The 72,089-nt window shown below is 34.9% G+C and overlaps 3 protein-coding genes, 1 long non-coding RNA gene and 5 pseudogenes across 5 annotated transcripts; 7 read left to right on the top strand and 2 right to left on the bottom strand.

Moving 5' to 3' along the window:
• LOC148204432 (uncharacterized) overlaps positions 1-79 on the top strand; it is a 9,568-nt pseudogene extending 9,489 nt beyond the window's left edge.
• A 442-nt stretch (positions 80-521) lies between these two features.
• LOC124831686 (AT-hook motif nuclear-localized protein 20 pseudogene) lies at positions 522-974 on the top strand (annotated as a pseudogene).
• Positions 975-4,479: 3,505 nt separating this feature from the next.
• LOC124831685 (uncharacterized) lies at positions 4,480-7,278 on the top strand. The gene is made up of 2 exons (XM_088091881.1): positions 4,480-5,110; positions 5,504-7,278. Exons 1-2 carry the CDS (start codon positions 5,021-5,023, stop codon positions 7,049-7,051), a joined length of 1,638 nt encoding a protein of 545 aa, XP_087948007.1. The 5' UTR covers positions 4,480-5,020; the 3' UTR covers positions 7,052-7,278.
• A 12,701-nt stretch (positions 7,279-19,979) lies between these two features.
• On the bottom strand, positions 19,980-20,674 carry LOC148204431 (uncharacterized). The gene is made up of 2 exons (XR_015779864.1): positions 20,536-20,674; positions 19,980-20,445 (listed from the first exon to the last, which is right to left on the bottom strand). It is a non-coding gene; the product is annotated as an uncharacterized LOC148204431 (long non-coding RNA).
• An 8,352-nt stretch (positions 20,675-29,026) lies between these two features.
• Positions 29,027-29,726, top strand: LOC148204430 (uncharacterized; annotated as a pseudogene).
• Positions 29,727-30,436: 710 nt separating this feature from the next.
• LOC124826137 (exocyst complex component EXO70B1-like) lies at positions 30,437-32,798 on the top strand. 2 transcript variants are annotated; one of them, XM_088091877.1, is made up of 2 exons: positions 30,438-30,665; positions 30,927-32,798. In XM_088091877.1, the coding sequence occupies exons 1-2, from the start codon at positions 30,612-30,614 to the stop codon at positions 32,757-32,759; spliced, it is 1,887 nt and encodes a 628-aa protein (XP_087948003.1). In that variant the 5' UTR covers positions 30,438-30,611; the 3' UTR covers positions 32,760-32,798. The 2 variants fall into 2 exon arrangements, with proteins under 2 accessions (XP_047154852.1, XP_087948003.1); XM_047298896.2 differs by having other exon boundaries at positions 30,437-32,798.
• Positions 32,799-37,629: 4,831 nt separating this feature from the next.
• On the top strand, positions 37,630-42,854 carry LOC124826138 (uncharacterized; annotated as a pseudogene).
• Positions 42,855-43,513: 659 nt separating this feature from the next.
• Positions 43,514-47,557, bottom strand: LOC124826136 (UDP-glycosyltransferase 87A1-like; annotated as a pseudogene).
• Positions 47,558-58,119: 10,562 nt separating this feature from the next.
• On the top strand, positions 58,120-63,559 carry LOC148204429 (uncharacterized). The gene is made up of 2 exons (XM_088091855.1): positions 58,120-60,505; positions 63,071-63,559. The coding sequence occupies exons 1-2, from the start codon at positions 58,217-58,219 to the stop codon at positions 63,557-63,559; spliced, it is 2,778 nt and encodes a 925-aa protein (XP_087947981.1). The 5' UTR covers positions 58,120-58,216.
• Positions 63,560-72,089: the final 8,530 nt, after the last annotated feature.

The following is a 72,089-nucleotide window of genomic DNA, read 5'->3' as shown; positions in this document are numbered from 1 at the left end:
CATCGGTTCTTCAGGAACCGAGGTGGTTAAGGGGGACTTTATACTTCGGCAATTGCTTTTAATCGGTGCAATATTGTGATATTACCTCGGGCTTTTTAGTAACCGAGGTAGTAGCTTCATTCACCTCGACTTAACCTACACACTTTCATTTGCGTCGCCCAGCACAGCTTCTTCTCCCTAAATTTTTTTTTTCTCTCTGTTGAGTCAACCAAATCTGGGATATCACTCTTCCTGTTTACTCGCCTCTCTCCGATGAGGAAACCGGATCTGGGATTTTCCATGAACGAGAGTGCGGTGACTGCAAGCCCAAACCGAGAGTGCGAATCTGGGATTTTCCATGAACGAGAGTGCAGATCTGGGATTTTCCATGAACGAGAGTGCGGTGACTGCAAGCCCAAACCGAGAGTGCGGATCTGGGATTTTCCATGAACGAGAGTGCAGATATGGGATTTTCCATGAACGAGAGTGCGGATCTGGGATTTGTCACCCAAGACAGCCCCAACGCGATGCGAAGCCACGTCATGGAGATTGCCAGCGGCGCCGACATCACCGACTATGTGGTCCAATTCGCGCGGAGGCGTTTGCGCGGTGTGTCCATTCTCAGCGGCAGCGGGGCCGTCGTGAACGTTACTCTTCGCCAGCTCATGGCTCTTGGCGCCGTCCTCTCCCTCACCGGCTCGTTTCTCCCCGGAACATCCCCTCTTGGTGCCATCGGTCTCACCATCTATCTCGCGGGAGGCCAGGGACAGATCATTGGCGGCAGGGTGGTGGGCTCACTGGTGGCGGCTGGTCCAGTTTTGATAATGGCGGGCACGTTTTCCAATGCAACTTACGAGAGATTGCCTTTGGAGGAGGATGATCAGAAGCAGGGTGGTGGCGGCGGGTCTCTACCGGGGATGGGAGGCGGTCCTGGCAAAGCTTGTTCTTCTCCTTGGGGTCATGCTCCTCATGCCAGACCTCCTTTCCAAAGATGAACATGGATTTTCTCAAATCAACCAAACACTATATTACTCTTGAGAAGGATCATATATGAGTCTTAATTAGTTCAGCCAGTTAATTAATTACCTTCTAGACTTTATTTAAATATAATAATAATATTATTATTAATATTAAAAAAAAAGACCTTACTGTCTCGGTTATGGTTACAACCGAGGCAGTAGAGATGAACATACTAGATCGGTTGACTTGACCCGAGGCGAAATCATTCAACTTTGGGTCTCGGTTTAGAACCGAGGCATAAAACTCTGGACTTTTTGCCTCGCCTGTATATGCCTCGGTTCAGGAACCGCTGCCAAATGACGAAAATAACCGCTGTCGTATCCCCTGACTGCACTAGTGTTGGACATCCAAATTGGTTTCTGTTTCACTTGAGAGTGCGGTTGAGAGCTCGTCATAGTTGAAAATGCGATTCATGATAACCGTAGTTGGAAGTACGATTCATAGCTTAACGTAATTGAAAATGCAATAAACACACTTGAAAGTACCGTTCATATTAAAAAATGAAATAATAAAAAATATAACAACACCTATTGATTAACACATAAACATTAAAATTTAAATAATGTATATATATAACATTAATATATTATAAATTAAATACAAAATACTTAAAACAGATATTTTCTAAAAAGATAAAATATCTAAAATATATAAGTAAAACAATATTTAAAAAATCATAACAATTATTGAAAAAGAATAACACCTAAAAATCACCTAATAAATAAAATACAACAAAAATTATTACAATTTAAATAATAACATAAAACATTAACATATTATAATTTAAACACAAAATAGCTTAAACATATTTATGGTAAAAATATATATAACAAAATAAAAAACAGCATAAAACTAAAACAGCTAAGTAAAAGCATAAAATTAAAATTACAAACAACTAAAACAACATAAAAATAAATTTAAAAAACAACATATAACATATTATATATATATATATATATATATATATATATATATATATATATATATATATATTAGTCTAAAACTAAAACAATTAAAATAAAAACATCAAAAGTTGAAGTGCTGTACAAAACATAACAAAATAAAATAAAAAAAAGTATAAAAACACATTCAAATATATAAACGAAGTTTGAAGTGTAACATATCATCAATCGAAATTCGAAATTCGGTTGAGGGTTGCCGAAATTTAAACTACGGTAATATGAAACCGACATTTAAACATCGGAACATCGATTAAGGGTGTTTATGCGTTGGAACATCGTTAAGTTATCATTAAATTTGATATGACTTTAATAAATAAAGGATAAAATTGTAAACTGGAAGGTGCAGGATAAGATAGATAAGATAGGTAAGATGCACGGGACAACAATCATGGATTGGTCGGATACGAACCAAGTTTACGGAATGACCATGATAAGCAACTAAACATGCTTACAAATATTAACTTATTTATATAAATGTTATATTTTGAATTTATTATTATTAAAGGGACCCATGTGTAGGAACGGGTCAAGAGACTGGTTTTTCTCTAAAAGTTCGAGGAATCTCCCACAGATAAAATAACGATAAAGAAATCAGTGAGTGAGGAGTTTAGTAAATTCACCTTTTATCCTTTAGTCTTTGAACCTGAAATTTTAGTTTCTATGAAGTTTCATCACGGTGAGGGGTTTCTCTCATAAAATATGTGAAGGTTGGTTAGTAAGATATGAATTTAGAGTAACCTTCACAATCGACAATATTTTTCTTTGAAGGATCGTAGAAATCCCAACATGATAACATAGTGGTGTAATTTGTAAGAATTTTCAGTTCAAATTCACTTTTTGAACATGAGTTTTTACAAAGTTTTAATTACAAATATGGTTTTCCATTTTACAAAATATGTTTTATTTGACTGTTAATATAAATTAAAATATAGTAGAATAAAAGTTGCACACCGGCAAAATCATTATTAATTTAAATAAATTACAGACAATTCTTTTACCATTTGCAGCGTTAGAAAGGTCAACAAGGTTGTTTTCTTTTCTTTTTTTTCTTTTTATTTAAAGTACTACTTACGAGTGAGTTGTCCCACCACGAAAATGGCAATTTAGGTCAACAAGTACTTTATACTTGTTGAGTAAATGATGACAATTCGTTTATACATTTTTTTCACACAAATATTTTTAGAACTGTCATTTGAGTTTATAGTCTATAGATTAGTTTTAACTCTCTAAAATTAAATCTGAGTTTTTTTTACTCAGTAGGAAATTTTAAAAAAATCTCAGTCCCTAAAACTCAATGTAAAGTAGATTAAAACAAGAATAGAGTAGGATTGGTGTTCCAAAAATAAATTAATTTTTTAATACATTTTTAATTATTTTTTTCATTTATTTTTTTATGATATTAATAAATTTCACATGATATATTTTTTTTCATTCCAAATATCTTTTTTTAAAATGTTGAATACTTAAGGAAAATTATAGATTAAGAATTTTATTATACAAAAGTAATTTTTTAGTATCTAATAAAATAGAGATAGTTTTGATAGAAGTTAGTGTAAAGATTAATTTGTAAAAAAATGGAAGGTAATATATATTTGCTAATGATGAAAACTTATTATTCCTAAAGAATATGTGAATCTTGATTTTATTAAAACACTAGTCAAAATAATTTTTTAATTGTTATTATACTTTAGATGTATAATTTCTTTATTTTGGAAAGTTGAAAAAAAAATTGTTCAAAATAAATCATTTTCTATAAGTCTAAAAATTATTTATATTTGAATATAATCGTAAAAGCATATTTTTTTTTTAATTTTTTCATGTTTTGAAAGTTTGTATGAACATATTTTAATAAATTATTTAAAAAAATTATACATAAATAAACTTTTAACTTTAGTTTTGATATCTAAAATATAACAAGCGAGTTTGAAAAAAAATTATTTTCTCAAAAGAATCATCTATAAAAATATTAAATAAATTATTTTTTATAAAATAGTGCTAATATAACATAAAGAAATTCGTATGTTAAAAATTGAATAGAATAAAAATACACACAATTTAAAAAAAATAAGAAATAAAAAAAGTATATGTTAATACAATTAGATAATTTTATTTAAATTTTTTAATAAAACTTAGTCAAAATTTTTAAAATATTATTAAAAATATATTATGAAAAATAAAATAATTAACATAATAAAAGAAAGACTTATGACTAATCATGTGAATCTTTTTAATAAAATTTTGTTTTGACCAAGGGGACATTTTTAGTCTGAAGTATGAGTTAGAACCAAATTCTACTAGATGGACTATGAGTCTCCGATGACTTGTTCTGGTCTAGATATCTTCTTCATTTATTTTGTACAAATCAACATGTTTATCAAGAAGTTAAACATTCAAATTGAGAGCCTCTCAACCTTCTGAGTTCAGAAATACCAAGTTCTTGGAAATTGCCAAACATAACGATATATGAATCACTGAGTTTATAACTGTGCAATGTAGAAATATGAAACCAATTTTGTAGTATCTGGGAAATATATTTCATTATAATAATTTTCTGGAAAACTATCCAGAACACACAAACAAACATAGACAACAATCATCACTCTCTAAGATACAACAAAAGACACTCTTAAAACTCAAACAAATGCACAACACAACTCTGTTTTTATCCTTCACCTTTCTTCACTCACTACATAATTCTCTCTTCTTTCTTCCCACGGTGGTTCCTCTCTCTCCCACAAACTCCTACATATTTTTCTCCACTTGACCACACCTTTCTACATTTTTCCTTCTTCTCCGTGGTGGGTACTTAACCCCTTGCTCTCTCTTAGATTTATAGCATAACTCCACCCATCTTACACTGGTGCTAACAACATCAAACATGCTTGCAACCAAAGACTTGCAACGTACAAAAGCTGCTGCCTTGCATGACTTTGCACATCCAAACACACTACTTTTCTACTTTTACAATTATTAAAAAACACGTGGGACCCATTAAAATTTATCCAACATGCACGAGTTCTTTTATAAAGTCTTCGCAGTGAGGTTTCTCTCATCGAAAGATGGAGGCGTTCTATTTGTGGTGGGTGAATGGCCAGAAGCAAACTTTGCTCATGCTCAACCAAATACTGAGATGGCTGAAGAAACCAAAGGTACTGAGAATCATATGTCTTGCTTCATCTGTAATTGGACTGCTCTGTTATGCACTCAGTTCCTCTTTCCACTTTTTACTGGGAAACTGGAGGTGCTGGAAGATGCTTCTATATATGGTTTTCCGTTTCATCGTTTTCCTTGTCGTCTTGTTCTCAAAGGCAAGGTCGAGTTCCATTTCTCTCCCGTTGGAATCTCGTTTAGTGTTTTTGGTTGTCATAATCACTTCCGTTTATTCCTTTTTTTATGATAACGTGGTGAAGGGTAAACCTGATGCATACAGTTTGATCTCTTGTGCTGCTTTTGCTATCATGTCGCTTGGCTTGTCAAATCTCACCCAATTTGGATTCCAAGTTGATCTAGTACATTTCTTCTGCGCATGTCTAATAATACAGCTCATGAAGATCAAATTGTGGTTAGTCATTGTTGGAGCAGGTTTCACTTATTCCCTTCTCCTGCTTCCAGACCATCCGCGTGACACACAAGAGGAGAATCTTCAGCTCCAGGAACAAAATCAAGTAATCATTCAAGTTGATGACATCGAGAGTCAAGATATCATGTCACAACAAGCTAATTCTGATGTTCATAGTACTCTAGGTACCTCACTAGAAGACGGGGATCTTAGAAAAAGCGATTCACATCCACAAGATGCTGATCTTATCATCCAACAACTCAAGAATTGCATAAAGAAGCTTGAGAAGGAGAATCAGATGCTCGCTCCCATGGTTTGCAGTGAGGTGGACAAATACCTTAAAGCCGTGTCTGACTCCAAAGAAGTACCACAGCCTGACGTCAACTTGGTGAGGGATGCACTTCCACCAGGAATTAGTACGCGCCTTAAGGAAACCCTGAAGCAGATGGTGGATGCAGGTTTGGATGAGGAATGCAGCGACATTTACAGTAAATGGCGAAGGGAGTTTCTAGAAGATTGTCTGCGCGTACTAGGGTTACAATTTCAAACGCCCAATACTGAGGATGTTCAGATGTGGTTAAAAACATGCAAGGCAGCTGGGAAGATACTTTTTCCCATTGAAAGGAGGCTCTGCGATGACCTCTTTTCAGGGCTCTCTGTTGCGGATGTCTCCTTCGAGAAGGTTTGCAAGGAACTGACAATTGGTCTAGTGAGTTTTGCCTATACCACCATAACAACTTGGAGCTATTTGCCAAATCTTTTGTTGGAAGTCGTCCCTAAAATGTCGGAGTCATTGCGCGAGCTGATCGTCTCACAAAATTCGTTTCACGAATTGTCGTTCGTAGATGCTCACGAAGATGACATTCGTTCAAGATTGGTTATTTCAAACAAGGTGAAGAATAAAGAAAATGTGATAGGTGCTAAATCATGTGCAATAAAAGATTTGTTGAAGAGCTCAGTGACTCACTTAGACAATCTTATGAAGGAAGTCATGTTAAAAAGTGTCATGAAGGAAACCTCAAAGAATTTCGTGAAAGGGATCCCGTTGAAGAGTCTTATGAAGGATGTCTCATTGAAGAGTCTCTTGAAGGAAACTTCGTTGAAGAGTCTCCTGAAGGGAGGTCTATTGAAAAGTGATGGAGGGGGTCTCGTTGAAGAGATTCATGAAAAAAGCCTCATTGAAGAGATTCATGAAGGAAGCCTCTTTGAAGAGTCTCGTGAAGGAAGCCTCATCGAAGAGATTCATGTAGGAAGTCTCGTTGAAGAGTCTCATAAAGGAAGCCTCGAGTCTGATGAAAAAAGTCCTGTTGAAGAATTTCATGAAGAAAGCCACGTCAAAGAGTCTCATGAAGGGGCCCCTGTTGGAGAGTCTCATGAAGGAAGCCCCATCACAGAGCCTCATGAAGAGGATCTCGTTGAAGAGTCTCATGAAGGGGGCTCCGTTGAAGAGTCTCAAAAAAGAAACCCATTGCAAATTTTCATGAAAAAAGCCCACTTGAAGACTAAAGCAAGAAGGGTAGGGTTTGGATGAAGAAGATTGTCTAGTGTTGAAACTAGTTAGTGTTCAAACTAGTTAGACTGTCAAGAACGTACTTGTATTATATCACCTAGTAGATTATATATTATATTATCTTAAAGTTTTTATTTTCGTTGAATGATTTTATGTTATTCCCTTAATTTAGGTTCTACCCTTCATCATAATTGGGTTAAAGTCTCTAGGTATGGAATTTTCTAGTCAATAAAAGTGTTTCCTTTCAATCTTGTTCTTGTATTTTCTTGCATTATTATTGTTAAGATGGAGGTCATCTCTATACAACAAGGTTGTGTTGATACTTTAAAGGGTGAGACTAACGTGACAACGCCTACTCCTTAGAAGGAAAAGGCTGACATGATCAACAAGGTCAGAAACACCATAATTATGAGTATCAGTGATAAAGCATTAGGAGAAGTGGTTAATGATTGTTACATTGGTGTGGGTGAAACTTAAGTTACTAAGTCTTTTGGCACTTAAATTTAGTTTAAAGTAACAATTGTGTTTAAGATGACTAAATCAAGAATGATTGTGGAGTGGCTAGTAGACTTGAACAAGATTCTGGACAACTTGAAGAACATTGAGATAAATATTAAGGACGAGGATTAGGCTTTATGTTGTCAACAAGCTATTTTAAAGCCAAAAGAATTTTGATGATGAAGTGCTTAAAGACAAGAAGAAATTGATGTTCATTGAAGAATAAGGTTTTTGTAATACTTCTTTTGTAATAACTCAGTAGTTAGAATACATAGATGTACACAAATATTTAATGTAAAATTATTTTCGAAACTCACTAGGATAATCTATTATCACTTGAGATAATCGATTATATCAATAAAAACAAAAAATGAAACGATTTGTAGATAATAAATTATCTTCAATAATAATCAATTATTTTCAAAAATTATCTTTTGCATAAGCTCGTAGACACTAGTACAAAAATCGCGTACAACGTCAAATATTTTGGGCTTTTAACAGCAAATTCACGAACGACGTCATATCAGGAGACATTAAATTGATGTCGAATTTTAAAAGATTCGACGTTAAATTAACGTTGAATTTTGTCAATATAAGACGCTAACTTAACGTCAAATTTTGTCAATATTTGAGGTTAATCAATTCTTTTTTTTAATTAACTGTGATCGTTTTTAACAATTCTACGAGATCTGAAAAGTAGAAAAACAACAAATTTCAAGTTTTTGGTATTTTATAAAGCATGAACTTTGATCAACAACAAACAACAATAACCAACAACAAACAAGTTCAATCAAACAACAACAAACAAGTTCAACCAAACAACAATCATAAACAAGTTAAAAAAAAACATCAAACAAGTTCTTCAAAACGAAAACAAAAACTAACCTTCAAAAGGTGGGTTCATCGCAATAAAGTGTCATCACCCGTGAGAGAGAAAGCAGAATGCATCTATGAAGGACAAGAACACGAAAATAATCGGTTAAAACAAACGAAAATTATACATAAAGTAGTTAATTAACATGCATTTGTATCAAATGAAAGAAAGATTATATGTGATGGTCGTCAAACTTCGTTTGAGAAGAGAAGAGGGTCTAGCGCGCTAAGATAAAGTGAATGAATTTTCAATCTCCCGCTCAAATTTTTATTTAATTCACTAACTTTTTAACGTCTAACGCTAGGACATTCGACGTTTTATATCTTTTTACATCGAATTACAATTATAAACTACGTTTAATAATTGCATTTATTTACAAAAATGCCACCGGTCATTTTTAAGGTTGGCTATTTAGTGGTTCGATGTTAAACGCATGACGTTATACGTTGTTTTTGCACTAATGAGATAATCGATTACCATTTGAGATAATCGATTATCTGAAGAAAATTATCTTTTGAAATGATTCATAAATAATTAATTATCACTTAAGATAATTGATTATCGTGATAATTATGGATTATTGATCTTCTTACCTAATTTCAAATTGAGTTTATAAATACTTCATTTATTAGTCTAAAATTTAGTACATTTTAAGAGGTTACATAAATTAACAAACCATATATATATATATATATATAACATAAATATCTAAATAAAAAGGAAACATAAAAATAAGAACATTTTGGTCATTAAAATGTGTTTAATTTTATTTTTCAAAAACTCTTTTAAAACTGAGAGGAAAAGACAGTGGTTATTTTTGCTCATAGGAAGCGGTTCCCGAACAGAGGCATATTCAGGCGAGGCAAAAAGTCTGGGTGCAAACCAAGGCATAAAAGGGTAGGATACTGCCTCGGTTCATCCCTAATCGAAGCAGTAGATGTTTTGATTTTTTTTCTTTTTTTTCGTAGGACTTTATGTCTCTATTCCTTCTGAACCGAGGCAGTATGTCCCCCTCTATTGTCTCGGTTCTAACCCTAACCGAGGCAGTAGAGCCCATTTTTTTTTCATCTGCGAGTCTTTCTGCATCGGGTATGATGTGAACCGAAGCCATAGGGGGCTTTTCTACTTCGGTTGTGACCTCAACCGAGGCATATTCCACTTTTTTTTAAATGAGATATGTTTTTGCTACATTTCCAACTACAGAAACAGACCTACATATTTATATTTACAGCCAGAACAGTCCAGAATAATCCAGAAACATATATTTTGAATGAAAATTATATTAAAACATAAATACATTCAAAGGAATCATAAATCAACTTCTTAGAAGCATAAATCAAGTTTGAAGCATTAATCAATGCAATGTACAAAGTTAAACTAATAATAATGTAGAAAAACATAAAACAACTTAGAAACATAAACTTAGAACTTACTATATCCTAATATCTACTACATACTATTATATAATTGAATTACATATTTAGCCAGTGCTTTCCTCACGAGTTGAAGTGACTTCTCTAGAATTGGAGCAGTCCTATTGAATCTCTACATAAAACACAATGATTTCAATTAATGTATATGAAATCTAAACTATAGACAAAATAAAATTCAAACCTAAATATTATTGTTCCCCATCCACTAGTGTAATGTGCACGAATAATGGTCATCATCCAAAACATGACGTAGTAACCACATTCATATGACCCCGTTTGTCTATTACACTACAATCATCATAATTATAAAATGTTAAGTAACACCATTTGAATGGAACCAAATGTAACAAAGTATGAACTAAAACACCAAACCTTAAGGGCAACCCATGCAAGCTTTTTAGTTGTAGTAGTAAATCTCCCAGATAACATCATATGTGTTGCAAGAGAACTATTAAAAAAAATTGCTTTAGCATACATTTATACAACAAAGAAAGTTGAAACATTGAGGTTCTTACCAATCTACTACATGTCTAAGATGGTGGTGAAGGAGGAGGAGGAGGGTCACAACCCTTAGAAAGTGGAAGTCTACTATCTGACTTCTGCTTGATTATTTTTTCCTCGAGCTTCCTATATCCACCACGAGATAGTAGGTGTGGATTTTTATTCTGAGCACTTATTCTCTATGCTTTTGACCTTTTTTCCTACGACAAAATGAAACAATTGTCATAAAAAAGAATTATGAATGATGAATTGAATGATTTTACCTACACTTACCTGCCACATCTCGGATAAACGAAGCTCTACAAACTGATGTCATGTTTCTTCGTCAATTGCTGAATATTTGGAACATGGAGTTTCATTACTTTTTGGTTCAAATATATATCTGGACGTCAATTATGTCTTAAACCCTCGAAATCTTTCTGCAATTGCAGATAAACACCTATTCCTTAAGCTCTCTACATTTGGCATATCAAATGTCATCTACAACAAAGAAAGTAATAACCTTATATCAATACAAATTTATCAATATAATGAATCTAGAATTTGGAGCAATATTGTTTAACTTACCAATAGATCTTGCCAAATGAGATTCCGATCAGCCTCAGATACATAGTCAAAGGATGGAGTAAGTATAGAGATACGATCACGTGCTAGTACTCCAAGGTAAGACCTAAATATATCTACATTTGGGCCAGATGCAACTCAAGTGTCCTCTCACCTGCATTTCTTCTAAGTATAAGCCGTCGTAACCTTGTCGCTCCTCTCGTCCGTCTAGAAGTGGTGGGGACTTCATCCCCTGAAGAATGAGGTGACTCAACCATATATCTATCACAATAAATAAGATGAAAGATTAATAAAACCCTTATAAAATAACATATATTATTTAACAAAAGCCATAATTATTTACACAAACATGAAATTCATACATAATCGTATGGATTGGTAATATGTATATTCCCTCATTGTGATCTTCCCGAATTGCTTGTATATCATTAATTAGAGAGTCGTCATCCAAATTTATTGTTGTTTTAAATGGATGGTTGTCAACAATATGAAGATTACTTAGATTCTCTTCTTTATCTTCAATTTTTCTTTTTCCTTGAAGAGCAACATACCAATGGTCAGACGCAGGATCTTTGACATAAAGAACTTGACTTCCTTGATATGCCATGATAAGCGGTTCGTCTCCATAACCAACCTTTCGAAAATCAACAAGTGTCATACCAGATTCATCTATTTTGACACCACTCTTATTGTCGACCCACTTACATTTGAAGAGTGCAATAGAAAACCTAGTGTAATCAACCTCCCATATCTCTTCAATTCTACCATAATATCTCATGGATCATATTACAGGATTTTGGTCTTTGGATGTGGAAAATTGTAGCGACTCAGCTTCTAGATTGACGCCACTATTTTGTATTGTGCTTTTATCATCCAAAGTCTTTGTATAGAATGTGCAATTATTAATTTTGTAGCCTGTACAACATACAACATCAAACTTCAAACCATTTGCTAGTCACAACAAATTCTCAGAGGACCGTGATTCTTTCAAAACTTTAGATTTGAACCAGGACAAAAATGTTCTGTTATGCTCCATCAACTGCCATTTCTCTGATTGTCTTGGATACTTGTCCTTTATAACGGCTTTGTGTGCTTCCAAAAATGGGATCACTTCATTTGTGTTGTTTAATATGTACATATGTGCTTGCATCAATTCTTCACGACTTTACTACAAATTGACAAGAAAAATGAGCACACACTACAAGAAAATAGCCAGTTATATACGGATAATTATATACGGATTAAATCGGTATGTAATAAACGTATTATATACGGATATTTTATACGGATATTGGGAAACCCGTTATATACGGATAAATCCGTATATAATTGAAGAAATCATTATATACGGAAAATCCGTATATAAGTGTTGTATGTAATTTTGACTCTTTTGCGCGGGATGCTTTTCCCCTCTCACTCTCGAAAAAAATTCATTCTTTGAAAAAGAATTAAAAATTTCTGCACTGAACTTTCATTCCCGAACCTCTCCCTTTTCCTCTTCGCGAACCTTCATTCTCGCACCTCTTCTGCACTGAACTTCTTCACTGTCAGTCCCGCACCTCTTCTGTTCTCCCTCTCTGTCTTCGACTTCTTTCTTCCGCATCAGTGTTTGGTCGTGTGTTTTGCCATCGCGAGTTGTGTGGATTCAGATTTCATCTGTCGAACGCGGTGAGTAAGCCAAGGTTTGAGGTTAATTTCTATTTTCATTTTCTCTTTTTGTTGTTACATTGTCCTATTTTTGGTCATTACTGTTTGGAGGTTTGATATGGCGACTTTGGAAACCCTAGGTTGGTTTCTTCGAACTGGAAGCTCGAGTTGTGGTTGCTTCTTGCTCATTGTAAGTTTGAATCGCTTAGATTTGAGGTTTATTTCAGTTTTCTTTTCTCTGGGTGTTGTTACATTGACCTATTTTTTGTCGTTGTTGTTTGGAGGTTTGAAATTGCAATTTTGGAAAGCCTAGGTTGGTTTCTTGGAAGTGGAAGAGATAAGGTCGTGCTGCAATTGCCTTCTGCACTTGGTAAGTCTGAATTTCTTAGATTGGGATTTGTTTTTATTGGCTATTGAAATCTGATAAAAGGTCATATATACTATTTTAGTATTTTTTGAATCAACACTTCCTGTGCTAATTAGTTGTTTTAGACCATTATTAGTATAGTGTCTTAAATTGATAGATTTCACTCACTTAGTTTAGTAGTAGTTTAAATTGTTTGGCTTTTCATTCTAAATTTGATTTGAATTTCACCAAAAGAAATACTTCTTAGTTGTGTTAGATGAACATTAAAAACTGTTTTAGACAACTTAGTGGATTTTTAGATTACCCTTAGATAGATTTTGTTGTAGTTAGTGTGCATGTTAGTTGAACTGACTTTGTGGATGCCCACACTGGCCACCTACTAGCAGGGTTTAGGTCTGCAACTCCTTTCTCTGCCTCATCAAAAAACATCCTTGTCCTCTTTATCTGTCCATTCATGAATTTACTAGGTTTATCTATAACTTTACCCAGGAAAATGTCATCATCTAAAAGCCTAGCTTTTGCCAATTCATCTTGTCCCTCCTCCTAGTTTACTTCCCCTTTGTTGACAATGGCATAGTACCTTATCTGCTACTCTTCTTTCTCTTAATTACGAATAATCTTCTGCAGATCAAGCTTTGTTTGTCAAATCTGCTTCTACTTCTTTTACTGCATTATTTGTTTAGGTGGATGATATTGTTTTAATTAGCAATGATATGGCAGAAATTAATCATCTTAAGTATTTTTTTGAAATGATTGATCTTTTTATTTATGATTACATCTAGAAGTATTTGTTTTCTACTAGTTTGGATACAAACATAAACTTCTTTCTTACTGTTAGGATGTGTGCACCTGTGGAAGAGATTTATTGACATATTTTCTGAAATTCATGTTTATCCAGCCTCTTCAAACCAAGTTTTAAGTACTAAACTTAGCTGAAGATCTTGGCAGGAGATTGTTAGCTGTATTCGATACTCCTAGAGGTATTACTCAATCTTGTATGTCAATGATGGTTGTGTTTTAGTAACTTATCTCTCATAATCATCTTTCTGAATACAGAAAAGGACTGTATTGCATGTTTTTATAATTTAAGATATATTATCTTGTAAGATCTTGTAATATTATGTTTATTTTTCAGTAATAAATTTATGTGTTGTTCTAGTGTTTATAAAATATGGCAGCTCTTGTTTCTTGATTGCCCCAGACCTTACATTATAACCTTGATTCTTTTCCCAATTATATTTACAACCCTTTAGAAGTTACACATTTAAAGAGGACCTATCAAATATCCTATACATACACTGTATAAGAAATCAAAGAATGATCTTGTGTTGTATTTTATTGTGTATTGAATAATAGCCTTATAAGTCCTTAGACCAGGGAAAGCCTATAAGAGGGTGGTATAAACCTTAAAGCATTTCAAAATATGAGCTTAATCAGATAAAGGGAGCTATATGTGGATGCATATAAAATTGAATACATATATTGACTGATTAGTTCCAATCATAGGAGAAGAATTTGTCACCATTAGATAATTACCAATTATAGAAAGATTAAACCAGCACTATAGATGTCGAATTTGTCTGGTGAATTCAAGTGTTTAAAACATGAAACCATATTAGGAACCAAAAATCCAACATCATTACATGATAAAGGGAGCTATATGTGGTAATAGTTGACAAGAAATATTTAACTTGCCATAAGACTGGGAAAGTGCAGTTGCAACTGGAATTGAGGGTAGTGAAAGAGTTTGTGTGGTCATGATGTATTGGTCTGGTGCAGCATATCTGTATTGGAAGAATTGAACACATCCTATGGTGTTAGATTTTTAATTTTTACTTGATGGGATGTGTACCTCCTTGTATTGTCTCTTAATTTTCTGGAGATAGACGTGGTCTCCCACATATCAGATTCTTTTAGTGGTTCCAGCCACTTCTTCTTCAAGTTCATTGACTTGTGCCTTCTTAGCACACTTATCTCTAGCTTCCTTCCCTCTTGGAAGGCCGTCTGAGCTAGAACCTCTGCCTACACACTCCAAAACCACACCAAACAATTCATCAAACACCTTCCGTTAGCCTCCAACTACATCTGCGTTTTCCAATTCCGCTGCCACCTCTGGTCTGAGAAGCTGCTCATTCTTGAAGAGTAAATGCCACCTCTGGTCTGAGAAGCTGCCACCTCTGTTTAGCTGTATTTTTTATTTCTTTTTCGGTTTTGTTGTGCCTTAAGCAGTTGCTAGCTCTCTGATTGATCATATAAAGCAACGACATCATGTCCAGCTTTGATCAGTTGAGCCAATTAGCATTGCACATTTTGGTTCCAGTAGCAAACTGTCCATAAACTCTACTTTCTGGATTGAGTTGTATAATCTGCTTTGGTCCAGTTTTCTGGTGTTTCAAGCTTTGACCAAATCTGCTTTAGGAGTCTAAATGTGTTTAAACTGATTGCAAACTCATATTAATCTCAGAAAAGCAAAATGAATGGTTTAATTCCTCACACTCTGATTTCAAAAATCTGCATCAATATTCTTCACTGGTTTCAAGTTGGCTCACTGTTGTTGGTCAGATTTTGTGGTTTTGAATCTTGGTACAAGTGTGTTTACTATTGTTAAACATGTTTCAAGTAGTAGCAACTCTTGTTAATCACTAAAATGCAAAATGCATACCTGAGTTGCCTACTTTCAGTAGCTTGTGTTGTCTTTGTTTCACAATTCTCCAATTCAATTTCTGGTCTGCTTTGGTGAATATTGTTTCTACTCAGTTTTGTTGTGTATAAAGCTTGAGACAAGTTTCTTTTATGATTTTAAGCATGTCTCAAGTGATAGCAACTCCAATCAATCACAGAATTGAAAAATGAATGGTTGAGTTGATTAAATTCTGGATTTCAAAACTGTCACAGTTTTAAGTCAAGTGTTTGCACCGTGCTTGCTGTCTTTGTGTGGTTTTAGGTCACTTTAAATCTTGTAGCTGATATCCTACAGTTAGATCTAGTGTTTAGGCATTCTTTGAGTCTTTATTTGAACCAGCCAGCTTTGAATCTACTGTTTTATTAAATCTGTAAAAGTTTTCAATGCATTTTTCGGCATTTTAAGCAACCGCTGCTGTCATATGAAGCCACTGGCTGTGTCTATGTATTCTAACCAATTGAGCAAGTGTATGTTGTCATTTGAAAGTTGTGTGCAATGTTCAAATGGTCCTTGAGAAGCCTATATGCACAATCAGTTTCCAACCATTGATTTGCTTATTTTTTTTGTAAGTGGACCAGTGAGTTTCGGGTGTGGTCTTTTTCCTTGCTGTTTGATAGTTTGAACACCTTCAATTTAAGCATATAAAACGTGAGTGGCAGCTGCTGTACGTCCCCCTCTAAAAAGCCAAAACTGAATTGATTTTCTCCAAACTGGAAACCACGTTCCAGCCAAGGTTGTGCCAACTTAGATGTTTCGAAAATGAAGTTTTCCATGGTCACTAGGCCGTCAGGTTTTGATAGAATGAAAAAGATTACTTTTGATAGTGGATGGTCCCCATGCAGTGACAACTTCTTAGAAGTTATAGCTCCACATTTTGTCTTTTATTTCACCATGTAAAACACTTTTCCAAATTGAAAATACCACTTCCGAGCCCATGCTTTCTCAGACTAATTGAAACCAAAAAGTGTGATAAGCCTTTCAAAAGTGTGGGGACCGTTCAATAAATTCAGCTCTTTCATTTGGAGCTTCTTTTACGTGAACAACATGGTGGTCCCTTTCTTCCATATATACGGATTATCCATATGTAACTTATATACGGATTATCCGTATGTAACTTATATACGGATTATCCGTATGTAATATTATCTACAGCCTTTTTATATACGGATTTTTGGCCGTATATAATCCGTATATAATACGATTTTTTATACGGATTTTGGACGTTATATACGGATTTTGGCCGTATATAATCGCGATTTTTCTTGTAGTGACAATCGAGTTATGGTCTGCCTAACTTTTTTGGGCAAAATTCCACGAATTGCCACCGGTAACAATTGTTGCATTAAAACGTGACAATCATGAGACTTCAGTCCAACAAGCTTTAAGTCATGCATATTGACACTAAACTCTTGATATTTGAAGAGTATCCTTATGGTACCTTGATACTCTTTAAACAAAGACAAAAACTTATCTTCTCTTGTCTGGACATTGTGTAACATGCAAGGGGCAAATAAGTACGTTTACCAATCTCTCTTGGTGCCAACTCTTCTCGGATCTTCATGTCAACCTAATCCAAACGCGCATTCACTCCATCTTTTGTTTTTCCTTAGATGTTTAGTAGTGTACCAATCAAACTATCACAAACATTTTTCTCTACATGTATGACATCTATGCAATGTCTAACATCTAAATTTGACCAATATGGAAGATCAAAGAATATTGATTTCTTCTTCCAAGGGGTCGTTACAGAAGACTTCTTCGACATTTTCCCAAATACATGATGTCAACACCCAATTTCGTCCGGATAAGTAAATCAATAAAAATAAAAAAAATAAGAGAATAATAATTAATGGTGGGTAAAAGAGATAAAATAATAACTTTAATACCAAACACAATATTTTTGAAATGTTAGTTTAATATGGTAATAATTTGAATTAATATTATGCTAATAATTATAAACAATAATTAAAATAGTATATTAATATAATTTGTTGCATCAGTTGCTTTTAAAGAGGAAAATATGATTTTCTGACAATAATGATAATCAATGTTTTGAATATTATTTTGTTTTCTGGCAACCATGACCATTTCTTTCCCTATTTTGTTTTATTGTCAATTAATTCACAATTAAGGCAAGATTTCCATAATATTATAATGTGTGTATATAAATACGCACTCTGCCATAGAAAAGGGGGGACGAAAAAAGAGATAGAGAGAAGCATGCAGAAATAATTGAAAGAGAGTATAGAAAAAAATAGGTTCTCACCCATAAGGGTTCTATCGGCAATCATCAAAGAAGAAAGTGGAGAGTATGAAAGCTAAAAAAGTATATCACCTCTACACCATTTTTTTCTCTTTTTATTATACTCTGAAGTTGTTTTCTAAAGGTATTTTTTTATAAATATGTGTCGGCCTATGGCCGGTTTCTTTCCTTTTCCCACCATTCTTAAATAAATAAAAATACAAAATCTTCAAAACCAAAAAAAGATGTCAATCTTGTTAAACCAAATCTTTTTTCGGATTCACTTTTCAAAAATCTAAATCAATCAATAATAATTTTTAAACAAACTCACAAATCTTTTTCTAAATAAAGAACTACGTGATCCCTGATTGTCCATTATAATGAATGTACGTAGGACCAAGGTCAATTCTTGTCGGGTTCATAAAACAAAAAATATTTTTTTTGTTTCTTAATAGCTTTATTTTTTTTTTATTTTTTAGGGAAATTTAAACATTTTGAAAAACCACGTCAACTTTATACATTTAATTAAAGGTACTGCCTTTGGGCAGGCGCGATAGGGTGCTAATGCCTTCCTTACGCGTAACCGATTCCCGAACCTGAAAATCTCTTTTCGTAGACCATGTCTTATTTTATGGTTTTCCATAGTTTTTCCATAATAAATTATGGTGGCGACTCCACAAATTTATTTCTCAAACCCGTTTGTTTTTCGGGTCGTTGTCCCGTCACGATTTCGGTTGCGAAAGATGGCGACTCCACTGGGCACGCTAGAGAATCAGGCCGTCTTAATTAAATGTGCAAAATTGATGTGGTTTTTCTTTATTTTATTTTATTTTATTTATTTTCCCTTTATTTATTATATATGATTGTCTTTTATTTATTTTGGTAATTTATTTATATTCGTTTTTATTATTATTATATCATGAGTGGAACCCTATACCCGGGTCTGAGTGTAACATAGAATTAGAGGGGTTGTGTAGCGGTGTCACTTTTGGACTATTTCCAGTTTGGCTATCGTGAGAACCCCAGCTAGTGTCTGTTCTCTTTACATGCAATTTCACACCTAGTTGCATTTCAACTGTTGTGGAAAAGCTCTGAAAAAGACCATAGCTCTGGTGGCCTTGATTTTAGGTTTAGGAAGTCATCCTTGTGAGATTGCATACAATGCTTAGACCTTAAGACATTGGACCTACCTTAAAAGCATAAAAAAAAACATGTTGTCTTTTAATCATTATTTGGCATAGACATCTTCATACATCATATGCCTTAGCAATTTTCATCATTTTTCCTTCATTTTCTTTATATATAACAATAAATGTATCATGTTTTTATTTAAATAAAAAAAAGCAAGAACAAAAATATCATGCTTTAATGAATAAATTAATAAGGAAAAATAAACACTTTTTAGTTAATTGAATTAATAAAACTTTTATTTTTTTAAGCATTTATTAACATGTGTCAATATCCAATTTCGTCCGGGTAGATAAAAACGTCTAGAATTAAGAAGAGATAATAAAATAAAATAAAATATTAAAAGGGAAAGACAAATTTCATATACATCTATTTTTTGGGAAGAAATAAAAAAAAGTTTTTGTTTTTATTTTCTTTTCTTTTTTTGGATTATTTATATTTGTTACTTTTATTATTATTATTATTATTATTCTTTTATTTTTCTACTTTTTGTATTTTTATTTTTCTTCTCCTTTATTTATTTTTATGTTTTATTTTTATTTTTATCCCTGGTTCTTGCTTTTGTTTTATTTTATAGGTTTTCTCTTTTTGTTGTTTAGTATTTTTATCATTTTTTTTCTTAATCTATGTATATATTTATTTTGTTTATTTACTTATTTATTTTTTATTTGTTTTAATTATCAAAGTTTTCCTTTATTGAAGGTTTTCTTAAATAATATATTTGATGCATTTCTAACGTTTTGCAAAAGGAAAGAAAAAAAACCGAAACGCAAAAGTCAACTGAGCTGCCTGCAACCCGAAAAGCATTAGGCAATGCTTACCAACCTGCAACATTATTATACCGTAATGCTTAAAATGTTCCTGCAGTGAAAGAAAGCTTTTGTTCCTCTTGCTAAAAATTCTCATGCAGAGCTGCCTCATACAATCATGCATCGTAGAAAGAAAGGGTATCTGAACAGCTTTTCCCAACTGATCTATTCTAAACATAAAGAAAGGAAAAAGACAAGGAGGAAATCACAGGTCAAAGGATATGCCCTGATCTCCAGGAGGAGGGCAGCGGGAGGAGTATTGGTGGTTTTTAAAAATTGGTTTTCATCACGGTCAAAAAGGGGGAGATCACGAGAGAAAAAAAAAACACTCAGCCTTAGCACAGGAGCTAAAAAAAAACTTTCATTTCTTTCAACTCCATCCTCGTATCCTCGTTGCCATCCGGTAACCCTTGTTCACGTTCACTATAATTTTCTGGCACCTGCAACAACATTGGGAACGAAGGGGAAATTGAATCCAGTAAAGAAAAGGAGACTAAAACAAAAAGGAAAGTTTTATCTTCTCTTGAAGCTGCGAAGGTAAGTCTTCATACATCCAAGCTCTTTGGTCATGCTCGTTTATATGCTCTATATATGTTTGCCTTATGCCTGCTGAAAGATGAATGAAATTGTGTTCAATCAATGCATACAGTTGTGTTTGCTTTCTCTGTTAATCAAAACTGCTGTTAATCAAAACTGCACCCAATATGTAGTTTCAAGCCCGTTTGCAAGCGAAAAGAAGAGGGAAAGGGCTTCCTCTGTTTGCAAGCGAGGAGGGAAGGAGGATGTTGACGTGGTGACCGGAGGCATCTCTGGCGACGACCGGTGACGCTAGCAGAGCCCTGGCCGGCGCGGTGGTCGAGCTCGCCCAAGAGGCGATTCATGAAAGAGAAGACGGTCTCTCTTCGCGTCTCGCAGTGGTCGTTTGGCGGAGGCAGCCGTATGCGCGCGAAGAAACGGAGAAGAAGGAGAGAACTTCCCGCGCGCGAAGAGGAAGAGGAAAGAGTTGGCGGCGGCTCCGGTGGCGCCTGGTCGCCGGTGACGCTTTGGATTGAGCGGGGGTCCGTCACGGTGGCCGGCCGTTTGAACGGAGACTGAGGCAGAGTGGGTGGTGAGTGCCTCTAGGGTTTCTCGTTCAAGGAGAGGAACTTGAGCCTTTGGATGCGTTGGAAATGAGTTAGGATGTGAGAACCCCTAGGGTTTTCCAGATCTGAGAAGTGAAAAGGGCCTTGGGCCTTCTGATCCAGCAAAAAATAAATAAAAATAAAACCTTTTCTCTCCTACGCGCACCCCCCATTTCTCACCTTTACACCCCTACGGCCATTCCTTGCTTTGGGCTCAGGCCCGTTCCGTTCCTAAAAAGCAAAAAACGAATTTCTTCCCTGCGCCCCCGTTATTCTCATTTTCGCACCCCTCCCCGCCTGGGCTTTGGCCCAGTTCGTATTTTTTTAATTATTTAGACACCTCTGTTTCTTATTTAGCACCTCTGCACCCTTTTCATTTACTTATTATTTTACTTTTATTCATTTTATTGTATTCTTTTACTTTTTTACTTTATTTTCATTATTTATTTATCCTTATATTTTATTTTTATTTTTATTTTTATTTTTATTTTTATTTTATTTATTTATTTATTTATTTATTTATTTTTTATTTTTTTATTTATTTTTTTTTCTTTTTTTTCTTTTGTTTCCATTTTAAATAATTATCTACTTTTTAAATGTACTTTTATAAAAAACAATAAAAATATTTTAAAAGTTTAGGCACATGTGTGATCGCACGCATCGTCTTTCGCTGAAACCTCTTCTTCTTCTCTTCTAAAAAATAATAAAAATATTTTAAAGGTTTAGGCACATGTGTGATCGCACGCATCGTCCTTGTGCCAAAACCTTTTCTTCTTCTCTTCTAAAAAAATAATAAAAAAATGTTTTAAAGGTTTAGGCACATGTGTGATCGCACGCATCGTCCTTGTGCTAAAACCTTTTCTTTTTCTCTTCTAAAAAATAATAAAAAATATTTTAAAGGTTTGGGCATATGTGTGATCGTTCGCATCGTCCTTGTGCTAAAAAACCTTTTCTCCTTCTCATGTAAAAATATCAAAAATATAAAACATTCACATCTTCAAACAACAATCAACCTTTCAAAAAGAACTACGTAACCCTGATTTCTCATTTTAATGAGAATACGTAGGAGCAAGGTCAATCCTTGTTGGGCCCAAAAAACTAAAAAATATATTTTGTTTGTTTAGAGTTTTATTTTAGAGGATAGTTAAACATTTTGAAAACCACATCATATCACATTAATAAGTAAATTTAATATTAAGAGGAATAGAGAAGAGAGAGAAAAAGCGCATGCCAGAAAGAGCATAGGACAGAGAAAAAAAATTACAGATTTTTTTACCACATTATCATAGAGTTAACTCTGTTTTTGTCAATTTAACAAAAGGACTTATTGGTGTAATTATATCAATGGTTGTTGACTTTTTTTTTCCTAGATATTTTTTAATTATTTTTATTTTTATTTTTTAAAATGTTTTAAAAAAATAATTTATCATGTATCAAACTAAAATCGTGACACTTAACTATGACAATGTGATATGACCATGATATTATCATATGTCATTGTCATGTCATATGTCACTGTCACATTTTTTGTCATTATTTTAATTTCACTTTGATTCCGTATTTTTATTGTTTCAATTAAGTTTTTTTCTTAAATTAAACAATTTTTGTTCATCTCCAAATTAAAACAAAATTTTATTTTTATATAAATATTATAAAAATATTTTTATTAAAATTGATATTTTTAATAAATCTTTTTAACAAAATTAACTTTATTTATAATTATATTTTACATTGAATTTTATCAAAAATTATTTTAAAGTTATTAATAGAAAATAGGTTTAATCATTTCAGAGGTTCCTATGTGTGTAGATTCGTGTCAATTAGGTCCTCGTATTTTGAAATAGTTATATTGAATCCCTTTTTATATAAAATTGAATCAATAATGTTCATGCCGTTAAATGTTGTGGATGACGTTAAATTTTTTGCCTTGCGTGAGCTAGCATTTAATAACACGTGGCACAATAAATATTGTTGCGTGGAAACCTCCTCCCCTTCCTCTTCCTCACCAACTCCAACCTCACCTTCTCCACTCCCTGAAAACCTTCTTCTCACCCTCCCACACCCACCTCTTCAACATTTACATCCACGCCCATGCCCCAATCCAACCATCTGGCGCACTTCCCATGCCTCCCCATCTCTTATCATCGTCACTCGTCGTCTCATCGCTACCCCACTCCTTGGTCGTCGGTAAAAGATATGTCGGTAAATAAAATTTGTCGATAATATTAATAATTATTGTAGTAAGTGGAGGAAGAAGAGGAATTTATTGTCCAACCAGAAGCCCAAGAACAACATGGTAGTATTATTGTGCCTGAAACACTTCTGGAATGTTCACCTGCAGTAGCACAACCTACGGAACATGTCGTATAGAAGTCAAACCGGAGCCCATACCACAAGTCCAACCGGTAGCTGGTGCAAGTGCAACAATGTTAGTTGGTGGAGCCCAACCTGGTGCAGCAGAATCTTCCACTACAACAGGAGTAACAACATCTTTTGACATAAAATCGGCCACTACAGCAGGAGTAGTAGAATCGACCACTACAACAGGAGTAGCAAAATGTCCACAAAACCATGAAAGACAAGAACTTTTTCGAAACTATATCACTGGATATACTTCATTAACTTTCGGATTTATATCCGAAACTTCGGTTGATAGCATACTAAAAGGGGCCTGGATTAATACAATAGTTGGTACTGTTCTAGTACCAATAAACAAATTTTTAATATATAAGCTATTACATCGTAACATTGTAAGAGAAATGGGTCTGAGAAGATTAATAACTACAGTGATAACATCAACATGTGGATCTTTTCTAGGTGCCTTAACTTCTATGATATACTTCAGTGCTTTTCGTCATTTGGAATTTGGAGCAAGAATATTCGTTATTGCACTGAGTATAGTCTTTCTCCTAATTGTAGGAAGTTCGGAAACGACATTTAAAAGATATCTAGGAGGTTTTAGGAATGGTTTCGTACTTATAGCAGGGATTGGGATAGCAATGTTAATTAGCGTTTTGCTTAATAAATATTTTGCAAAACTTAAGTGACATACACATTACCGAAGGCCAAAAGTCTTCGGTGAATCCGTTGGTAAGTGACATACACATTATCGACGAATTTACCAAAGACTTTTGACCGTTAGTAAAAAAATAACGATCCGTCGGTAATGAAAATTTACTAACGAATATATATCCGTCGATAAAAATTTGTCGGTAATATTAATAATTAATGTAGTAAGTGGAGGAATTTGTTGTCCAATCAGAAGCCCAAGAACAACATGGTAATATTATTGTGCCTGAAACACTTCGGGAATCTTCACCTATAGTAGCACAACCTACGGAACATACCATAGTGGAAGTTGAATCGGAGCCCATACCACAAGTTCATCTGGTAGCTGGTGCAAGTGCAATAATGTTAGTTGGTGGAGCCCAACCTGGTGCAGCAGAATCGGCCACTACAGCAGGAGTAGTAGAATCTTTTGACATAGAATCGGCTACTCCAGCAGGAGTAGCAGAACCGACCACTACAACAAGAGTAGCAGAACGTCGGCAAAACCATGTAAACAAGAACTTCTCAAAACTATATCACTGGATTTACTTCATTAACTTTCGGATTTATATCCGAAACTTCGGTTGATAGCATACTAAAAGGGGCCTGGATTAATACAATAGCTGGTACTGTTCTAGTACCAATAAACAAATTTTTAATATATAAGCTATTACATCGTAACATTGTAAAAGAAACGGGTATGAGAAGATTAATAACTATAGTGATAACATCAACATGTGGATTTTTTCTAGATGCCTTAACTTCTATGATATACTTCAATGCTTTTCGTCATTTGGAATTTGGAGCAAGAATATTCGTTATTGCTAAGTATAGTCTTTCTCTTAATTGTAGGAAGTTCGGAAACGACATTTAAAAGATATCTAGGAGGTTTTAGGAATGGTTTCGTACTTATAGTAGGGATTGGGACAACAATATTAATTAATTTTTTTCTTAATAAATATTTTGCAAAACTTAAGTGACCTACACATTACCAAAGGCGAAAAGCCTTCGGTAAATCCGATGGTAAGTGACATACAAAAGCCTTAGATAAATCCGTCGGTAAGTGTCATACACATTACCGACGGATTTACCAAAGGCTTTTGGTCGTCGGTAAAAAAAATAAAGATTCGTTGGTAAATCTCCGGCAAGTTCTGCAGGTTGTGCCACTACAGGTGAAGATTCCAGAAGTTTTCCAGGCACAATAATACTACCATGCTGTTCTTGGGCTTCTGGTTGGACAACAAATTCCTCTCCTTCCTCCACTTACTACAAAAATTAATATTACCGACGGATTTTTATCGACGGATATATATCCGTCAGTAAATTTTTATTATCGACAAATTTATCGACGGATCTTTATTTTTTTTTACATACGGCCAAAAGCCTTTGGTAAATTCGTTGGTAATGTGTATGTCACTTACCAACGAATTTATTGAAGGCTTTTGGCCTTTGGTAATGTGTATGTCACTTAAGTGTTGCAAAATATTTATTAAGAAAAAAACTAATTAACATTGCTATCCCAATCCCTACTTTAAGTACGAAACCATTCCTAAAACCTCCTAGATATCTTTTAAATGTCGTTTCCGAATTTTCTACATTTAAGAGAAGGACTATACTCAATGCAATGACGAATATTCTTGCTCAAAATTCCAAATGACGAAAAGCAGTGAAGTATATTATTGCATTTAAGGCACCCAGAAAAAATCAACATATTGATGCTATCACTATAGTTATTAATCTTCTCATACCCATTTCTTTTAAAATGTTATGATGTAATAACTTATATATTAAAAATTCATTTATTGGTACTAGAACAGTACCAGTTATTGTATTCATCCAGACTCCTTTTAGTATGCTATCAATCGAAATTTCGGATATAAATCCGAATGTTTATAAAGTAAATTTAGTGATATAGTTTCGAAAAAATTATTGTCTTACATGGTTTTGCCGACGTTCTGCTACTCCTGCTGCAGTGGTCGATTCTGCTACTCCTGCTGCAGTGGCTAATTCTATGTCTAGAGATTTTGCTACTCCTGTTGCAGTGGTCGATTCTGCTCCACCAACTAACATAGTTGCACTTGCACTAGCTACCGGTTGGACTTGTGGTATGGGCTCCGGTTCGACTTCCACTACGGTATGTTCCGCAGGTTGTGCTACTGTAGGTGAAGATTCCCGAAGTGTTCCAGGCACAATAATACTACCATGATGTTCTTGGGCTTCTGGTTGGACAACAATTTCCTCCACCTACTACAAAAATTATTAATATTACCGACGGATATATATCCGTTAGTAAATTTTCATTACCGACGAATAGTTATTTTTTTACTGACGGTCAAAAGCTTTTGATAAATCTGTCGGTAATGTGTATGTCACTTATCGACGAATTTACCGAAGGCTTTTGGCCGTCGGTAATGTGTCTGTCACTTAAGTTTTGCAAAATATTTATTAAGAAAAAGCTAATTAACATTGTTATCCCAATCTCTACTATAAGTACGAAACCATTCCTAAAACCTCCTAGATATCTTTTAAATGTCATTTCCAAATTTCCTACAATTAGGAGAAAGACTATACTCAGTGCAATAACATATATTCTTGCTCCAAGTTCCAAATGACGAAAAGTAGTGAAGTATATTATAGAAGTTAAAGAACCTAGAAAAAATCCACATGTTGATGCTATTACTGTAGTTATTAATCTTCTTAGATCCGTGTCTCTTACAATGTTACGATGTAGTAGGTTATATATTAAAAATTTGTTTATTGGTACTAGAATAGTACCAATTATTGTATTAATCTAGGCCTCCACAACCCCTTCAACCTCTACTTCGCCCTACTCTCCCAACACTACATCCCCTCTACAAAGTATAATTATTATTTTCAAAATCAAATTGACCTAAAATTTATGAATGATCAGAGGCAAAAACATATTTGACTCAAACTAAACATGCTTAAAAAAATATCCCAATTTCAACCTAACATGCTTTGATAGATTTAAGAAAACTAAGGGTTACTTTTGTCCTTTCACTCCACTCAACCTCAAGATATGCATCCACTGCTTCCACTTATAGAGGAAGAAAGAAAAGACAAGATGAAAATAAGAAGGCTCAAGAGAGAATATCATAGCTAGCATAGTATAGTGTGTTGGTGTGGCTACTCTGGAGATAAGAAGATCATACCAACTTATTTGGCTTTATGTTTGTGTTCTATAAATTCCTCTTCAGTCTTCTTCTCTTTCACGTGATTTCCAGAAAGCCAAAGAAAGAAAGACAAGAAAAAGTTTGAAACTTTTTTTTATCTTACATTGATCCCGAATTTGTTCGGTTTCTTCTTTCTGACAATGTTGGAACTTCAGCATTTTCGGTTCTGCAACTGACACTTTCAGCAAAGGCAACACCTTTTAACATTTTGGTGTTACTTGGTCACTTCTTACCAACATGGCTTCTTACACATGGTTATGAAGAATAAAAAAACTCGAATAGCATTGACAAAACTGCTGCGTTGCACATAGTAGCAAATGATAGAGAAAATAGAGTTTACGTCATTTCTACGTATTTAACAAAAGGGACGATGTTGATGCAAAATTTAATAAGTGAGGACCAATTTGAAACACTTTTAAAATGAGGGACTGAATTGAAATCATTCAGCAGAACTAGGGACAAAATAGGTTATTAAACCTAAATTTAACTTTCTATGTTTTTATTAAATAATCCAAAGAAAGTTTTTTTAAATTTAAAATTATTTAACTCCATGTAATGACCTGTTTATGTGCCACGTGGTTATTTAATGCTACCTCACCATGACACCAAGCAACACATTTAACGTCATCCACAACAATTAACAACAGGGGCATTATTGACTCAATTTTACATAAAAAAGGACTAATTAAGCTCTTCCAGAATACGAAGACCTAATTGACACGAATCTGCACAAATAGGAACCTCCGAAATGATTAAACCTTTTTTTTATTACGTTAGTATATTAATTTTTTTTTAACCATTTATATTTTTGTTTGTAAAATTTAATATTTATATATTCTTTAATTTTAATTTTTATGTTATGTTTTAATGTTAAATAAAATTTAATATATTTTCTGAGTATATTTTTATTTTTTTATTTGTTTGTTAATTTTTTTTGAATTTGTTTTTTTTTAATTTTAAAATTTTTATATATTATTTATTATGTATATAATTTTACTTAATTTTTTTATTTTTGCTTTTGAATTTGTAATTTTTATTAAATTATTTATTTAATTAAATAATAATTATTAATCGTAAATTTTATTTTCTTACATATTATTTTTTTTCTTAATTTATTTTATAATTTTTAATGTTTTTGTTATAATTTGTAATTATTTAAGTAATTTTTTTGTTATTTTATTTATTTCTTTATTATTTTGTTATTAATTTTTTATTTTTCGATTATTTATTATTTGTTTCAATATTTATTATTTTGTAATTATTTATTTTTTTGTATATAATTAATTAATAATAGGGTTAAATATGTTTTTAGTCCTTAAACTATTGGTCGTTTCTGATTTTCGTCCCTCTTTCAAAGTAAGGTACAATTTGGTCCCCATTCTTTTCGAAAACGTTCGTTTTAGTTCTCGAAAACTAACACCGTTTAAAAATTTGGTCCTCATTTAGCAACAAAATGAGGACTAAAACCAAAATTCCGAGGACTAAAACGAACATTTCGAAAAGAATGAGGACCAAATTGTACCTTACTTTGAAAGAGGGACGAAAACAAAAAACGACCAATACTTTAGGGACTAAAAACATATTTAACCCTTAATAATATAATTGGTTAATAATACAATTGGTTAATAAAAATGGTTAGAACTAGAGGTGCATCATCTTATCGTGTTGAGGCTTCATCTTCTCGTGGTGAGCCATCATCTTCATCACATGATGAAAGGAGACGACCTACGACATCTGCTCGTAGAAGACGTGTAGAAGAATATCGCGTGGACGTTATTGATGAGCATGATCATGAGAAGCAAGAAGAGTTTATATATCAGGGACATGGTGAGGATGATTATGTTGAGTAGGAGGATGTTCAGCAGCAGGATGACTGTAATGAGGAAGAATATGAAGATGAAGATGAAGATGGTGGATTCCCAGGAGGTCCACATGACACCTCCTTACTTACCCGTTATACCCAACATGTTGCATTTGCCATATGGCAAGGCCGAGTTAGTCATCATCCTAAATGTTAATTGTTCATTAATTGTTAATTTATTTTTGTTATATAATTTTGTGTTTTTATGTAGGATCGAAGGGGGATCAAGGTGATCTTTAATGGCCAAAAGTTGAAGCATTTTGGAATGTACCATGAGGCTATTGAGCCTTATATCTCCATGTCGGGGTTGGGTTCCTTAGTGAACCTATCATACGAGTATGTCGATCATGGATTGATCGTTTCCCTTTCGGAGAGATGACACCATGAGACAAATACTTTCCACCTCCCGATAGGTGAGATGAGCGTTACATTAGATGACGTTCTCAATCTACTCCACCTACCCATCATGGGTCAATTTTGAGAGGTTGAGGAGTTAGAATATGATGAGGCTCGATCTCATATTATGGAGCTGCTTGACGTGGACCGGGCAAAACTTTAGCTGAGATGAAACAGTTATGCGGTCTAAAAGTTAGGCTGAGCTGGCTAAGCTTTCAACTCAAAAAACAATCAAACAATAAAAGTGAAGTGAACAAAATGCTACTGTGACTGTGATCAAAGTGAAAAAATGGAAAGTGAAAAAATTGGAAGGAGGAAGAGGAGTGCATGTAGGCTAGACATTTAGGGTTATTAGTAGTTGAGAGAATTATTGATGGTTAAAAAATCATTAAGTCATTATTAATTTTATTTTAACTTTAATAAATGAATAACAAAACAGTAAAATTGGAGAGTGAAATAGGTGAGGAGGAGCCTGCTCCTTTTTTCTTTCAATTGAACACGCTTCATGATGTGACTAACATATGAATGAACTGATCCTTCTGACAACCTTCACAACCAGGTATTTTTCTCCGAAAGTTCATGGAAACCTCTCACACAGATAACGTCTCGGGTCTATATGACTCGGTGGGTGTAATTGGGTAAGAATTTTTAGTTTAAACTCACTTTTTCTCTTTAGTTTCTTGAACCTGAAATTTTTGTTTGTAAAGTTTTAATTACAAATATGACTTTCCGTTTTCGAAAATTGAACATTTTTTATTTGACTGTTAACATAACATAAAATTTAACACAAGAAAAATTGCACACTGGCAAAATCATAAGGATGGAAAATAGATTTAAGAGACGACTTCTAACATTTGCCGTATAAAGGAACCTATATTCTATTTGATTCACACATATATTTTTTTTATAAATAAAAAAATTTATTTTTTTTAATGACTATGAATGATTAGGTGGTCGTATTGGGTTTCAAAAAAAATATAATTCCCATTTTATTTAGACTACGAGTTCTCCGAAGATGAAGTTGGCACTTTTAGGTCAACAAGTTGTTTTGTTTTTTGCTTGGATTCCTCTTAGACCAAAAATTAACCAGGATCACTTTAATCACGGTGAGGGGTTTCTCTCGACCAAAAACGGGGGCTCTCTGTTTGTGACTGGATGCAAACCTTGATCATGCTCAACCAAATTCTAAGATGGCTGAAGAGACCAAAGGTACTGAGACTTGTATGTCTTGCTTCATCTGTTGTTGGATTGCTCTGTTATGCACTCAGTTCCTCTTTCAAGTATTTACTAGGAAACTGGAGCTGGTGGAAGATGCTTATTTATATTGTTTTCAGTTTCATCATTTGCCTAGCCGTCTTGTTCACACCTGCAAGGTCGAGCTCCACCTCTCTCCGGTTGGAAGCTCATTTGGCATTTTTGGTTCTAATAATCACTTCTGTTTATTCCTTTTTCTTTGATAACGTGGTGAAGGGTAAACCTGATGCATACAGTCTCATCTCTTGTGCTGCTTTTGCTACCATGTCGCTTGGCTTGTCAAATCTCACTCAATTTGGATTCCAGATCGATCTGCTATATTTCTTCTGCGGAGGTTTAACAGTACAGCTCATGAAGATCAAATTGTGGTTAGTCACTGTTGGAGGTGGTTTCACTTATTCCCTCCTCCAGCTTCGTCACTATCCGAGCTACACACAAGGGGAGAATCTTCAGCTCTTGAACCAAAATCATGTGATCATTCAAGTCGATGATTCAGGAAGAATTAGTAGTAGCAGTCCTGTTATCATGGAACAACAAGCTAATGCTGATGTCGGTAGTACTCTAGGCACCTCACCAGAAGATGGGGATCTTATTCAAAGCAATTCAACTTCAGAAAATGGAAGCGTTGATGATGGTCTTTTCGTCCAACAACAGTTCATCAACTGTATAAAGGAGCTTGAAAAGGAGAATCAGATGCTTGTTCCCATGGTTTGTAGTCACGTGGAGAAATACCTTAAAGCCGTGTTTGACTCCAACGACAAAGACAAGGACCAGATTCAAATGTTGGAAGTACCGGTTCCAGACGTCAACTTGGTGATGGATGCACTTCCATTTGAAATTATAAGCCGCCTTAAAGAAATCGTGAAGCTGATTGTGGAAGGAGGTTTTACGGAGGAATGCAGCGACATTTACAGCAAATGGCGAAAGGAGTTTGCAGAACAGTGTCGGCGGACACTTGGGTTGCAATTTCAGACGCCCAAGGATGAGGACGTTGAGAAGTGGTTAAAAACGTGTAAGGCAACTTCGAAGATACTGTTTCCCAATGAAAGGAGACTCTGCGATTACCTCTTTTCAGGGTTCTCTGTCGCTGCGGATGCCTTCTTCGACAAGGTTTGCAAGGAACTGACGATTGGACTAGTGAGTTTTGCCGATACCACCATGACAACTGGGAATTTGCCGAATCTTCTGTTCAACATTGTCCCTAAAATGTCGAAGCCATTGGTCGAGTTGACACGGGAGTCCATCTCACCGATTTTGTTTCGCAAATTGTCGTTTGTAAATGATATTCAAGGAGTTCGGCAAAGATTGGCTATCCTAAACAAGTTGAGGGAACTTACTTATCCCAATAATGTGCAGGCACCTGTTACTGATGGAGGGCTTCATCTGATTACTAAGAAAGCAATGGACCACATCCATAAGATAGAGCAAAAGTTTGGCTACCGCTTCGCAAATTCTTCATTTTGGGTGGTGATAGGAAGGATGATTGAGTTGTTAGAGAGCGAATTGGAAGCCAAGTCTAAAGACTTCTACGCTGACCCCGCCCTGAGCTCTGTTTTTATGATTAATAATCTCAGCTACATAGAACAAAAGACGCATGATTTGCAATTCGACGATGATTTCCAATTCGACGATGATTGGTTTCGAACAAACAAAGCAAAGGTGGAAGAAAACTACAACCTGTATCTAAGAAGTTCGTGGAATAAGATGGTGGACTTTTTGAAGGTTGAGACGAATGAGTTGGCGGAGGCTGATGTGGTAGCGGAGTTAATGAAAGAAAAGCTCAATTTGTTCAACCTGCACTTTGAGGAGACATGCACAATTCAGTCTACATGGACTGTCTCTGATAAGCGACTGAAGGAACGAATAGTAAAGTCCATAGAGGAGATTTTGTTACCAGAATATGGAAAGTTTTGTGACAGGTTTCGAGTTGTTTTTGGTAATCAAGCTTATCATTATATTAAGTTTGGATTTCTAGACATTCAAAATTGTCTCAGCCATTTGTTTCTTCTAGATGATGAGATGACTCTCGAAGACAAGAAAACTGTATGAAGTTTGCAATAATTTAAAATACAAAATTTCATTGTTATACGTGATGTTTATAAAATGTGTTTTACTGTTTTTCTTTAATTTTTAGTTAGTATATTTCCTTTAAACCATCTAATTTCTAACATATTATGTTGTTGATCTTTTATATTTGTCAATAGTCCCTTGTCGTCCATAGAAAATACTGTAATTAACTCGTAATAATTATATGTGGTAAGAATGAAACTTTTCTTATCTTTCGTCTCTTTGTCTTTTTCTTGATATCAATATTTATCTCTGCAAATGTTTTTTGAGAATATATATATATTAAAAAGCTAGCTTTAACAATGTATTTCCACCACACTTAAAAACAAATTACAATTGTAAAAGACACGGTAAATGTTTTTGTAAATAATAAAAACTGTACAATGATAGTTGTCTTTTGAATCATCATTGAGTGGAAAACAATAATAGTTTTTCATTGAATTGTTATTAAAATGATGTTTTCCATTGAATTGTTAATAAAAACAGTACAATGATGGTTGTCTTTTGAATCATCATTGAGTGGAAAACAATAATAGTTTTTCATTGAATTGTTATTAAAATGATGTTTTTAACAATTATTTGGGAAAAGATGAACATCTTATGATTTTAATTAATTGTTAAAAAATAACTAAGTGTAAAACAAAAGTATGTTTCGTCCGATTGATAATATTTAATCTCCACAACAAATAATAAAAGAAGCATAAATGATATAACACTATACTGTCTTAATTTTTGTACAATAGAACATTCTCATCAGATGATAAAATACATAGAAGTAAATAACATCGTATAACAGAGAAAATATATTAATACGTATTCTATGCATTGTAGAGAAAGTTTTTCACTTTCATTTGTCAAAAATATTTGTTGGCTAAAAAACAATATATCATAAGATTTCTCTAGTAAAGAGATAAAAGATGTTTTTTTTTCCACCAAATTCCTGAATAAAAAATTATCTAACTATGGAATAACTATCAATATAAATTGTATTTTAAGATTAAACAAAAAAATGTACACTCTCCAATAAAATAATAAAAATAAATACATTAAGCTATTGAAATATTGTTAAAATAAGGTAAGAACATTTATTTTTGTATGGAGTGCATTATCACAATCAAGCTCCTCAAGAAAAAAAACATTTTAAAAGTTAATGTTACTCAATAATTAGTGTTTCGAGTATGGGTTGAGAATCATAATTAATACTCTTTTATATTTTTTTGTCAATCATTTAATATCTTCTCAAGTCTGCATTATAAAGTCAACCTCAATCCTTCCTCTTCAATCTCCTAAATCAGTGGTGAATACTTACTAAAGGTACTCCAATCCTTAAGTTAGTTATATATGTCTAATTGTTTAATACAGTAAAATCTCAAATTTCTAATAAATACAATCATTTATCAACTTATATTATTTATGTATTTATAGGTTTCGAGATGAACTTTTAATTAGAACTGATCTAATCATGACCCAAAGGTCAATAAATATGTTTTACCTATAAATGTATTGGATTTGTATTATTGGTGTTTAAAAATGATTACACCCATCGACTTACCAATAAACCGTCGGGTTTACGTAAACTTAAAGTTAAGAACGTTCTTTCAATATTTTTAAAAACATTGACCAAACAGTGACATTAACTTACCTTCTTCAATTCTATATAAAGAAAATAAAAAAAAATAACAAAGAGACCATGTTACGTAATGTTAATAGATAATAACTATTTTGACCATTTAAATATTCAAATTTATTTATTCTAGATGATTCTTTAAATTATATTTGTAAACAATAAAACAAATTAATTTGATATTATTAAAATACACATAAAAAAGTATGTGAAAAATATAATATAAAAAATTACATTAAAAAACTAATGAGTTTAAGCAAAATATCAATATATTGTGAAAATCATTAGTATACTTTTAAAACACATAATATATACCCATAAATAAATTTGAATATTGTATTATCATATAAATAAGCTATACACCTACTAGTTTATAAAAAGGTTAAATATGTTTTTCGTCCTTAAGTATCACACGATTTTGGTTTTAGTCCCTACTCGAAACTTTGATGGTTTTTAGTCTTCGTAGTTTTGAAACTATTAGTATTAGTTCTTAAAGATGGACGGCGTTAAGTTTTAGTAGATGTGGCAAACGACGATGCCAGATTTGAGGCCAGTTGTGCTCTGCACTCTCTGCCACGTTAGTTTTCTTTTCATTGATGAGAATAAGTGGCACGAGTTTTTGATTCAAATCAGATTAAGAATTAGGGTTGTTAATTGGGTTCTTAATTAAGGAAGAAGAGCTTGTTGCCATTGTTGAAGAAGAGGAGGAGCTGAAGACAATGAAGGACCACATCGACCCTAACTCATCACAAGCGAAGTAGCAAAAAACGCGTGACTTCAAGGACCTCGTGGGAAGCTTCTTCTTCGCGGCTTCGGTTTTCAGCAAGAAATTGCAGAAGTGGCAGCAGAAGCAGAAAGCGAAGAAGCAGAGGAACGGTGCTCTTCTAGTGGAGAAGCTGATCGGGCGGCAGTTCTAGGACACGCAGTCGGAGATCGCCGACTACGGCTTGGGCGGCGGTCTTGCGACACCGATCCAAGGTTTTCGCTGGACGCAGGGCGGTTCTCCCTAGACGCGGGGCAATTCTCGCTTGACGCTGGGAGGATGTCATTCGACGACCCTCGGTACTCACTGGAGGAGCCATGGGCATCGTGGGACGGTTATTTGCTCGGACGGAACAATTTTCCGAGGATGTCGACAATGCTGTCAGTGGTGGAAGACGCGCTGGTGCAACATGTGATGAGGACTCATACGCAGATTCCTGTGGAGGAGGAGCCGGTGACTGACGATGAGGGCGTTCCTGGTGGGAATGCACAGACTAAAGAGTACTACTCTGGTTCGAGTTCTAGGAGGAGGAAGAGTCTTGATAGGTCTAATTCGGTTAGGAAAAGTGTTAGTTTGGAGGTGGACGAGTTGACTAACAATGGAAGCGGTGGTGCGAACGAGAATGAGAATTTGAATGTGAATGTGAATGTGAATGCTAAGATGGCTCCTTCTAGAGTGGATTATGTGGAGGGTATGAGAATGAGGTTTAATGAAAGGGAATTCGGGTCGAATTCAATGCGGGAATAAAAAGATTATGTGCTTGGTGGAGAAGTGCTTATTAATCTGATTTCAATCAACAACTCGTGTCACTTAATCTGATCAATAAAAAGAAAACTAACGTGGCAGAGAGTGCAGAGCGCAAAGCGCAGCTGACATCAAACTTGGCCTCGCCGTTTGCCACATCAACTAAAACTTAACGCCGTCCATTTTTAAGGACTAATACTAAGAGTTTCAAAACTACGAGGACTAAAAACCATCAAACTTTTGAATAGAGACTAAAACCAAAATCGTGTGATACTTAAGGGACGAAAAACACAATTAATCCTTTATCAAATGAAATACTGAAATATAAAAAATAATTATAAATTTGTAAGAGATGTAACATGATTCCCGTCTACCTTAGAAATAATATTTAATATTTTTTAATTAAAATTTTAATTATTTTTTAAAATACAATACAAAAAAGTTAAATTTTATTTTTTAAAAATATTTTTTACACTATATGTATATCAATTAAAAATAATTATTCATAAAATCAAAATAACAATAATAATGATTCTTACTAAACATACTAAATAACACACTTGACTAAAATTCATTTAGTCTCCTCATTCTAAAATCATTTAACACTAAGTCTATTTAAATAATATTCACATATTATAATTGACAATTTAGTATTATAATTATTATCAATAATGATTTATCCTATAAAAGTTAACTAATATTATTTAAAGAATACTCATTTTATAATAATGAAAACGTTCATAAATATTTTAAACTTTTTCAATTATTCCGAGAGTCCAGATGGATCTCCCTTTTTCAGCTACAAAAAATCTCGTTCAAGCTAACAAAGAGTTTTCAATCTCAATAATATGAATAATAATATGTAAAATAAATTATAAAAGAATATCAATAATATTATAAACATAATTCAAATATTTATCAATTTAATAAATTAATATAAAAAAACGTGCCAACATACGAATTTCAAGCTAGTTGAAAAAAAGGCGAGTTCGCAAAGAATTTTGAAAAATTAGGATACCAGCGTAATTAGAAACAGAACGTGAGTATTTAACCTTTTCCATTTCCAGTTTCTCTTCTTAGACTTTGTCCTTCCATACACAATCTTCTTCATTTTTTCTTTCAAATCAACACGCTTTATGAGTGTCTAACATGTGAACTGAGGACTCTCACACTCTTCAGATTCCACAAGTACTACAAGTTCGTGGAATCCACCAACAGATATAACGTGTGGGGTCTTGATGGATTAGCAGCAAGAGTAGTTTAGTAAATTCACTGTTACAATATATAACCATATATATTAACATTTTAAATTAAAAAATAGAAAAAAGTTAATAAAATATTATTTCATGAAATTATCATGTAGAAGTATTTTTTATTGAAAGTGTCAATGATCAGTCCACAAATCATCTCTATTTTTTTAAAGTGGTGATATATGGTAATATCTTTAAAAAAAATTGCATTAAAATCTAAAATAATAAAATTTTAGTTATATTTATTAATATTTAAAAAAATTGTTAAATGAGTATTTTTTTTGTTAGAAATGTCAAAAGAGATGTCAAAATCCCTCCCAGAACCTGCCCCAGCCATCGACCCCACCGCCGCCCTGTTCTAGATATGCGTGTGGGGTCTATACGACTCGACCAATATGACTCAGACAGTGATCTTTTTTTTCTTAAATTCACCACAAGGAGGCTATCTGTTTGTGATCGATGAAAGGTTGGATGAATACGATGCCCATGTTCAGCCAAATTCTGAGATGGATGAAAAAACCAAAGGTACTGAGACTACTATGTCTCGCTTCAACTGTTGTTGGACTGATCTGTTATGGACTCAGTTCGTTTCTAAACCATTTGCTCGGAAACTGGAGCTGCTGGAAGATGTTTCTTTATATTGTTTTCAGTTTCGTTGTTTGCCTTGCCGTATTGTTCGCACCGGCAAGGTCGAGCTCCACCTCTCTCCGGTTGGAAGCTCATTTGGCATTTTTGGTTCTAATGCTCACTTCTGTTAGTATTTTGAAGGTTGTGAAAGGAGTAGTTGATGTGGTAGAGAAAATGTAGAGATAGTAGAATGTAGAAGTAGTAGTTGAAAGAAGTGTTGTAGTTGTCTTTAGTTGTAGTAGATGTTAGCTCATACAAATGGTAGATGTTGGCTTCATACAAATGGTAGAGTTCATGGGTATTTATAGACCCATAGATTATTCTAGAACATACTAGCCACAACTTATGTGGAATGTTCTAGATTTTTACCTATGTAGAATATACTTGATTTTTCTTCCTATCTTAGGTTTTTCTAGAATATTCTAGAACTTGTATTACATTTCAATTCTTCTATTTAAGGAGCTTCTACATTCTTCTAGAATTTGCATTACACTTTAATACTCCTCCTTAATGCAAATTCGGTAACTCCAAGCATTGTGCGCAGTAGTTCAAATCTTGGTCTTGGTAATGCCTTCGTAAATATATATGCAATTTGGTCTTCTGTTGGACAGTACTCGAGTCGAATTTGTTTAGTTGTCTCTTCATCTCGAATGAAGTGATATTTAATGGCTATATGTTTTGTTCTTTGATGATGGACTGGATTTTTTGCTATTGCTATTGCCGATTTGTTATCGCAATAGATAATAGTCGGTCCATCTTGTGGTTCACCCATTTCTTCAAGTATTCTTCTTCATAACAGTTAGGCTCAATCACGGCCATATTGCAAGTTTCATATATGTCTACCAAAGATCTTACTCTTCTTGGACTAGATTCAGGTGAAGAATCTTGTTGTGGAGGTGGAGAAAGCGTACCTAAATTTTCTTCCTCTTCTTGAGTTTCTTCTTGAGATTGTTGCACTGGAAGTAGAATGTTGCTTTTAACAACTTTTTCTTCTTCCCAATTCCAAGAAGCATTTTCATCAACTTCAACATCTCGACTGATGATGAGCTTTTTAGTTTGTAGGTTGTAAACTCGATAGCCTTTTGACTGTGTGCTATATCCCAAAAATATTCCTCGTATAGTTTTGTCTTCAAGCTTGTGCCTCCTTTGATCAGGAACATGTATGTAGCAGATAGATCCAAATACTCGTAGGTGTTTAGCCGATGGCTTTCTCCCACTCCAAGCTTCAATAGGAGTCTTATCTTGGACTGCTTTAGTTGGACATCTGTTTAGAATATAAACTGCAGTGTAAACTGCTTCAGCCCAAAAAGTATTAGGCATACTTTTCTCTTTCAGCATTGATCTTGCCATCTCCATAACTGTGCGATTCTTTCTCTCTGACACGCCATTTTGTTGTGGAGTATATGCGACTGTAAGTTGTCGCTCTATGCCTTCATCTTCACAGAATTTGTCAAACTCGTGAGATGTGTACTCCTTGCCACGATCACTTCTAAGTATTTTTAGCTGTTTTCCACTTTGCTTCTCAACAAGGGCCTTGAATTTCTTGAATACTCCAAAAACTTCTGACTTTGCCTTTAAGAAATAGACCCATGTCATTCTAGAGAAGTCATCGATGAAGAGGATGAAATACCTGTTGTTATGATGTGAAGGTGTTCTCATCGGTCCGCAAACATCGGTATGAATCAACTCCAATAAGTCTTTTGCTCTCCATGCTTTGTCTGTCGAGAATGGTAATCGATGTTGTTTTCCGAGGAGACATCCTTCACATGATTCATTATTCTCCTTCAAGCATGGAAGATCTCTCATCATGTTTTTCGTATATAGAAGTTTTAAGGCATGTGTGTTGAAGTGGCCAAATCTCCTATGCCAAAGCCATGAGTCATCAACTTCTACCTTCATGGCAATATTAGTTCCAGGTTTGAAGCTTATAGGAAAGCTTCTATTTCTCTTCTCCATTTTTACTTGGCCAATTTCTATCATTTTATTGTCATAAATTTTGCATGTATCTTTCTCAAAATGAAGAGAATATCCATTCTCCATCATTTGGCCAATACTTAAAAGATTTTCTTTAAGATTTGGAACTAGTAAAACATCCTTGATGAATTTCGTACCTTTCTTTGTCTCCACCATGACAGTTCCTTTGCCTCGAGACTCCACTGTGGTGCCATTTCCTAGCCGAACTTTGACATTGACAGATTTATCAATGTCTTTGAAGATGCTTTGATCTTTCGCCATGTGATTGCTGCATCCACTATCCAAGTACCAACTTCCTTCTCTACCAGAAGATTCTTGATTGGCGTAGAATAAGAGTTTCTCTTGATTATCTTCTTCCGCAAAGTTTGCTTGATACTTATTTTTATTACGACAATACTTTTCTACGTGACCAAATTTCTTGCAATAGTGGCATTGAGGTTTTCCATGATGCCAACAATCTTTTTCCAAGTGACTTGTCTTTTTACATATGCCACATGGAGGATATTTTTCTTGACGAGTCTTCGAGAAGCTTCTAGGATTTTCTTTATTTCTAGAAATTTCTTCTCTACTTTTATTTCCTTCATATTCTTTATTCTGAGACCGTAATTTTAGTTTTGATTGAAAGGCATTTTCAACCGAGTCTTCTTCATGCCTTTTCAATCTTTGTTCATATGCTTCAAGAGAGCCCATTAGTTGTGTGACTGACAATGTAGCCAAATCTTTTGTTTGTTCAATCGCGGTTGCGATTGCATCATACTTTTGGGGAATAGAAATTAAAATTTTCTCAACGATCTTTTTGTCAAGAATATTTTCCCCATAGGCTCTCATCTGACTAACTATTTCTTTTATTCTAGAATAGTAGTCTTTAATGGTCTCAGATTCTTTCATTCTTAATAATTCAAACTCTCGTCTTAGAGAATGAAGTTTAATATTGCGTACCTCGTCACTTCCTTGAAACTCCTCTTGTATTGTATTCCAAGCTTGTTTTGCACTTGTGGCACCAATTATCCTTGGAAAAATTGTCTCATCAACTGCTTGTTGAAGAACAAATAAAGCCCTTGAATCCTTCTGCTTGTTTTCTTTCAACTCCTTCTTTTGAGCTACAGTAAGAGTAGAGGTGTCTTCTGGAATATTGAATCCCTCTTCTATGATATCCCATAAATCTTGAGAGCGGAAGAATGTCTTCATTTTGACACTCCAAAAATCATAATTTTCTCCTTTGAAAATAGGTACTGGAATTGATGATGTTTGATTAGTAGTAGCCATGTGTTGAGAATATATTTGGAAGTAGTAGAATGAGTTATAGTTTTGTTTGAGGTAGTTGAAAAATTTTATCTACGCCCAGTAGATGACCGAACGTAGCTCTGGTACCACTGTTAGTATTTTGAAGGTTGTGAAAGGAGTAGTTGATGTGGTAGAGAAAATGTAGAGATAGTAGAATGTAGAAGTAGTAGTTGAAAGAAGTGTTGTAGTTGTCTTTAGTTGTAGTAGATGTTAGCTCATACAAATGGTAGATGTTGGCTTCATACAAATGGTAGAGTTCATGGGTATTTATAGACCCATAGATTATTCTAGAACATACTAGCCACAACTTATGTGGAATGTTCTAGATTTTTACCTATGTAGAATATTCTTGATTTTTCTTCCTATCTTAGGTTTTTCTAGAATATTCTATAACTTGTATTACATTTCAATTCTTCTATTTAAGGAGCTTCTACATTTTTCTAGAATTTGCATTACACTTTAATAGATAACGTGGTGAAGGGTAAACCTGATGCATACAGTCTCATCTCTTGTGCTGCTTTTGCTACCATGTCACTTAGCTTGTCAAATCTCAGTCAATTTGGATTCCAAATTGATCTACTCTATTTCTTCTGCGGAGCTCTAACAATACAACTCATGAAGATCAGATTGTGGTTAGTCATTGTTGGAGCAGGTTTCACTTATTCCCTCCTCCAGCTTCGTGACTATCCGAGTGACACACCAGAGGAGAATCTTCAGCCCGACGAAGAAAATCAACTCTTAATCATTGAAGTTGATGACACAGAGAGTGATGCACAACAAGCTAATTTTGATGTTGATAGTACTGTAGGTAGTTCACCAGAAGATGAGGATCTTATATTTCGAGACCATCTACTCACTCAAAGCGATTCACATCCGGAAGATGCTGGTCTTATCATTCAACAACAATTCATGAATTGTATAAAAGAGCTTGAGAAGGAGAATCAGAGGCTTTTTCCCATAGTTGGTAGCCACGTCGAAAACTACATTAAAGCCGTGTTTGACTCGAAAGAAGTATCAGATCCTAACGTCAACTTGGTGATGGATTTACTTCCATTGGGAATTATGAGGCGCCTTAAGGAAAACGTGAAGCTGATGGTGGATGCAGGTTTCATGGACGAATGCATCGACATTTACAGCAAATCGCGAAAAGCGTTTGTAGAACAGTGTCTACGGCCACTTGGGTTGCAATTTCAAACGCCCAACAAGGACGTTGAAAAGTGGTCAAAAACGTGGAAGGCTGTTGGGAAGATACTGTTTCCCAATGAAATGAGACTCTGCAGTTACATCTTTTCAGGGATACATGATGCTGCGGGTGTCTCCGCAGTCGAGAAAGTTTGCAAGAAAATTTCGACTGATCTACTGAGTTTTACCGATACCACCATAACAGCTGATAACTATTTGCCTAATCTTTTGTCTTACATCGTTCCTAAAGTGTCGGAGTCATTGGGCGAGCTGACACGAGAGTTAATCTCACCGACTTCGGTTCACGAATCGTCTATTGTTGATGACATTAAAGATGTTCGGCTAAGTTTGGGTATGCTAAACCAGTCGAGGGATAGTATTCACCCTAATAATGATGATATTAAAGACGTTCGGCAAAGATTGGCTATGGTAAACAAGATTGGGGGGAATATTCTTTACCCCAATAAGGAGAAGGCAGGTCTGATAGGTGGAGGGTTCCATTTAGTTACTGATTTGCTGAAGAAGAAGATACGGAAATTATAGTATTTGTTTTGGACATTTAATAATTACTATTGAATTGTATTTGTTTTTTTTTAAATCAAACTAATAAAATAAAGTTATTAGTGGAATGACTATTAATTATGGAATAATTACTTAGAATTTATTTTTATGTATTTATTTTTGTATTTAGACTAATGAAGTTGAACTTATTTTTAAAAAATTAATTAATCCTTTTTAAATTCATATTTTAGCACAGTTCTTTTAATTTACTTTTTTGAAATATTAAATTTATTTGCATTAATATTATAGTGTAATTTTATTTGAATTTTACTTTAAAATTAAAATTCTTTTAATATTATAGAGTAAAAAAAATACATAACTTGGATTGAGTAACTACATTCAATCTTTAATCAACATTGGAGATTAGAATCTTATAATAAAAAAAAATACGATGAGGAAAGAAATATATTATTAAAAATATCCATAAAATCTTAGATCCAATCAATAATTAAATCGAAAATACCTTGTATTTAATAATATCATTTTGTATATTATGCTTTAATTGAACACTGATTTTATTTACTGATGTTTAGATGTGTTTTGCTTATATATATATATATATATATATATATATATATATATATATATATATATATATATATATATATATATATATATATATATATGAGATTATATTTAGGTATGTTAATCTAATCAAGATTCCAAATTTTCATAATGGTGTAACATTATAATGTTAAAAAAATATTAATACTAAATTGATCACAAACTAATTTATTTCAAATAAAAGAAATAGAGATACTAGTACTGTGTCTTTTGAAAATAACACCAATAATTATAATGTGAAATTTAAATAGAAAAATGTTACTAAACAAACATAGTTGAAATTGAAAACAAGTGCCTAAATGATCTACCACGTGTTTACTGCATTATTTTGTTTATATGCATTAAATCTCTTCGAAAGGCATCTAAATGAGTAACGGCTGAGCCACCATTTGTAATTGCACGAAGACATATCCGCTGAAGAGTTTTGGATCTTTCCCTGATTCCCCTTCCAAGCTGTGTGCAAATCCATAAACTTTTGCAGTAGCGATACAATTTCACCCTTTTCCACCAAACTATTTACATTGACGTCTTCCTTCATCCTCCAACCAACTTTCCAATCCTCAATTATCATCTTACTGTCCAATGGTTGGTCCATAATTATTGGAAAGGTCAAAAACGGAACCCCAGCAAGCACACCTTCTTTTGTGGAATTCCAGCCACAATGAGACCAAAACCCTCCAATACAAGGATGACACAACACTCTCAATTGGTCACAGCATGTCCCACATATCTTTTTCAACCTTGAAGACTCACCACGAGTTATCCATGTTGGAAGTGTCACGTCGATTAAAGATAAGACCAATTCATAGTATACAAGTGAATGCAAATTTTACTTTATAAATCGGTTTTGTGGAGTTGAATTAAGTTTAAAGTTCACTTAATATAATATCATAGTCGATGTATTCAGATTTAAAGTCCACTTCTTAATAATCCACAACAACATAATGCCACTTTCCCGCAAAGCAAATGCAATCTCATCAATTTGAGCCCTTGAAACCGAGAAATGGCTCCCTTGTGAGATGTAAAGAACAAAACCAACAGGTTGTGCATCTAGCCACTCCATGTAGCCATGGCTAGTCCCGTTGTTAGTGCTCAAAGTGGGAGTGTTTTGAAGGCTAAAATAAGGTATGGCAGGACCAATAGTGTATACGAGAAAGGGCAGCTATTCTTTTAGGACATCGATGGCTTCAGGTTCGGGCTCGTAAATGGAAGCGCATAAAAGATATTGTGCTCTGGAAACCCATTTGAAACCTTTTAGGCACAACTGCATCATTTGTGTACTTCTACAACTTTCATCGTTTAGCGGAAAATCTGCTAGGCGCATTGTGGAAATCCCAGGAATATAATCCACACGCTTCCCACCATTTTCTGGTATGCATCAGTTAAACAAAAGAAATCCGTAAATTCAATGTTTCCACATATCAGATATGGAATTTCGTGAATTTCAAATAATCTTTTGAAGCAGAAACCAGGACGAGTAGGGATAGTCTTAGAAGTTCGTATTTTTTCTGTAAATTATATCAACTGATGTATAATTATACATTATAATGACTATTTATGCTAAATACAATAAACTTTAAAAAAGAATGAGAATATGATTAAATAATCCTGAACATTATGTACTTTGAAAATACACATTACATTAATAAGATAAATATTAATGTAAAGTCATAAGCATTAATAAGATATAACTTGTAGTCTTTATAATATAATATAACATCAAATTTCTAGGTTTTTTTTTCTTGTTTTGATCTTTCGTTTATTTCACTTTCGTCTCTAACGGTATTGATTCAATGTCCGTAAATTTATAAATTACTGGCACATTATTTCAGATTAACATGTTTTCTTAAAAAGTTTCGAATCTTGATTATCGTCTCTCACTTTAAAAGTTAATGACTTCCTCCTCGTATTTTTTTTAAAGCACATTGGATCCTACCTAAAATAAGCACGTTTCTCTTTGTAAAAGGAAAGCATTCAAAAAGTAGGTTTAATGTTTCGGTAGGTCTCTATTTTTATCAAGAATCTCAAATAGGTGTTCTACTTGTTTGGTGTATTAATTGAGTCTTTATTTTGTAAAAATTGTAACAATTAGACCATTGTCGTTAAATTGGACACCCAACGGCATTAGTCTTTTGTTGACATGGCATAGTGGACTATGTTTTAATTGAGGTGGACTGTATTACTTGATGTATGTGATTATGATGTGGATATTTTATTTTTTTTAAAAAAAAGAAATTGGAAAGAATGAATGAAATATTGAGAATGAATTAGGGATTTAAATTATTCGAATTAGGGATTGGGAAAACTTCGTTATAAAATTGTAGGGGTATATGGAAATTGGAAATCAATTACACAGATTGGAGATTCAATTTGAAAAATTAGGGTTCATTCACAGCTAACATTGATACAATCGCGAAGTATGCATCACGATTTATGCAGGCTGAGTTGACATCCTTGTTGGTTAAAAAGGTGTTTCTGGTGACTTGGAGATTATTCTCAATGGTGCTTCTACCTTCCGCTCGGCTTCTTGTGATGTTGGTTCAAACAAGATCAGTTTTTTCTTTTCTTCTTCAGAGGTGCCGCTGCCATCCCCAGTCACCGTGACCCATGGCCGCACCCACCAACGTCTCCATTGACACCACCACCATCAACCACCACTAAGAACACCCAAATCTCAATTTGAAAACCTACCCCCAAATGCAAGATCAAATTACAAGAACAAAGAAACCCAAATTAAAACCCTAGCCCAAATCACGAAATCAAAAATCTACAAAGAAGATTCAAGAAACCTAAATCAAAACCCTTGTCGCAACGTCGCCAGAAAATCAATCTCATCGCTACAACACTCACTACGAAATGAGAAGGGAAGACGCGTCAGCGTCACGTCATCGTAGCGCCAGCGCAACGCCGTTGCCGTCAGAGCTCGCCTCCCTCCCGCGAAACCCAGCCCTAAAGAAGAAGGAAGGAGAAATTTCTTCCTGCGTCGCAAGCTGAACCAGAAGGAATAGGAACAAGAAAGCCTCCCTTAAGTCAGAAACTTGCAGTAGACCAACCAAAAGAGAAATGACCCTTCAAAGGTGGGTCCATTTACGAAAAAGAAACTCAAAGAAGGAAAGAATAAATTATCTACATATGGTACTATAAAAGTGATTAAAAACATACATCACCATGCCACATCAACCTTCCATTAACACTGTTAGGCCCAATTTAACGACAAGGATCTAATTGTTACAGTTTTTAAAAAATAAGGACTCAATTGAGACATCGAAGAAGTAGGAAACTTATTTAAGATTCTGGAAGAAAATAAGGACTGAAAAATTAAAATTTAAATATACATACGGATAAAAAGAGTAGAGTAAAATATATTGTGACAAAAGTAACATTTTTTAAAAAAATAAAAACGAAAACCACATATTTAAAAGCACAATTTCAAACTAATACAAAATTTATAATAATCAAACTTAATGAGTTGAAGATAAATAATTTGTGATGTTGATTACCTGACAAATTGACAGGGTAATGTCCATTCTGATCTAGAAGGTGACGGTGGTAGAGCACAAAGAACATAGACACGGACATGGTCCAAAACGACGCCACCGGAATATTCCTTCGGATTCTAACCATCACCGCCCAATACAAAAGGGTGTCAGCTACAATGGTCGTTGGCGGCGGCTGAAGGCAGCGGAGCAACTCCTCAAAGGGGGCTTCCATTTTGGTCATGACAGGTTCCAAGAAGCCGAGGTGGTCATTTGCGCGAGTGAGTTCGGATACCACATTGGGGATTGAATGGAGTTTGATGCTGTCGGGTTTTGGGTCGGAGGCGATGCGGGCGAGCCATTCCTCGGCGACCACGAAGGTTATGACGATTCCAGTGTTGTTGGAGAGAAGCAACTTGCAGAAGTTCATAAGGGGGTTGATGTGGCCCCTTGTAGGTAGGGCATGGCCACGAGGTGATAGGGACAAGTTGATGGAGCTGAAGGAGCTTCCATGATGGACTTAGGGGTTGCAGAAACAGTTAAGTCTTGGAAGATGAAAGTTCAAAGCTACAAGAACAAGAACACGTGCTTTCATATGTTTGTGTTTGGAAAAGGACTCGATACTTTAACAATGTTTTTTAACACTATTTTGACAATGCCACGCATCACATTTGGATTGGAGGAATTTGAAATTTTTAATTTTTTGAAAACGTGGAGTTCGAACTACGTAGGGTTTGTTTTAAGTGAGCTTCCAAAAATACCCCTGGTCTGTTTCATTGGAAATCAACGATTAGTGTCCCTAGGTCTTCATTTTGCGTTCTCGTTGTTGGTTCTCTGTGTCTCTCTCCATTTTTGTCAAGTTGGTGTTTTTCGTGGAGGTTGTAGTGCGAAATGGCAACGTCCGGTGAGCATGGTCCGACGACGAAGGTAAATGCTTTCTCCTTCCATTTCCTTCGATGCGTTTTGGGTTTGGGTTTGAGATTGTGTTGTTTTGGTTATTGGGTTTAGTTGTTTTGGTTATTTTGTTTTGGTTGATGCAGTTGATCGTTCGTCACTCATTTTCGACAAAGTATATATGTAGTTTGAACGAACGCTTGACAGACGAGCATCGGTTAGTGATTGCGAAGACTCCATTTGTGTGGTTTTTAGATTTGGGTGTTAATGTTAAACTAGGTAGGAATATATTGAGTGAGTTATTGGTTAAGTGGGACTATTCGAGTAGTGATTTTTTAGTTGAAAATAAAGTTTTGAATATAAATGAAATTGATTTTTATTTAGGATTGGGATTAAGTACAGATGGTGAAAATATTAACTTAAAGGAGGAAATGGGAAGTAGTAAATGTGTGAAATACATAGGCAAAGGAACAAAAGATTTGAATTTGATATGCAAATTATTAATGCGAAAACACAAGAAAGTGATACCTTGTTCTCATTTTTATAGCCTTTACATACTGGTAGGGATATGTGAGATTTCATTTCCAAAACGTAGCGGAAAAGTGTTTCCTGTAATATTTAATATTGTTGACAATTTAAGTGGTTTGGGTAGTTATTGTTGGGGTAGTCTAGTTTATCGTTTTTTGTTACATAGTTTGTGCAAAACTTCAGAATCCTTGAAGAAAGGCAAAGGTACAACGAATGTTTACGTGGATGGTTGTGTTTACATGATGCAGGTAATTATTATTTATTGATTTAAAATGTAAATTGTTTGTTTATTGTGGGCATTTGCTATTTTACTAAATGTTAAGATGATTTATTTTTTTTAGATATGGTTTTTTGAGCATTTCATTCCACCGGAAGGTCCAATTGACAAATTTCCGAGAATATTGCATTGGATCAATATAAATGTGGGAGACAAGTTCGTAAAAGGGGTTATGGAGACGGGAGTGGTATGTGATTTGTTGTTTGAGTTTTTGATGTTTTGGTATATTGACAAAACTTGTATAGTATGATATATATGGTTAAATTTCAGGTTCTTGATGATGTTTATGTTGGTGCTTCAACCAAGGATAAGAAGGAATACATACCAACACCATCAAAAAAGGATGCCCAACCAACACCAAAGAAGATACAAAAAAGAAAACGAAGAGAAAGTGTTATGCGTGCCTTAGAGGACCAAGAATTTCTAATTGAAGAACTTAAAAGGAGGGTTGCTGGTTTGGAGGCACAGTTGGCTAAAGAGAAGGCAAGACGACAAAATAAAGATCACGGTGGAGAAAGTGTGCCTCGTACAAGGGCAAAGCACTTAGGACTCCATATACTGGAACTGTAGTGCTTAGAATTAAAAATGAGTGATATGTGTATTGAGTTGATTAAAGGAAAGTAAATTATCATTGTACATGGATGAACAAAACAAAGTGTAATGTATCCGATTTAGTTGAATTATAAAATTTGAATATTTGGTTACGTTACATATTTTTATTTTGAATTGCATTCTTATTATCATTTGTGGCTTTGTTTGGAATGCTAATGAATAAATTGGGCGTATTGTGATGGATGAATGAAACTTTGTTTTTGAAATGTTGAAGTTGGCAGAAGTTTTGGTTAAAAAATCATTGTGGTAATCGCTTACGTGTTACTTTGTGTCATAATTGTAGTGTTGTTAAGTTGATTGTGGTGTTTAAGTGTAAATAGATGGTGAGAAGTGGTGTTTAGTGACCCCATGATGTGGGTAAACAAACATTCTTGGTGAGGGCACCAAGTTGGGTAATTGTTCAGTCCTCGTCCTGAAAAAACACTATGGCAATCGTTTACGGGGGCTTGGTAAACAATTACGCGACAGAAGTCAGTGTTTTGTACAGAAAGGTCTACTGAAGTAGTCATCTGTGGTGACTTGGGTGATCATTGGCAAAAACTGTTAGATTAAGGCTAAAGTTCACTTCTATTTAGTTCCTTTTGGTGATTAAGTGGTGGTAGAGGGTGGGAGGTGATGTATGGTGACCCCAAGAAGTGGGGAAGAAGCCATTCTTACTGAGGTGCACAACTTGGACAAGTTTTGGGTTGATCACCTGGAAAAACACTATGGTAATCGTCTACGGGGGCCTGGTAAATGATTACGCGAGAGAAATCAGTGTTTTGTACAGAAAGCTCTGCTAAAGCAATCAACTGTGGTGACCTGGGTGATCGTTGTAAAAATTGTTAGATTAAGGCACAAGTTCACTTCTATTTTATTCCTTTTGGTGTTTTAGTGGTGGTAGAGGGTGGGGGGTGATGTTTGGTGACCTCAAGAAGTGGGGACGAAGCCAATCTTACTGAGGTGACCAACTTGGACAAGTTTTAGGTTGATCACCTAGAAAAAGACTGTGGTAATCGTTTACAAAAGCCTGGTAAACGATTACGCGAGAGAAATCAGTGTTTTGTACAGAAAGCTCAACTGAATTAGTCAGCTGTAGTGACCTGGGTGATCATTGGCAAAAACTGTTAGATTAAGGCACAAGTTCACTTCTATTTAGTTCCTTTTGGTGATTCAGTGGTGGTAGAGGGTGAGAGGTGATGTATGGTGACCCAAGAAGTGGGGAAGAAGCCATTCTTACTGAAGTGACCAACTTGGACAAGTTTTGGGTTGCTCACCTGGAAAAACACTGTGGTAATCGTTTATGGGGGCCTGGTAATTGATTACGGGAGAGAAATCAGTGTTTTGTATAGAAAGCTCTAGTTAAGTAGTCAATTGTGGTGACCTGGGTGATCATTGCAAAAACTGTTAGATTAAGGCACAAGTTCACTTCTATTTTGTTCCTTTTGGTGTTTTAGTGGTGGTAGAGGGTGGGGGTGATGTTTGGTGATCCCAAGAAGTGGGGAAGAAGCCATTCTTACTAAGGTGACCAACTTGAACAAGTTTTGGGTTGATCACTTGGAAAACACTGTGGTAATCGTTTACAGGGGCCTGGTAAACCATTAGGCGAGAGATATCAGTGTTTTGTACAGAAAGGTCAATTGAAGTGGTCAACTGTGGTGACTTGGGTGATCATTGGCAAAAACTGTTAGTTTCAGGCACAAGTTCAGTTCTATTAAGTTCCTTTTGGTGATTCAGTGGTGGTAGAGGGTGGGAGGTGATGTATGATGACCCCAAGAAGTGGGGCAGAAGTCATTCTTACAGAGGTGAACAACTTGGACAAGTTTTGGGTTGATCACCTGGAAAAACATTGTGGTAATCGTTTACGGGGGCTTGGTAAACGATTATGCGAGAGTGTTTTGTATAGAAAGCTTTACTGAAGTAGTGAGTTGTGGTGACCTGGGTGATCATTAGCAAAAACTGTTAGTTTCAAGCACAAGTTCACTTCTATTTAGTTTCTTTTGGATATTCAGTGGTGGTAGCGAGTGGGAGGTGATGTATGGTGACCACAAGAAGTGGGGAAGAAGCCATTCTTACCGAGGTGAACAACTTGGACAAGTTTTGGGTTGATCTCCTAAAAAAACACTATGGTAATCGTTTACGAGGGCTTGGTAAACGATTACGCGAGAGAAGTGAATGTTTTGTACACAAAGCTCAACGTAAGTAGTCAGTTGTGGTGTCCTGGTGATCATTGGCAAAAACAGTTAGATTAAGGCACAAGTTCACTTCTATTTAGTTCCTTTTGGTGATTCAGTTGTGGTAGAGGGTGGGAGGTGATATATGGTGACCCCAAGAAGTGGGGAAGAAGTCATTCTTACTAAGGTGACCAACTTGGACAAGTTTTGGGTTGATCACCTGAAAAACACTGTGGTAAGATCACCTTGATCCCCCTTCGATCCTACATAAAAACACAAAATTATATAACAAAAATAAATTAACAATTAATGACCAATTAACATTTAGGTTGATGACTAACTCGACCTTGCCATATGGCAAATGCACATGTTGGGTATAATGGGTAAGTAAGGAGGTGTCATGTGGAACTCCTGGGAATCCACCATCTTCATCTTCATCTTCATATTCTTCCTCACTAGAGTCATCCTGCTGCTGAACATCCTCCTACTCAACATAATCATCCTCACCATGTCCTTGATGTATAAACTCTCCTTACTTCTCATGATCATGCTCATCAATAACGTCCACGCGATATTCTTCTACACGTCTTCTACGAGCAGATGTCGTAGGTCGTCTCCTTTCATCATGTGATGAAGATAATGGCTCACCACAAGAAGATGAAGCCTCAACATGATAAGATGATGCACCTCTAGTTCTAATCATTTTTATTAACCAATTATATTATTAACCAATTATATTATTAATTAATTATATACAAAAAAAATAAATAATTATAAAATAATAAATATTCGAAAAATAAAGAATTAATAACAAATAAATAAAGAAATAAATAAAATAACAAAAAAATTACTTAAATAATTACAAATTATAGCAAAAACATTAGAAATTATAAAATAAATTAAGAAAATAAATAATATGTAAGGAAATAAAATTTACGATTAATAATTATTATTTAATTAAATAATTAATTTAATAAAAATTACAAATTAAAAAACAAAAATAAAAAAATTAAATAAAATTATATACATAATAAATAATATATAAAAATTTTAAAATAAAAAAAAAACAAATTCAAAAAAAATTAACAAACAAATAAAAAAAATAAAAATATACGCAGAAAATATATTAAATTTTATTTAACATTAAAACATAACATAAAAATTAAATTTAGGTTTAATAACATATTTTGTCCCTAGTTCTGCTGAATAATTTCAATTCAGTCTCTTATTTTAAAAGTGTTTCAAATTGGTCCTCACTTATTAAATTTTGCGTCAACATCGTCCCTTTTGTTAAATACGTAGAAATGACGTAAACTCTATTTTCTCTATCATATGCTACTTTGTGCAACGCAACAGTTTTGTCAATGCTATTGGAGTTTTTTTTATTCTTCATAACCACGTCACTAGTGAAAAATATACTTTTTATAACTATTTTTTATACGTGTTAAAATTTATCAGCTATAAAAAGTAGTGTGGTGGTGTCGCAACTGGAATCGCGACGGGACGACGATCCAAAAAAGAAACGGGTTTTGAAAAGAGATTTTGAAGTCGCCACCATAGTTTATTATGGAAAACTATGGAAAAACCATAAAATGATAAGACACAGCCCACGAAAACCATATTCTGGGTTCGGCAGTCGGTTACGCGTAGGGAAGGTGTTAGCACCCTACAACGCCTGCCCTAAGGCAGTACCTTTAACTAAATGCACGAATGTGATGTGGTTTTCAAAATGTTTAACTATCCCCTAAAATAAAATTCTAAATAAACAAAATATATTTTTTAGTTTTTTGGGCCCGACAAGGATTGACCTTGCTCCTACGTATTCTCTTTCAAAATGAGAAATCAGGGTTACGTAGTTCTTTCTAAAACTGTTTGAGAAGTTTGTTTGGAAATTGTTTGAAAATTTGTTTTGAAATGATTTTGGATTTTTGGGAAGTGAACCTGACAAGGACTAGCCTTGCTCTTACGTATCTCCACTCTTGATGGAGAATCAAGGATCACGTAGTTCTGGCGGAAAGACTGTTTGTTTGCTTGAAAGTGCTGATGTTTTTATTTTTTTGAGGATTTTATATTTTTGATATATTTTTTTATAAAGGAAAGAGAAAAGGTTTTTAGCACGAGGACGATGCGAGCGATCACACACGTGCTTAACCTTTAAAATATATTTTTTGGTATCATTATTTTTATAAAAGAAAGAGAAAAGGTTTTTAGCACAAGGACGATGCGTGCGATCACACATGTGCTTAACCTTTAAAACATGTTTTTGATATTTTTTATGAAAGAAAGAGAAAAGGTTTTGAGCACAAGGACGATGCGAGTGATCACACATGCGCTTAACCTTTAAAATAATTTTTTGGTATTTTTTTTTAAGAAAGAGAAAAGGTTTTGAACACAAGGACGATGCGAGCGATCACACATGTGCTTAACCTTTAAAATATTTTTTAGTATTTTTTTTAAAAGAAAGAGAAAAGGTTTTTAGTACAAGGACGATGCGAGTGATCACACATGTGTTTAACCTTTAAAATAATTTTTTGGATATTTTTTAAAAGAAAGAGAAAGGGTTTTGAGCACAAGGACGATGCGAGCGATCACACATGTGCTTAACCTTTAAAATATATTTTTGAATTTTTTATAAAGAAAAGAAAAAAGGTTTTGAGCACAAGGACGATGCGAGCGATCACACATGTGCTTAACCTTTAAAATATACTCAAAAACCATTTTTGATTTTATAATTTTATCCTTTTTATATTTTATAATTTTACAAAAAAAATTTTGCCTAATTTTATTATATGAAAATAATTGTTTAAGATGAATTAAGACCGTATCTAATTATTAGATAAAAGAAGAATTTTAAATATAAAAAAACTGAAATCTATTTCTCATAATTTTTTTTTATTTTATACCGTTTTATATTTTACGAGAAAATAATGATTAAATAAATGCATATTAGCATAATAGTAAAATAATAACATGATAGTAAAATAAATTGTACAAATAAAATGTATGTGCAATGAATAAATTAAAACACGTATCAGGATTGCGTAAAGCAAAATAAAAGCATAAAAAAAAGAAGAATCTAATTAAACCAAAGCTTAAAACCAGCGGTTAGGAAGATTTGGCCCAGAACTACTTTTCTGAGCAGAAACCCTAGGTTTCTTTTTCTCTTTATTTGTAAAAAAAAAAAAACTTCTTCTCCATGAACAGGCTCACAGAAGGAAAAATTAATGGCAGGTACGAAAATAAAAAAAAATTTGCATCGAAAGAAAAAAGAAAGTTAAGCCTTTACGAAAAACAAAAGAAGAAGAAAAACAAAATAAAAATAAAAACTAGATAAGAAATAAACAAAAAATAAATAAAGAAAGTAAACAAAAAGAGAGTCAGGAAAGTAAAAAGAAGATGGGTTCCTCATCCCCTGTTTCGTGAGCAAAAAAACCTAGAGTTTCCGCTGCCATCGTCGAGCCAACCACCGTGGCATCCTTCCCTGCGGCCCAGCACGTCGCCGATGCCGTTCGTCGCCATAGTCATTGCTGGTCACACCACAAGGTTCTCCTTTCTCGTTCCTCTTCTTGCGCGAGAGGGAAACATCCTCACTTCCTGTGACACATTCTCACAACCACTAACGAGACCAGCTGCTATCGGTGGCTCCAAAGGAAGGATCTCCCTTCACTGCGGTTCAACCTTTCTCCCTTGTGAACCCCAACGGCTTGACGTCCCAACCCTCGCCAGAGGGAGACACTGCCGGTGACCGCCACCGTCGCCGCTGACGATGGGTTCTCCTATTACTCTATTTTGTTTTTGAGCGGTTTGATATCTCGCCCTGATGGGTACACGGATGGTTGTGACCAAAAATGTGGAGAAACATCGGGGTTTGTTTCGACGCGATGGGGGCGAGTGATTCGAACAATGAAAACAATATGGAGTCCAACCAACAAAGGAAAGGAGAGCAGTAGAAAAAGAAAACTGATTCGCATACACAAAATTAATTGGGAGTAGGCGGGAACAGAAATATTATCCTAAAAGATCAATCCATATATGGAAGATAATGCCAGTCAGTCAGCTAGAGTTGGAAGCTTACCTTTAAAGAAGACTTTGTTTTTCGCTTTGTTACTATCCCTTTGTATTTGAGCAAATGTTCCTCGTATAGCCAACGTTTCTTTCTTTCTCCGCTCTTAGACGTGACTTTTTGTTGTTGCTCCCCTGTTGTAGGTGCTGTTGTGGGTGCAAGAGGGTTGTGGTGATCGCCAATGATGGTTGGTAGCTGATACCCAAAAAATCCATAAAGACCCTCCAGGAGGTTTTTCTTTTGCTCTTCTCCTGAGGTCTGTAAAAAATGAAATCTTGAAAGACTCCCTGGTCCTTCTTTTTTCAAAAACCCTTTGCAGGGTTCCGCAGGAGGAAAAACCTCTGACTTAGGATATTCACTTTGATTTCAAATCGTCTTTTTTCCTCTTTTATGATTCAAATGGATCAATTGGTCCTAGCGAATCAGATATCCTTTCCCCCTTGATATATGATTGCAGCTACTGTAAGCCCTTTGCTGCAGAAGGACAGTCGTCTATATTGCATGCTGTGATATGCATGTTGCAGGATAAAAAGCTCAATTCGTGCTTGCGTAGACAGAGAATGGAAAGAAGCAAAGTCTGCTATTCCTAAAAGGCTTAGTTGACTATTGCGTTTTCTTTTTTTTTTTTTTAGATTTTTTTTATTTTGTTAACTTTTAACATAAAAATTAAAGCAAAAAGAAGATAAAAAAAACTAAATCAAATAAAGTGAAATAACTAATATAAAAAAGTAAAATAGAAACATAACTTAAAAATAAAAATGAAAGAAAATAGAATAAAATAAAATAAACCTATTACAGTCCATCCGGACGAAATTGGGTGTTGACAGGTGGCAGTTTTGTAAATATAAGAAACTTTTTTACACCGATTATAATAAAAATAGGTATAAAAATAGTATGGTGGCATTATAGTAAAAAAGTACAAATATTTTATACCGATTATGATTCAAATAGGTATGATTTTTTTTTTTTTTTTATCCCTGTTAACCTAATGCCGGTGTAGATTATTGTTTTACACCGGTTAATATTAACCGGTATGAATTTTTACTTATCAATATTTTTTCTTTTGTATTATGCAATTTCTTTCTCTTCTCATTCTTAGTCCTTCGTTCTCCTCTCTTATCCTTCGTTTCAGTATCCATTGTAGCCACCTCGCCTCGATCGGCAACATCTCCCGCGTCCACGACGGTGACCTCAACCCTAGCCTCGCTCCTCTCTTACCTCAGCCAACTAACGGTGGCGACGAATTCGAAAACGAAGAAGAAAGAACTCTTGTCTCGGTGTGCAGCGCCGAATCCATGGCAAGGCTGACGGAGATGGCGACGTTTTGAGTCCCGTTCTGTACCGCAACCTTGCGCGGATTTGTGAAGTTCCACAACCTCGCTAAGATTTTTGTGGTTGAGGTACAAAGACCAGTGGAACAAAGACGAACAACCACGGCAGCAGATGTTCTCTCTTGAGGTACAAAAAATGTTCCTATTTTGCTCTTAGACTCTAATTTGGACTGCAATTTGATAAGTGTGAAAAACAGATGTTTTGACACTTATAAAGGATCTCAATTTTGTAATTATTCATGTTATTACTCAGTGAAAAGTCGTAATAGGAAGTAGATTGTGTTGTAAATTATTGTTCAGGAAAAGTTGTACAAAAGTGAATCTGTCAACCAATTCTCGCATAGTAGAAGAAATAGCCAGGAGAATACATTCGCACAGCGCACCATCATTGGTTCGCTGAGCGAATCATGCCAGCTTGGAGATTGCAAGTCTAGAATTCGCATAGCGCACCAGAGGCTGTGCGCTTAGCGAAATTGTGCAGTTGAGTGCTGAATTAATTTTAATTCGCACAGCGAATCTGCTTCTGTGCGCTGAGCGAATGGAGCAGTTTTATGAGAAATCAACTGTCTATTAAAAGACGTGCTTTGAATGATAGGAGGAGATGAGACTAAAAAATATAATTTTTTGGGAGAACTGCTCTGGAGAAGAAGACCATCAAGAGACCTCTCTGAAGACATCAAGACTGCACATCATGCAAGGAATTGCAGAAATGAGTATGTTTGTGATGTCTAGGATAGGCTAAACTTTTATTCGTTGGAATTGACTGTAATGGCTGACATTTGATGTAATCTTTCCTGTTCAATATAAGTTGTGTTCATATGCTTTTCTTGTTTACTTTTTATTTTATTTTACGGAAGTAAAATAAACTTGTTTTTATATTTAAATTGTACTGGGAAGTAAATTTGAGTATTAACGCAAGAAAAGCAACCAGAAGGAAAGAGGCTAGGAATAGTTTCAATTCTCCTGGTCATCAATAACATCGTTCTTAATGCAAAAGTTATGTTTAATTACTTAAGGAATTAATAATTGAACATAATTCTTTAGAACTTGTTTTAAGGAATTAAATCAAGATACTGTGATGTTGATGTTTGAACGCAAGTTATATTGCTCAGAATAGTTACTGTAATGTGGTCATGAAGTCAATTCCAATGAAGCTTTCTTTAAATTTTAATTTCAATTTTAAATTGTCATCTAGTTTGAGACTATTAATTCACTTATAGTTTATTGTTCAAATTGATTTTGATAAATAAATTTTAATTGAATAACGTAACACAAATTCCCTGAGGAGAACGATACTTTACTTATCACTGTATTACTTGTAACGATTTGGTATACTTGCCAAAAAGTTAACAAGTTTTTGGCGCCGTTGCCGGGGAATTTGATTGTTTTGTTATTTCAATTAGTTGTTTATCAATTTCAATTTTGTTCCTATCTCTGTAAATTCATTGTTTTAGTTTTCTGTGTATCTGTATATATTGTGTTTTGTTCCTGTTGTTATTTCTTGGGTTGGTCATTGGAGATTTTTGTTCTGCATGCCACGCAGAACAAAATCTGAGGATTTATTGTTTGATTCTGAGATTGAAAGGACAGCCCGTAGAAATAATAGTAGGCGTAGAAAAGAAAATAGAAAAAAAGAAGCTAGAGAATCCAGCTTATCTTCAAACGCTTATTCTTCATCTGACCAAGAGGGTAAAAAGATGGAGGAAAACGAGGATAATGAACAAAGAAGGCGTACGTTGGAAGATTATGCTTCAGTGACTGTACCTACATCTTTCAACAGTATAGCCAAACCTGTGATAATTGCGGCTAACATGGAAATGAAGCCAGCATTGATACATCTTGTTCAAAGTAATCAGTTTTCAGGATTGTCACACGAAAATCCCTATGATCATCTGGCAACTTTTAATGAATATTGCAACACTGTGAAAATGTTGAATGTGTCACAGGATGCAATCAGACTTAGTCTTTTTCCATTTTCCTTGGCAGGCAATGCCAAGAAATGGTTAAATTCTTTTCCTGAGAGAAGTCTGACAGGTTGGGATGACGTTGTGTCAAAGTTTTTGCAGAAGTATTTCCCTCAATCAAAAATAAACAAAGGCAAGCAAGAGATATCCTCTTTTCAACAAGAGCCTGAAGAGACTTTGAGTCAGACATGGGATAGGTTTAAGGGATTGTTAAGAAAGACTCCCATACATGGATTTGATGTCCCCACTCAATTGAACCTGTTTTTAGGAGGTTTAAAATCTCACACAAAATTGATGTTAGATGCCTCAGCAGGAGGTAACATTAGGTGGAAGACACCTGATGAAGCTCATGAAATTATTGAAAATATGGCATCTAGCGACAATGATGTTCAAAGTGAGAGAGGACAAAATCAAAAGAAGGGAATGTTTGAGTTGCAATCCCAAGATGCCTTATTAGCCCAAAATAAAATTATGACTCAACAGCTTGAGTCTCTGATGAAAAAGGTATCACAACTACAAATTCAAAATGTATCACAGGCACAACATACTGTGCAAGGATGTGAACTGTGTGGTGGAGAGCACCAAAATGGACAGTGTGCTATTCTCACCAATGCTAAGGAAGAGGTCAATTACATGGGAAATCAAGGCCGTCAAGGCAATTATGGAAATTATAATCAAGGATGGAGACCTCATCCTAGCATGGGTCAGGCTAGTTCCAGTAGACCACCTCCACAGTTTCAACAACAACCCACTCTTTCTGATAGGACATCAAAACTGGAAGAAAGTCTTCAACAATTTATGCAGATGTCCATATCAAATCAAAAGAGCACAGATGCATCTCTAAGAAATTTAGAAGTTCAAATGGGTCAGTTGGCCAAGAAACTGGAAGAAAAGCCTGTAAATACATTTGGAGCTAACACTGAACCAAATCCAAAAGAGCACTGTAAAGCTATAACAACAAGGAGTGGTAAAGTGTTAGACAGTGTAGTTGTGAGGAAAAAGGATCAAGAGGAAAAGTTAAATGAGGAACAGAAAGATAAAGAAGAAGAAGTGGAAGAGCAGAAAGATAAAAATAAAAAAATTGAAGAGAGCCAAAAAGGAAAACAGATTGTGAATCCTTTACCGTACCCAAAGACATATTCTAGAAAGGAAAAAGAAAGTCAATTTTCTAGATTTATGGCTCTCTTCAACAAGCTGGAAATTACAATTCCCTTTTCTGAAGCACTTCAACAGATGCCCTCTTATGCTAGATTCATGAAAGATTTGTTGACCAAGAAGAGAAAGTATATTGAGGAAGAAACAATAGAGGTGCAAGGGAATTGTAGCGCCATCATCCAAAAACTTCTACCACCAAAATTCAAAGACCCTGGAAGTTTTACTATTCCATGTACAATTGGAAAACTCCCTATTGGAAAAGCATTGATAGACTTAGGAGCAAGCATTAATTTGATGCCTTTGTCTATGTTAAAGAAAATAGGAGACATGGAAGTAAAACCAACAAGGATGACTCTACAATTAGCAGATAGGTCTTTAAAATACCCATATGGAGTTATTGAAGACGTACTGGTGAAAGTTGATAAGTTTACTTTTCCAGTAGATTTTGTTATTCTTGACATGGAGGAGGATACTGAAGTTCCCCTTATATTGGGTAGACCTTTCATGAAAACTGCAAGAGTCATAATTGATGTTGATGATGGTCATTTGAAGGTGAGGCTACATGATGAAACAGTAACTTTTAATGTTGTGGAGGCTATGCAACATCCAAAAGATAAAGGGAACTGTTTCAGAGTTGAAGTACTGGATGATGTAGTTGAGACTGTAAAAAATCATATGTATGTGAAATCTCCTTTAGAGCGTGTATTGGTTGATGCTTGTGAAGAGCTGACTGTTGAAGAAGAATTTGAAGTGGAGGAGATTTCACAACATCTAGAAAAATTAAAAGAAGAGAATTTCACTGATGTGAGAGTGGAAAAATTGGGAAAGGCTGACTTGGATGATCAGGAAAAAATGGAATTAAAAGTGCTTCCTGATCATCTCAAGTATGTGTTTTTAGAAGAAAATTCTAAGAAGCCAGTGATCATAAGCAATTCTCTATCAAACAGTGAGGAGAAAAAATTAGTGAAAATCTTGAAAGAGAATAAAAAGGCAATAGGTTGGCATATCTCTGATTTGAAAGGCATAAGTCCAACCTACTGCATGCATAAGATCATGATGGAACAGGATTATAAGCCCATAGCACAACCACAGAGAAGGTTGAATCCTACTTTGAAAGAGGTGGTGAGAAAGGAAGTACTTAAATTGCTTGAAGCAGGAATGATATATCCTATCTCTGATAGTGCTTGGGTGAGTCCTGTACATGTTGTTCCTAAGAAAGGGGGTATGACTGTTGTTCAGAATGATAAGAATGAATTAATTCCTACAAGAACAGTCACAGGGTGGAGAATGTGTATTGATTACAGAAAATTAAATCAATCCACCAGGAAAGACCATTTTCCTCTCCCTTTCATGGATCAAATGTTGGAAAGGCTAGCAGGACAAGCTTATTATTGTTTCCTGGATGGGTATTCAGGATACAATCAAATAGTAGTGAATCCAGAGGACCAAGAAAAGACCGCTTTCACTTGTCCCTTTGGTGTGTTCGCATACCGAAGGATGCCTTTTGGTCTCTGTAATGCTCGTGCTACATTCCAACGTTGCATGCTAGCCATTTTTTCTGATTTGGTAGAGAATTGCATTGAAGTCTTCATGGATGATTTCTCAGTTTTTGGAAAATCATATGATTTATGCCTAGAGAACCTGGATGTAGTTTTGAAGAGATGCATTGCCACGAACCTTGTTCTAAATTGGGAAAAATGTCACTTTATGGTTCGTGAGGGAATTGTCTTAGGACATAAGATCTCATCCCGGGGAATAGGTGTAGATCAAGCAAAAGTTGATGTGATTAAAAAGTTACCACCTCCTATGAATGTAAAAGGGGTAAGGAGCTTTCTTGGACATGTTGGTTTTTACCGGAGATTCATAAAAGATTTCTCCAAGATAGCTAAACCCCTTTGTAATTTGCTTGTGAAGGACACTCCATTTGAATTTGATGGGGAGTGTCAGACAGCTTTTGAAGTATTGAAAGAGAAGTTGATATCGGCCCCTGTTGTAGTCGCACCAAACTGGACTCAAAATTTTGAGTTAATGTGCGATGCTAGTGATTATGCTATTGGGGCTGTTTTGGGACAGAGACGTGGCAAGATTTTTCATGTTATTCATTATGCCAGCAAAGTTCTGAATGGGGCACAATTGAATTATGCCACCACTGAAAAGGAATTTTTGGCAATTGTGTATGCTCTTGAAAAGTTTAGACCTTATTTGATAGGGTCTAAAGTTATCATATACACTGACCATTCAGCCATCAAATATTTACTGGCAAAATCTGACTCAAAGCCACGTCTCATAAGATGGGTTTTATTGTTACAAGAATTTGATTTGGAAATCAAAGATAAGAAGGGGAGTGAGAACGTGATTGCTGATCATTTGTCTCGCCTTCTTAACTCTGAGGTGACTGATAAAGAGGGAGAAATAAAGGGAGAGTTCATTGATGAGCGTCTGATGCTCATACAACAGAGGTCATGGTTTGCAGATATGGCTAATTTTAAGGCTGCAGGAATTCTCCCTGATGACTTGACTTGGCAGCAAAAGAAGAAGTTTCTACGTGATTCCAAAGAATATCTTTGGGATGATCCTTATCTCTTCAAACTGGGTGCTGACCACTTACTTAGGCGGTGTGTTACAGCAGAGGAAGCTGCTGGAATCCTATGGCATTGTCATAATTCGCCATATGGAGGTCACTTTAATGGAGAAAGGACCGCCGCCAAAGTGCTTCAATCTGGTTTCTTTTGGCCTACCTTGTTCAAAGATGCACATGCTCATGCTAGAGGGTGTGACAGATGCCAAAGAACAGGAAGCATATCAAAGAGACATGAGATGCCACTGCAGGCAATTTTAGAAGTTGAAATATTTGATTGTTGGGGAATGGACTTTATGGGACCACTACCTTCTTCCTACAACAACGAATATATTTTAGTAACAGTGGATTATGTCAGTAAGTGGGTGGAAGCTGCAGCATGCCAAAAGAATGATGCCAAGACTGTTGTCAAATTTCTCAAGAGGCAAATCTTCTGTAGATTTGGTGTACCTAGGATCCTCATAAGTGATGGAGGATCACATTTCTGTAACTCCCAGTTGGCCAAGGTCTTGAAACACTATGATGTGAGGCATAGAGTTGCTTCACCGTATCATCCACAGACCAATGGTCAAGCTGAAGTCTCCAACAGGGAGATAAAAAGAATCCTGGAAAAGACAGTATCATCTTCAAGAAAGGATTGGGCAGCAAAATTAGATGATGTCCTGTGGGCTTATAGGACTGCCTTGAAGACTCCTGTAGGGCTAACACCCTACCAATTAGTCTATGGCAAGTCATGCCATCTCCCTGTTGAGATGGAACATAAAGCATACTGGGCTTTAAAATTTCTTAACTTTGATGCTTCTCTGTGTGCAGGTAAAAGGAAGCTTCAATTGCAAGAGCTGGAGGAAATGAGGTTGACTGCCTATGATTCATCAAGAAAATACAAAGAAAAGATCAAGGTGTACCATGACAAAAAGCTGATCAAGAGAGATTTCCAACCTGGACAACAGGTATTGTTGTTCAATTCCAGATTCAAACTGTTTCCAGGTAAGTTGAAATCTAAATGGTCTGGTCCCTTTGTGATAAAGGCAGTCAAGCCTTATGGTGCTATTGAACTAATGGATCCAAATTCTGAGAATTCAAATAGAAGCTGGATTGTTAATGGCCAGAGATTGAAACCTTATTTGGGTGGTGAGGTTGAACGCCTCACCACAATTATTAATTTCTCTGAACCATGAGATTCTGGGTCAAGCTAGTGACGTTAAAGAAGCGCTTGCTAGGAGGCACCCTAGCACATGTTTGTATATATTTGTGTCTGTTAATTGTGTTTTTATAATTGTTAAGTTTGAGTGTGGAGAGGAAGTGCTAAGATGTTTGGGGAATGAGTTCTTACGCTCTATTCGCACAGCGCACAGCTGAGGTGCGCTATGCGACTAGATGATTTTATAACGCAGTGATTTATTCGCACAGCGAATTTCATCCGCTCTGCGAGAGAGAAAAAGAAATTGTTTTGAAATTGAAGTTCGCATAGCGATTGCATTCGCTTTGCGATTTAAAAGTTTAATTTTTCTCTTTGCGGAAGTACTCGCATAGCGCATGTGATAAGCAAGGCGAATAAAATCACCAGAGCAACTTGAGCATTTAATTCGCATAGCGCACACTTCGCGCTATGCTACCCAAAGTTGGGGGTGAGCTCTGTCAAAATTTGCACAGCGAAATGGTGCGCAGAGCGAATTAAAAGAGAGTGGTTTGAGTTACGTTTTAATTCGCATAGCGCATAGCTGAAGTGCGCTCTGCGAATTTGTTCATAAAAAAAAATAAAAAAAAATAAAAAAAATAAAAAAAAAATTAAAATTTAGTCGCACAGCGCACAGCTGAGGTGCGCTATGCGACTTAACATAAAAATTCAAAAAAAAAAAAATATTCCAAGGTGCAGAAAACGAGAGAAATTCGCACAGCGCACAGCTGTGGTGCGCTATGCGAATTGACTCGTTCAGTTATTTTTTTTTAAAACCTACTTCTTCCCCATTTCATTTTACCATTCTTCATTTTACCCTAGCCACCATTCTCTTCCATTTTTGCACAACGAATGTACCTTCCTCTCTGCCAATTTCTCCACTTTCTCTCCATTGCCACCATTTCCCTTTCTGCTTTGCTTCAAGTGCTTCTTCACTCTCTGATCTTGTTCACTGATCTTGGTCACTCTCCACAGGTTTCATTTTCTACTCTCCATTTGCTTCTCTATTTTTAATGTTCATAGGACTACAATAGGAGTTTTGGTCTGATTAGAATGCTCTCTTGAACCACTGTGTGCATATACACTTTCAAGCCCTATCTGTTTATGCATATCCATGACTGTCATTTGATCTCTGATGGATGTCCTCTGCGCTGTCTCTCGCTAGGCGACAGATTCGCATAGCGAATTAGAGGTCTGGTTTTCTGAACATGAAATTCGCCTGGCGAGAAAGTCGCAAAGCGAATTATAGGTTTTATTGCTGATATGAAATTCGCACTGCGCCTCTGGTCGCATAGCGAATATTCTCTGAGAGTGGACACATATTTTGCCTTTGTCGCATAGCGACACATTCGCATAGCGAATTGATCTTGATAGTAGGCACCGAAACTGCCAATTCGCATAGCGCACACTGGTGCATAGCGAATTCCATCTGGCAGCATCTGTGTTTTGATTAATTCACTTGCTCTGACCCATTTTCCACAATTGTTTGCACTGTCCATTAATTCTTGTAGATGGCACCTCCCAAGCCCACACAAGAAAAGAAGAGGAAGACCACCCGAGGGTCTTCTTCTAGATCCCAACCTTCAGAAGCCCAAGAGGAGCACCTTGTCCTGAACTATGATCAGGACCGTTTTATATCAGAGGCACATTCTGATAGGTTTCATCAGGTTATCATGGGCAGGGCATTATTACCTGAGAGGAGGGTTGAATTGAAACCTGGAGAGTATGACCATATCCAGGAAGAACTGGAGAAGAGAAGATGGAACTTTGTTTTAGCCAGCCTGCCAGATGAGATTGATGAAGTCTTGGTTAAAGAATTTTATGCAAATGCTTGGGAACCTGACCACTCTCAGCCTCACTCTAGAGTTTCAAAAGTGAGAGGCAAGCTAGTACGCTATGATCGCAGATCAATGAACAGGATTCTGAATACACTGATGTTTCAGCCGTGCCCTCTAGGTGCTTTTATGTCTACCTATCCTGATCATGACCTTATTGCCTCCACTTTATGCCTTCCCGGATATGGCTATCAGCTTGGCACTAGTGGGACACCAGTGAGAATATTAAGGAAACATTTGAATTCACTGGCCACTATCTGGAGTCTCTTCACATTCACCAACATTTGTCCTAATTCTCATACTTCCGACATCAATCTGGAAAGATCTTATATGGTATATGGAATTATGACAGGTGTTGACATGGATGTGGGAGCTTATATCTCTCAAGAAATGGCACTGATTGCTGATAATGATACATGTAAGCTTGGATTTCCTGCCCTGGTGACAGCATTGTGCAAGGCCAGTGGAGTACCTGGAGTTTCTGATATCACTTTGAAACTTCAACCCCCTCTCAACAAGAAATTCTTTGATAGAAATTGCAGCAACAGGGACGACTTCTCTGCTATGAATGCCCCTCCTCCAGTTCCTCCGCCACGCAGGAATGTTAGAGCGGCCAGACCACCTGTAGCGCCGTCTGTTCCTTCACCTGATCTTTTCACTCGCTACATGCAGCAGAGTCTGGCTCGTCAGGACGATATCCGCGACTGGTGCACTAGTATGAGGCAGGGTCAGGTGTCTTTACAGGATAGCATGTATCACTTGTCCCTGGGAATCCCTGATTTTCCTCCCGACTCACTCATGAGTGGGACCCAGTTTGCCGAGCATATTCCATGGCCTGAGGGCAGGCCAGAGTCTAGGTGGGGGAGTGCCTTTCCAGGAGCACCAGAGCCAGAGTTAGATGAGCAGGAGGACATGATGGCAGGTGATGGTGACGAGGAGGAAGAGGAGCCAGATCCCAGATGGGTACAACAGAGTTATCATTCGCAGGAGAGCCAGTGGAGATCCAGGACAGATGCGTCTTGGTAGATCTCTGATGGACAGATGTTATTGATGTGTTATTTATGTTTTTGTTATGTTGTTTTTAGATGTTTCAGTAGATGTTATTGTGGAACTCAGTTATTTGTTGATGTTTGTTGTGGTTGTAAAGACTTTGAGGTTTTGATTTAATGACTATGCATGTTCTGATGATATTATGTGATTTTTGGGGATGATGACTTGTATGTATGTGGTACATTGCTTCAAAATTTTTATCTGTGTGTATGAATATGACCAGATCTGTGAGTGTTGAGAGCACATATATTGATTGAGAGATATTGAATTGTCTGGATATGGAATTGGTTTTTGCATGATTTTGATTCTACGTAGATACACACTTTTTGGTTAAGGATGAAAAAGGCCCTGTTTATTATTGATTATATAGCTACGTGGCCAGATAGCCAACCTTTAGACACTGTGATACATTTGTGAACCTTTTTGAGCCTTGAAAATTTTTTCCTTCCACCTTGAGCCTATTAGATGATATCTTACCTTACACCCTAGAAGAGAACATGTATTATGCTTTAAAAGAGGTTAAGGTTGAATTCAAGTTTGTGGGAAGAAAAGATCAATAAAAAAAGTATATGAAAGAAAAAAAAAAAAAAAAAGAAGCTCAACATGAAAGAAAAGGTTGAGCTGTGAAAGAAAATGGTATGTGATAAATGATATATTTTGGGATTTGAGTACTGGATTGGGAATTGAAGTTGTTCTCTTCTTAATAGGTGTCTTTGAATCCAAGAAAAACCATGATTTTTTTTTCTAGCCAAGCCAAGCCTTAACTTGAAAAGACCTTTGGACTTAACCAATAATGTGTGAAGTGTGTGAATCAAATGAAATGCAAAAGCTGATGAAGTTCTATGACAATTCTGCTGTGAGGACAAACACTGTGAGTGGTGAGAATGATAAATGCTGATCTGGTTTACATATTCTATACACAGGTGAATTTTTGAGTATTGTACTGTGCCATACCTGTTTAAATCTTTAGGAATGCATGTGATTTGTCTGATGTGTAAAGTCATTCTATCAAAACGTCAAAGGTGTGTTATGTGTTGTTCATATGTTTCTGTTATTTCCTGAGGGCATGAAATAGTTCAAGTTTGGGGGAGTTGATAAGTGTGAAAAACAGATGTTTTGACACTTATAAAGGATCTCAATTTTGTAATTATTCATGTTATTACTCAGTGAAAAGTCGTAATAGGAAGTAGATTGTGTTGTAAATTATTGTTCAGGAAAAGTTGTACAAAAGTGAATCTGTCAACCAATTCTCGCATAGCAGAAGAAATATTCGCAGAGCCAGGAGAATACATTCGCACAGCGCACCATCATTGGTTCGCTGAGCGAATCATGCCAGCTTGGAGATTGCAAGTCTAGAATTCGCATAGCGCACCAGAGGCTGTGCGCTTAGCGAAATTGTGCAGTTGAGTGCTGAATTAATTTTAATTCGCACAGCGAATCTGCTTCTGTGCGCTGAGCGAATGGAGCAGTTTTATGAGAAATCAACTGTCTATTAAAAGACGTGCTTTGAATGATAGGAGGAGATGAGACTAAAAAATATAATTTTTTGGGAGAACTGCTCTGGAGAAGGAGACCATCAAGAGACCTCTCTGAAGACATCAAGACTGCACATCATGCAAGGAATTGCAGAAATGAGTATGTTTGTGATGTCTAGGATAGGCTAAACTTTTATTCGTTGGAATTGACTGTAATGGCTGACATTTGATGTAATCTTTCCTGTTCAATATAAGTTGTGTTCATATGCTTTTCTTGTTTACTTTTTATTTTATTTTACGGAAGTAAAATAAACTTGTTTTTATATTTAAATTGTACTGGGAAGTAAATTTGAGTATTAACGCAAGAAAAGCAACCAGAAGGAAAGAGGCTAGGAATAGTTTCAATTCTCCTGGTCATCAATAACATCGTTCTTAATGCAAAAGTTATGTTTAATTACTTAAGGAATTAATAATTGAACATAATTCTTTAGAACTTGTTTTAAGGAATTAAATCAAGATACTGTGATGTTGATGTTTGAACGCAAGTTATATTGCTCAGAATAGTTACTGTAATGTGGTCATGAAGTCAATTCCAATGAAGCTTTCTTTAAATTTTAATTTCAATTTTAAATTGTCATCTAGTTTGAGACTATTAATTCACTTATAGTTTATTGTTCAAATTGATTTTGATAAATAAATTTTAATTGAATAACGTAACACAAATTCCCTGAGGAGAACGATACTTTACTTATCACTGTATTACTTGTAACGATTTGGTATACTTGCCAAAAAGTTAACACAATTGTGTTAGTTATATGGGTAAGTTGTCTTTGTTTGTGTGCTAAACCAAGAAGCTGAACATAGAAATGAAAATTCTCGTCGAGAATTGAAAGAGATAAAGTCACGAAAATTTTGAGTCTATTACATGTGTTTGAGATGACAGAGGATTATTTTAGGGTTTTATATGTTGGATTTTGAGTCTATTACAAGTGTTTAACTTTTCATGTGCTATATTATTTTTAATGATTTTGTTGACTCCAGTCTTTGAGGTTGATTTTAAGCCACTAAAAGTGTTTTTGTTGAGAAAGAAAGCATGTATTTTACATCAATATTTCCAATATGGTAAATGTTTTCTTTCCAATCATGAAATTCACACTGCTTGTTAGAATTATAGTCGACAATGTGCTTGTTAGAATTATAGTCGACAATGTACATATACATACATGTACCAAAGAATCATGGAGTGTTTGTGGTCTGATGATATAGGGATTCTTTTTTCTTACATGTAGTGGGTTAGGGATCACTTATAACACAAATCTGCATCAATTTTAAAGTACCAAAGCTTATCAATTTTAAGCTGACTATTGACTTTTCTTCTAGGATATTACTTCTAGCTCTTTTGATATGGTAAGAATTATGAATATCTCTTGTAAATAATGATATTTGAATCTAGGGTAACTTTTTGAGTATGAGAAACAAAGCCAAGTGTATGTAACACACGTCTAGTACTTATTTTTGCTTCTGATTGATCTATATTGGATAGTCTATAATACTATGGCTCAATCTTCAGACATGATGCCCTTGCAGATGAATTAGCCATGCTGAAGCAAGTAAATGAGTTTGCTGCAAAGGGTCTCAGTCCTCCAAGAAAGAATGGATTTGCCAGGTACTATTTCTTTTGAAAACAAGTTAATTTAATTTGTCAAGTCTTCCTCTTAAGTTCTCAAAAATATATGATCTTTGAGGTACTGATGCATAGAAGACCAGAATAGCTTCACTTGAGAACATGCTGAGCATATAATCTAATTCACTTGTTGCAATACCTTCTAAACTTTCTGAGGCAGAAGAACGAGAAAGAGCCATCTCTAATTGTGGACGCTGGAATCAATTGCGTTCATTGGGAGAAGCGAAGAATTTGCTTCAATATATGTTTAATTCTGCTGCACATGCTAGGTCCTTTGACCTATACCTTTTCTCTCTATAATTAATTATATTTTTTTCTTCAATTCTCTATAAATAAGATAACTAAACAATTTTCTATTTAATTGAACAAAGAACAATTGTGATATTGTATACTGTTATGAATTTGTGTGTTGACAATAGGTGCAAACTCTGGGAGAAGGACATGGAGATAAGGGAAATGAAAGATCAAATAAAAGAACTTGTTGGCCTCTTACGCCAAAGTGAGATGAAGAGAAAAGAAGTTGAGAAGGAACTAAAAGTGAGAGAACAAGCTAATGGAAGCACACTGGCTACACCACCTTCCGTAAGAATATTGTTACTGAGTTATCTGCTAATTACATTTACTAAAAACTTTAATTAATAAGATTGGAATTCAACTTACTTCCTCATAAGGTAATTTCTTCTTTTTGATGGACGTATTCAGCGCGTCAATTTTGTTATATTTGGTATAGCTAGTTATAGATTCCAAGTACCATAGTTAAAGATTACAAAGTAAAAAGTTTGTCCTAATTATTTAGTTAAAAGTTTTGAAATTTTGACAGGAAATTTTATTTGGTCCAGAGGGATATTGAAAAAGGAAAATTAATTACTGCATTAAGCTTTTGCAAGCCAATCAAAATTTATATATTTTTTATCAAACACCAAACATGCCATCAATCTAATTTATATAATAAAAAATTGATATCCCTTGTAATTCAAAATAGTAAAACCATGAATTTTATTCTTTAATTTATGTTAAATGTAAGAATCTGCCTCATATTTAAATTTTCATCCGTTATATTATTCTTTATTGCAAGCTCTTACGAACCTATGGTGTTTAAGAAAATTGATTTTTTTATATAGGTTCTATGTTGTAGCATTTTTCACATAACAGGAGGAAATTCCTGTGTAGTTTTTTAGTTCTCTAGTACTGGACGTGTGTTATTTTATTATTTAGTAGTTTATGATATGTTTTCTTAGTTATTTAATTGATTATGGTCACGGTTACTTTATAATTTTATATTATTTTGATAATATTTGTAGAAAACGTATATTATTTGTCTTGGAAGTACATAGTATCAATCTTATTTAATGGTTCTTTACAAGTTTCAATGTACATGTAACTTTATAGGATGTTCACGAGGTCTAGGCGATATTTCTTTTAACATTTTGTAGATGGTTAGATGTATTTAATATTACATTTTGAGTTTATGAACTATTTTTTTTGTGTAACTATGTTAGGTAAAAATATTTAGGAACTTTGTTAGGTAAATATAACATTGAGGTTAGGAACTATTTTGATGTGTTAATAATAGAAAATATATTGATTATATTTTGAATTTAGGAACTATTTAATATTACATTTTGAGTTTAGGAACTATTTTTTGTGGAACTATGTTAGGTAAAATTATTTAGGAACTTTGTTAGGTAAATATAACATTGAGTTTAGAAACAATTTTGATGTGTTAATAATAGAAAATATATTGATTATTTTGCTCGTTATAGATTATTTAGATTATATTTTGGGATTGATATGGATAGTAGCACATCCAAATCTAAATTTTAAAAAAACTCACTTTTTACACTGGTCAAAACATGAACAGTATTAAAAAAGTCTCATTTTTTATACCTATTTTTAATTTTGACAAGTATAAAAGTAAGTCTTTTTATGTGAGATTTTCCATACCTGTTCTACGAACATTAGGTGTAAAAACCATTCTTTTATGCCTACTCTCTGACCGGTATAGAAAAACAAAATACTTCTATACCCTCCAGTTATATACCCGCTCAAAAACAGGTATAAAAAATCATTTTTAACAGGTATAAAAAGCTTTTCTTGGCATAGTGCATGTAAGAAGCCATGTTGGTAAGAAGCGACCAAGTAACACCAAAATGTTAAAAGGTGTTGCCTTTGCTGAAAGTGTCAGTTGCAGAACCGATAATGCTGAAGTTCCAACATTATCAGAAAGAAGAAACTGAACAAATTCGGGATCAGGGTAAGATAAAAAAAAGTTTCAAACTTTTTCTTGTCTTTCTTTCTTTGGCTTTTTGGAAATTACGTGAAAGAGAAGAAGACTGAAGAGGAATTTATAGAACACAAACATACAAACATAAAGCCAAATAAGTTGGTATGATCTTCCTGTCTTCAAAGTAGCCACACCAACACACTATACTATGCTAGCTATGATATTCTCTCTTGAGCCTTCTCATTTTCATCTTGTTTTTTCTT

This window comes from Vigna umbellata, chromosome 1 (assembly GCF_029865625.1).
Source record: "Vigna umbellata cultivar VRB3 chromosome 1, Vumbellata_1.0, whole genome shotgun sequence".
NCBI lineage: Eukaryota > Viridiplantae > Streptophyta > Magnoliopsida > Fabales > Fabaceae > Vigna > Vigna umbellata.
This window is presented reverse-complemented; position numbering and strand designations above follow the sequence as displayed.

What these genes read in the sequence shown, in the direction of transcription:
- LOC124831685 (XM_088091881.1), top strand. Translation starts at nt 5,021, where the DNA reads ATGGAGGCGTTCTATTTGTGGTGGGTGAATGGCCAGAAGCAAACTTTG. An exon ending in GATGGCTGAAGAAACCAAAG is followed by an intron (nt 5,111 to 5,503) that starts GTACTGAGAATC and finishes CTAATAATACAG; the next exon opens with CTCATGAAGATCAAATTGTG.
- LOC124826137 (XM_047298896.2), top strand. Translation starts at nt 30,612, where the DNA reads ATGCAAACCTTGATCATGCTCAACCAAATTCTAAGATGGCTGAAGAGA.
- LOC148204429 (XM_088091855.1), top strand. Translation starts at nt 58,217, where the DNA reads ATGCCACGCAGAACAAAATCTGAGGATTTATTGTTTGATTCTGAGATT. An exon ending in TGAAATCTCCTTTAGAGCGT is followed by an intron (nt 60,506 to 63,070) that starts GTATTGGTTGAT and finishes ACTGCCTTGAAG; the next exon opens with ACTCCTGTAGGGCTAACACC.